The following is a 72,089-nucleotide window of genomic DNA, read 5'->3' as shown; positions in this document are numbered from 1 at the left end:
AAACGATCAATATCTTTCTGTAGCTTAGCTACTTTTTGTTTCATCAGAAATTCTTTGTGTTCAGAATTTTCTTTGTTCAATTCAGCCAACTTGGTTTTAAAACCTGGATTCTGCCCAGTACTCTTTAATGCATTTTCCGCTGTCTGAATCTTAGTGAGTAATTCATCCGCTAGTCGTTTAGCTGTGTTGACCAGCAGAATTAGGAGGTTGTGTGTACATTTCCAGGAGATTAGTGACCATTCGATCTTGAATTGGCCATCCTCCCAGAATATCCTCGGGAATTTTTTTACGATAAGGCCTTTCGGTGCTATTTTGGCCTTAAAATACTCAGCCATGAGTGCTCCATGTAGGGTGATCCTGACCCACTCTCTCTTCATATCCGAGAGTGATTTCCAGTCCGCTGAGTTGCTCCCAGGGGCTGTTTCTGTTACAAGGCCAAGGATGGAAGGTAATCTAAGGATAGCTGCCGCATCATCATCACCAAAGCTCGATCCTTGACCATCCATCTTGTGGTGGAGAAGGGATAGAGAGGTGAGATGAAGGTGTAAATACCGGAAGAACTAGAAGAAAAGGCGAGCCCTGATAAAGGTTAGCAGGGTCCGTAAGTTTCTCACCAATTGGCTGAGGACACTGTGTTTGGGGGAATGAACCTTCCATTCTCAAAGGTTATATTAGGATAAGGGGAGGTCTGCAAATTTATCACAAGGATCATGTCATCAGTGATGTCATCAGTGATGTCATGAGTGATGTAATATCTGACGTCATCAGCAGTGCATTGCGGGCGCACAAGTTATAGTTAGCTGAACTAACTATAACAGGGGAATTTCAATGGTTTTGTATGAGAGAAATGTCCAGCTAACTATAACGCCCCCGAAACCTATGTGGTTTTTTCAGTGAATTTCTAAGATTTTTTAAATGCTAATTCCTAACTATAACATGCCTGAAACCTATGGCTTTTTCAGTGACTTTCTAAGGTTTTTTAAATGATAATTCCTAACTATAACCTGCTTGAAACTTATGGTTTTTTCAGTGAATTTCTAAGGTTTTTTAAATGATAATTCCTATTTATAATGTTCAATAAACATATCTGTTTTTTTCTATCTTTTTTAATTATCATCCCCTTCTCAATGTAGTAAAAACTACAAATATTACCACTCTTCAATGTATTCCTTCCTCCAAGAAAATTGCTACAAACCAGAACCACAACTAACGTTAATAAAATACAAACTAGGCGTTCTCGTAGGAAAAAAAACAAAAAAAACACCACTTCCCAAACTTTCAAAAACAAACCAAATCTACAATGCTATCCCCCAAAAAATGCGATAGTTCTATTTACCACTAACAAATTAATATCAACATTTAACTAGTGTAAGGACGTTGACTATGTACTGTGTGAATTACATCCAACTCACACCCATATTTAAAGATGAATATGTGATAGAAGTACTAATTATGCACTTCCAACACCCAACAAAATCACAACACCTAGCGCCACCACCACTACAACCACCCCTCCTGACCCTTCCCCCTCTACTACGTCAGATGTAGAGCAAAACAGGACAACGGACCTTCCCAAAATAATATATCCGCTCAACAGCACACTAGCTCAATGTTCAGAGATGTGGCAATCAACTATGTATAAGGGAAGGATCTCGCACATCAACAATATTGTACACACTGCTATTACTACCAATGATATGCTATAAACAACACACTATAGAAACCAAAAACTTTTCCGAGTGTAAATATGCTATTGATACGTGTAGTGTACTGCACAGTAGACACAACCATATTATCTCAGACACTGAGGAATATTTCGGTCATGTAGCTGTGTTGTCTCCCTCCTTCCCTTGAAGCAGAAGCAGAGTGGGCTTGTCCAACGTACACAACGTCAGCGTAAGATTATGAACAATTAGCCTACGCCTTGGGCGTGGTTCACTTCTGCAAAGAGAAGAGACTCCACCACAGTGAAGGTCCGCACCCTGCCTTGTGGCTGCCGCCATGACCACGTGCCTCCTCGATACAGGCCCATTCCGAACTCAACGCCACAGCACCGCAGACTTATGTCTGTATCGACTACTGCCTTCGATCTCCACTGCGGACAGCAGGGTTCACAACTTGAATTCAGCTTTGCATCTACACTACGGACGGCATTGAATCCAGCCTTGCTTTATTTAAGGTAGAGACAATTGTACTCTATGTCTTCTGATTTTGTAAAAGGATGTGACAAAAAGTATTTGTCTATAACTGTGCTGACTACAGCCTTCCATCTACACTCTGGACAGCAGAGTTCACAACTTGAATTCAGCTTTCCATCTACATTATCGACAGCATTCAAGTTAGCCTTGATTTATGTAAGGCAGAGACAATTTTCTTAAATGATGCGACAAAAAGCATTCCTCACTGTCTGTACTGAGTACTGCCTTCAAATGTACACTGCGCTCAACAGAGTTCACCACTTGATACCAAAAGTTCTTAAGCAGTACAGACAACATTAAATTAATTCTAGGTTTATTTAATACAGAAACAATTGTACTGTATCCTCACATTTTGTTAATGTATGTGACAAAAAAACTTTCCTCAATGTTTGTGTCACTACTGCCTTCGATTTACACTGTGTACAGCAAGGTTCACAGCTTGAATTCAGCTTTCCATCTACACTACGGACAACATTCAAGTTATCTTTGATTTATGTAAGACAGAGACCATTTTGTTAAAGGAAGCCACAAAACACATTCCTCAATTAGTGTACTGAGTACTGTTTTCAAATGTACACTGCGATCAACAGAGTTCACTACTTGATACTAGAAGCGCATCAGCACTACAGACAACATAAAATTCAGTCTCAATTTATTTAAGGCTGAGACAATTGTACTGTGTCCTCAGATTTTGTTAACATATGAGACAAAAATGCATTCCTCAATGTTTGTGTCACTACTACCTTCAATCTACACTGTGTACAGCAGGGTTCATAACTTGAATTCAGCTTTCCATCTACACTACGGACACCATTCAAGTTAGCCTTGATTTAGGTAATTCAGAAACAGTTTTGTTAAAGGATACAACAAAAACAATTTTTTGATATCAGTGATGACTATTTTATTTATTTATTCATGTCATTTGTAAAGCGCCTGAATCACCCCACATGGGGTATCCCCACGCTAGGGGCGCCAGCCGGTGAAGCAGTGGGAGTTTTTAGAAGAGTGAGGTTTTTAATTTTTTACGAAAGCTTAGATAGTTGGTGCAAAGGCGTATGTCCAATGGAAGCTGGTTTCAGAGTTGAGGTGCTAGATAGGAAAATGATTTGCCTCCCAATCTGGTTTGCTTGATGCGAGGGATGGCAAGAAGACCTTTCCCATTGGAGCGGAGGGTGCACAAAGATGAGTGTCTAGCCAATTTGTTGGTCAGATATATGGGACCCAGCTGGTTGAGGCCCTTGAACACCAAGCAGCAGATTTTGAATTGAATTCTTTTGCGGATGGGTAACCAGTGGAGCTTGCTAAGCAAGGGCAGTGACGGGGTGCGATATGGTGAACTGGTTAAAAGGCGGGCTGCTGTTGTTCTGCACCACCTATAAGCTATTCAGGGCAGATTCTTTAGCAGAGATCAGCAGGGCATTACTGAAATCCAGGCCACTGAGTACTAAGGCATGAACCAGAGTTTTGCGGGTGGACGTGGGAAGAAAATGAAAGACTTTACGAAGAAGACTGAGTGCGTGAAAGCAGGCTCGTTTGGTGCTAGCTATGTGCTCATCAAGGCTGAGTTTGCTGTCGATTAGGACTCCTAGGTTTTTGACTACTGGCTTAGGAGATGGTGCCGGGCCCATTTCTTCCGGCCACCAGCTGGGAGACCAGCTGGTCACTGCTTCTCTGAAGAGCATTATTTCAGTTTTACCTGCATTTAACTGCAGCAATTGCTGCTCATCCATGATGTTATGGTCCTCATGCCTTCTGAAAAAATGTTTTTGATGTTGGGGGTATCTTTATCGAAGGTGAGAAGAAGCTGTGTGTCATCTACGTAGGAAATGGGAGTAAACCCGCTCTTCCTGAGGAGTGCTGCAAGTGGGGCTACATAAATATTGATTAGCGAAGGGCTGAGACAGGAGCCCTGCGGTACTCCTTTGGTCACTGGGGTGGTTTCTGAGCTGATGGGTCCAAGGTGCACTGTTTGGGTTGTTCCTTTAAGAAAGTCCCCCCTCCAGTCTAATGCAGTGTCCTGGATCCCTATGGAATCTAGTCTTTCTAACAGGATCTGATGTGAAATGGTTTCGAATGTGGCGGAGAGGTCAAGCAGTATGAGAATTACTGCTCGGCCGGCGTCCGCCTGCATACGAATGTCGTCAATCACGTTGACCAGAGCCGATTCGGTACTGTAATTAGGGCGAAATCCCAACTGTGAAGGGTTGAGACAGTTGGAGGATTCAATAAAAATGGATAGATGTGTATTGATATGTTTTTCCAACAATTTGCTAAACAAGGGGAGGAGTGAGATAGGCTGATAGTTTGTTATTATATCGGGAGACAATTTGTTGTTTTTCCTAATGGGCATTATCTGGGCGGCTTTCCATTCTTCTGGAAGCTTGCCTTCGTTGATCGAGCTATTCAAAATTGCACACAGAGGCGCGGCCAATTGGGCTGCGAGTTTTTGGGCCATTTTGGCTGGAAGAATGTCTTTGGGAGACTACTGCCTTAGATCTACATTTTGAGGGCTCATGATTAAGGTAGAATGATGATTGTACATGATGCATTCCAGTAGATGAGATATTATACCACTGTGACCCCCACGAACCATGAATCATCACAGGGTACGCACACGCTGAGTTCTTTTGGTACCACTAACTCACTGCACCACAAGTCATCTCCCTGTAGCCTTATTGAAGCAGAATTCACTAGGCAAAAAGCATTGCTCCCAGTGCGGCTCCCCTGCACTACGCATTATCGCAGTAGACGTGCGCAAAATCAACCCAAAACTATATCAGCAATTTACATGAGCACGGTATTTACAGTACATTTTCAGGCACTTGTAGATTACGTCATTAGTCTACAATAACAGGATGTGGACGCAATTCCAAGCCTCGAACACTGATTTCCAGCACCAAGTTCGACAGTATGCCTGTATCACCACATACGTATATATATTAGCTGCCCTTCATGTGCCAAAAGCTGCAACTTAAACCTTTTACAGCCCTGTATTACTACAGCTACAACACTCCACTGAATGTACAACAAACATTCATAATCACAGAAATGCGTCATGTCAACCATCTTTTATGAGTGCAACTATGAATGAATATAGAGTCAGTTATACCCCGTACACATTTACACCAAATGGGAGTTCCATGGTGACTCATAGTGACATGGATGTCGCAGTACAGAAAGGGAAGAAATACAACAGCGCTAATACAACAATAAAGGCAATAAGATAAAAGATATGGGAGAGTAATATAACGGAAGGTACAACACAGTGATACCCTGTACCTTTCATATTGGCCATGTTGTGGAAATTTACAGACATAATGATACATTTGCGTTTAAGACCCGGGTGATGTCAGTACTACAAAACAGATGCCTGATCCCCTTGATTTTTCCTATAACTCACAACGGAACCACGCCCATAGCTCCGGAATCATGGTTCAGATTCTCACGCAGCACTGCCATAAGTCAGACCAGCCCACTCCGCTTAAGCATCCCGGAAAAAACAAAAACGAAACATTGCCCAGATTTCCATTGTACTGATTTCTTAGTTCCAGCTCTAGTTGTCAAAACGGCACACACACATACTCCCTCATGACTGGTATACACCCACACCACACCCATCTAACACATGTGTCACTATACACGTGGCCTTACCAATAAAAAAGACGGAGCGCAAGTGTAATTCGCCATTTTAGAGTTGCTCCTTTCCGAGCGCTGTGATGGTCCGTCCTGGATGCCTCATTTAGGCCCGGACCACTGAGTAAAAAGGGCCCACCACTACGCGCCTGGCCTCTTTGGTCACTGAGTTAGTGGTACCGCAAGGACTGAGCGGGTGAGGAACCTGCGATGATGATGGGAGCACGAGTATGTTGTTAGCCTTACTGATATCAAGACTCGGCACCATATATCAGATTTCTTGGTGGCAGAGCCGGACTCCATGATGTAGAAGGTGGCCCGTCCATGAAAAGGTGAGCAGTGAGACCTGGGTGCGCATCGGAGGGAGTCGATGGGGTGGAGCAGACTGGATACAAAAAAGCGACACAGCGATTTAGGCGTACGCAGTCCTATATACCGTATCTTATTGCATTAAAAAAAAATTCCATTAGCAGGAAAAATTTTATAATCAGTCAAATGTCTGGTATATAAACTGTGTAAATTGTTGTTTTTAAATGCGGGAGGGAAGGTGTGTGAAAGGGCGATGTAATTTTACTCCACATTAAGATAGTAATAAATACCAATCATAACATCTTTCTTTAACTATCTTTTAGATGTAGAACTTCAGGGTGAATTGTTTCCCGGCACGTGGTAAAAAACACACCAGTGACAGAAAGGTGAGCTGCGAATATTCCTTTCAGTCACTCTCTCACTTCCACTCTCCTTTCATAAACAAATGACTCATAATCTGATCTTCCTTTTTATCTTACAGGTTGTGTTTGACGAATTGGCGTCATCCCCCCCACACCTCCAAAGCTCTCCGTTTGTGGATTCTGCGATGATGCGTGGCCATTGTAACAACGTCTGAGAAAGCTGCTTCGACACGTGGTGCACCCTCTTTGAATCATGCCAATGGCACATGGTGAGCAAAGAAGCTTCTTTCCGAAACAACGACAAGTCATCTGTCAAACAAGAGAGTGGGTAGTGTGCAGCAGCTTCACTGCATAGGAATGTGCAATTACCTCCAAGCAGTGAGAATAGATAGGTTACAACAGTCTGAGCGGCAGATTTACAAGCCCCTTGCGCCACTTTTGTGTCACTTTTAACATGGGAAAAGTGGTGCAAGGAGCTTGTAAAACTGCTTTGAGTTCCCAAGAAAAAGCACTCACCTCCGGACCCTGCGAGTCAATGGGGTGCAACAGTCTAGGTACGTAATATTGAGAACTCACCGCTATGCAGTGGGAGTGCATGGGATATAGTCCTTTGGAAGAAAAACAGCACACAGACACCTCCTTACAGTGGAAGTTGATGAAATACATTATCCTGAGTGTACAAATAAATAAACCAAAAATATACTTGCTATTACTAACTCTATATACTATCTTTCAGATCACTAAACTGGAGGGTGCACTGTGAACCAGCACGTGCTTGGACACACAACAAAGGCAAAAGGTGAGCTACAAAGATTTTCTCTAGTATTAACTGCTCCATCTATAACTTTCTCTCTCTCACGTTTTAATGTCGTTTTTTTCTCTCTCTTTCTCTCTCTCACTCTGTCTCACATCGTTTCTCTGTCTCTTTTAAAGTTATGGACGCTGCTGTCAACTCTGCCGTGTACAACCAAAGCTGAGTTCAAGTTGTGAATTCTGTTGGTCACAGTGTTTACACAAGGTAAGCAGAGTGGCCGAAATATACAATGCCTCCAAATAAATGCGTTAGAAATAAAAGAGCTTATTTACAAGCCCCTTTCGCCACTTATGCATCACTTTTAACATGGGAAAAGTAACGCAAAAGTGGCGCAAGGGGCTTGTAAATGTGCCCCAAAGAATATTGTCCTGCATAATGACTTGATCTCTCACCTAATTCTGTCTCATCTCTAATTCATTTAAAGACCTGTTGATCCACACTGTAAATCTGACGCAGTAGCCACTTCCGTACAGACACCTCTTGAACGCGAGCCTATAAGAGAGGTGGAATGTATCAGGCACACGTGCAAATTAAAAAATATCGCCAAGTAGTACCTTAATTTGTAATGTTTGACCTCATTTAGTCACATCGATCTAATTTTCAACACTTATTTTAATTTTTATTTAGCAGATTACCTACCCTTCTTCCATTGGAGTCCATCTCACATTTTGTTTATTATATTGTTATGTTAAAGTTATGTTTCTAGTTATTTATTATATTGTTATCTTAAAGTTACGTTTCTAGTTATTTCTTGTTATTTTAATAAAACTAATTTTAAAAAAGTATATACGTCTTCTTTTTCTGACAACATTTCACCAATATTTAGTGTGATAATCATATAGTTATAAAACATTTAAAAATAGAAATGATATTTATAACTAGAAGTATAATACTGAGGCTAACTCTTTGCCAGCTCTTTACCAGAGACTATAGCCACGACTAACGGTTCCTATGGAAAACTTTTAAAACGCCAGCACAGTAACTGTTTCGATTAGCAACATTGTGTGGTGAACTTCCAACCTCTGTGCTCACTTAAGTGTTCCATGAACTGTTACTATGGTAACAGGCAGTAAGCAGTTTGGGGGTAGGGTTGAAAGGTACTGGCTTTACAGAAATCATTATATTTACCCAGGATCCTCTACATGACAGAAAGGAAAGCAAAGTAAAACAGAACACTGTGTACCAGAATTACAGCCCCCTTGTGCCACTTTCGCGTCAAAGCCCCCCCCTGCAAAATTAGAAGTGTGTGAGCATCAATGACCACCCTCAAGCCCCGGGAACCACCACCCCGGGGATTTGTGTATTGTGGGAGGCATGCTGCATGGCCCTCCGCCTGGAGCTCTCAAGGGCCCTGGGGACCGCCACGCCCCAGGGCCGGCTCCTACAGTGTTCCGGAGTGCCTACACCCGGGACACTGCTGTTTGCTATGAAATGGCGGGAGTCTCGCGGCTCCTGCCCCTCCCATAGCAAACTTGATTTGGATTTTGAAAGACAGAGCCGTGAAATCTGTTCTCACTTTCAAAATCCAAACCAGATTGCTTTTCCACATGCAACTTATCATCTCCCCATGTGGAAAAGCAATGCCGGCTCCCGAAGGACGCGGGGAACCGGCAGGTCCGTGGGGGCATTGTGGCTCCCCCCACGGACCCCAAAATTTTTTATATGACCCGGGGGATAGGGCCCCCGACGATATTAGAAATTACTGATAGGGGCTAATTTTTTTACGGTAAAATTAGAAGTCGCGCACCCAGTGCAGCGCTCAGTGCGGCCCCCTGGCATGAACTAGCTGAATGCACAACTCATAATATGTAGGGTGCACGACTCCAGCGCCTTTGGTGCAAAACTTCTACGCATTTGGGAGCCAGCATTGCTTTTCCACATGGGGAGCAACTAACATGCAGCTCCCCATGTGAAAAAGCAATCTCATTTAGATTTTGAAAGAGAGAACAGATTTCCTTGCTATGGGAGGGCGGGATGGACACCCAGGACACTGTAGGAACCAGCCCTCCCACAATACATAAAGCCCCGGGGAGTGGTGGTCCCGGGGCTTTGGAGACCTTGCAGCCCCCCAACCATTTTTATTTGTAGCCCCGGGGGTGACAGGCCCTCAAGTGCTCCAGTAGGGGGCCACACAGCCCCCCTCCCACAATACATTAAGCCCTGGGGATGGTGGTCCCCACGGCTTTGGGGACCTTGGACCCTTCCCCCCACCATTTTTTTTCAGCCCCGGGTGGTGACGATCCCCGGGGCTGGGGACCCCTCTGAGCCCCCCATAAAATGTAATCATTTTGCCCCCGGTATTTAGCCCCCCGGGGGCTAATTATAAAAAAAGCTCTGTTTTATTTTTTTTATGTTTTACGCCAGAGTCCGCGCAACCTACACGCACCTGCTGGGTCCTTTTTAAAAATAAAATACAATTTTGTGGGCCCTGGGGGTCCTTATGGGACCCCCCAAGCAGGTCTAGAGGGTAAAAGTATTTCTACCCTGCCCCCTTTATACGTTTTGCACACTTGTTCGACTGATTTCTTCAGCCTCGCTTCTACCAAGCCACAAAATGGCTACGAACAGTTCTTGGTTTTGAATGTTGACAACCACCTGACAGCCAATTAGCATTCAGCGCGTGATCGGAAGAGTGCGCTTATGATACACTCACTATGCGCTCATAGTCCGCGGACCAACTGCGCCCATAGATATATAAATGCTTTTAACTGTAATTGTCTCAGGAACTACTGAACAGATTGACACCATTTAAGCAAAAGGCACAAGTCTGAACCGAGGACTACATCTTTGCCAAATTTGGCGTAATTCCGTTCAGCAATTCGGGCTGTAGCTGTGGCTAAAGGTCCTATGGGAAACTGCATGGGGAAAACACGTTTTGTGACCCCCTTTTTTCTCAGCCCCCGCTTCATGAATCACACCACTCCCTTTTCAGGGAAGGAGCGGTTTGGAGTAAACCATAAGTTTTGAAAATTTCACGTAGATTCGTCAACCGGCGCCAAAGTTATTTCAAATAGAATGTTGCAGATTTTCTATAGAAAATAGGTCCTAACTATAACTACCTACTGGCGACCAAGATCGCACCAGAGATCGAAACGTGTCGTCCTTTGATTGCTGAATAAACCTGCATATTTTTAACGGAGTTCGTGTCATACATATATATATATATATATATATATATATATATATATATATATACATATATATATATATATATATATATATATATATATATATATATATATATATATATATATATATATATATATATATATATATGTATGACACGAACTCCGTTACGTCCCGAAAGCCACTCCAGGACAACAACGAAACCGGAACCAAATGGATATATATATATATATATATTCACTGAAAATATACACAATGAAAAAACATTGCAAGGTGCAACTCAGTTATTGGCTCTGGGTACTTTGGATTCATGGTGAACCTCCAAGCCTCATATAACCCCACAACAAGAAGGGTCCCGCAAATGTAACAATATATAGCTTTCAAAAAGCTATCATAGTTAGAAGAAGTTCCAGGTGAAAATGTAGGCACAAATGGTTGTTTTTTCAACTCAATTTCAATATTCTTTTATTTTAATTGTTACTTTCCATAGTAAAACCTTGAAGGATCTACACAAAAAAACCCTTGCTAAATTCAGAATGTTGCCTTTTCAGAAATGCATATCCAATACTGGTTTTACACTCATTTCTATCACTAAATGGAAGGTGGTTGAAAGCACAAAAATAGAAAAATAGGCTATGTCCCAGTAAAATGCCAATCTGTGTAGAAAATGTTGGTTTTCTGACAAAAGTCTGGCTGTTCCTGACAGCTGGGAAGATGGTAATTTCAGCTCCAGAAGCCTTTTGTTGATACATGTGCAGGGGAAACATCAGATGCTCTCTTCTACAGCACTTTGTTTCCCATTTTTCCCCAAAAATCCAAAATGTAGCTGTATCATTCCTGATTTCTTGGTCCCCTCCAGGGGAATCCACAAACCCTGGGTACCTTTAGAATACTCAGGATGTTGGAAGAAAAGGACGCACATATGGCGTGGATATGACCCAGATAGTCATAAAAAGGAATGGCACCTGGGGTGAAAAGCCTCGGAGCAAAAGGGTAAAGTGTTGGTGCCGAGCACCGGAAAACACAAGCACAAATTTCGCACCAGTTCTATGGCCTTATAAATGCACACATGAGTGACTGGTGCTCATGAATACATCACTTCTGCTGCTATGTCTCACATCAAAGCAAAGGTACTGCTGAACTCAAAATTAGCATAAATGATTAAGGAATCTCATGAGGAACAAGCACTGAAAAAAGGTGCGGTAGATGAGTTTGCCACCACTACAATTTGTACCTGTATACATAAAACAATACATAAAGGATAACCAGACTCCCTGTTTAGTAGACAGGGCAATTCAGCCAGCAACTTGTATGGGCCTTATGAAAAATTAAAGGTATGATTGGAGGCGGGAGGTATGACCCCCACCCTTACAGACACCATCCGACACTATGTACACCCCTCCCCGAGAGGGCTCAACTCTCTCCCACCCTCCCTATTAAATCAGAGCCCCAACAAAGACGAGGCTCCACAACCCCATACTGACCAAAACCACCTCCCTCTTCCATAACCCACCACCCCCCCACAAGACCTCTGCAATCCAAGCCAGCTTCCTTCCTCCAAACATCATCATCCCCTCTGTCAACCCCTCTCCGACAGTGCCCAATTCTCCCAACCCCCCAAATCTAATCGGAATCCTCAGTTGTGTCGTAGTTGCACCCCATGGATTAATATCGCCCATAAACCCTCTTTCACGTTTCTCAGTCTGAACTGTTGTTCTCTACCCAGCACAAGCGTTAAATTTTTGACCTCCTAGCTGATGAGCTACCTGACGCCCTCTTTATCACTGAGTCATGGCTTCATGACGGTTCCGGACCGGACATTGCTGAAGCATTGCCCTCTAATTACGCTATTGTTAGGTGCGACAGACCCAATAAAACGGGGGTTGGCATTGCGATTATATTTAAAAACACTTACCAATGCCAGCTCGATTCTATCACTATAACAAAATTTGAGGCAGCGTGTTTTAATATAGCCCTTCACCCTAAAGTTACTCTCACTGGCCTTTTAGTCTATCGCCCTCCTAGCCCTGCTAATGTCTGGGCTGCTCAACTTTCTGACTTTATAGCTTCTGTTTTGACAAATTCCAGTAACTTTTTAATTGTAGGGGATTTAAACGTGCATTTGGAGAACGACAAGAATATTATTGGCAGAACTTTAATCGCTGATCTTGAAGCCATGAATATTATTTTACAGAATTGCGGCCCAACGCATCAAGGTGGTCACTTTTTGGACCCCATTTTTTCCAATGTTCCTCATTTACACTGTTTGCCTGCTTCACCTGTTCATTGGCCCGACCACTATCTCATCAAATTTATGTTCACTACCTCCGAAGTGTTGCCTTATTTTAGAGGCCCACTGGTCACTAGCAGGAGAGATTGGAAAAAGTTGGACATCGTCTCTCTCAATAATGTTCTTGCAACACATCTTCCTACTGAACTGCTCAAGTCCACTGATATGGAAGCAGCAGCAGGTATTACTAAATCCTGGCTTCTTGATGCTATTGTTATCTGCCTTCCTTCCTCCCACAAGAAGGAGGCAATCGATAGCTCACCGGCACCCTGGTTCAATGAAGCAATAAAAGTGGAGAAGTCCTATTGCAAAAGACTCGAAAGAATCTGGAGAAAGGACTACTCCCCCATGGCAGGCGCCACTTATAAGAATGCTCTGAAGAACTACCATAAAGCCTGTGCCCTGACTAGGGCTGCCTACGTTACCAAAACCATAACTGAAGCAGCAAATAAGTCCAAAGTACTATTTGACCTGGTCAAAAACCTTGCTGGCTCTCACACCATAACAAAACCTCCGCCTTTGTCGAGCAGTAAGTGCGATGAAATTGCTCAGTTTTTTATTGCAAAAATTGACAAGATTTATCAAGACATTCCCGACCTTAATGGCAGCAACACTCCCTTTGTATCTACTGTTAACTCTGATGGTTTAAATTGCTCTCCATATTCCCACCCATGCCTCGCTTCTTTCATGGCCTGATCTGCACCCAGCTGCCCTTCTTGAGATTCTGTGCAAGGTAAAATCTGGTTCCCCGACCGATCCCCTGCCTATCCCTATACTCCGGTTATTGGATTCCCCACAGCTCTCCATGATCTGCACTACACTTAATCTTTCACTAAAGTCTGCCTCTGTTACGCCATTGCTGAAGAAGCCCACTGCTGACCCCAAAGTTCTTTCAAATTTCCGTCCCATCTCCCTGCTGCCTGCCTTCTCTAAAGTCCTAGAGAGGCATATTCACCACCACCTGTCTCAATTCATCACTGCCAATAACTTACTTCATCCCTCCCTGTCGGGTTTTCGCCCAGGTTTCTCCACCGAGACTATACTCCTGGGCGTTATGGAGAACCTTCGCTCATTGCTAGATAGAGGTGACACAGCTGTACTGATATTACTCGATCTCAGTGCGGCTTTTGACACAGTCTCCCACAATATACTTCTTAGATCTCTTGCCGCCATGGGCATCGGTGGCCTAGCCCTGGATTGGTTGGCCTCTTTCCTGACTGATCTGACGTTTCAAATTTTTTCTCACTCAGCAACCTCCAAAACCTATTTATCACCCCATGGTGTACCCCAGGGCTCGATCCTTAGCCCCCTCCTCTTCAATCTTTATGTCACTCCCTTGGCTCATATTGCTGATCGTGCCGGGCTTACTCTATTTACCTATGCCGACGACTCGCAAATTGTCTTCTCCCTATCACAATCTGACCAGGCCTCCACCTCCCTCCTTCAGATTGGCCTTGGGGAGATATCCAATTGGATGAATCTAAATCTACTCAAACTGAATGGAGGAAAGACTGAAGTCCTGGTCCTTGTACAAAAACAGGACCTCTGGAGTTCCAGGCACTGGCCTTTTGAGTTGGGCTCGCTTCCTCTACCATCTGAGCACGTGCGCAACCTGGGGATGATCATTGACAAGGGTCTGACTCTGCAATGCCAAGCCAATAAAGTGTCTTCCATCTGTTTCACCATTCTGCGTTGGCTGAGGAAGATTCTTTGGATGTTGCCGACTGACACACAAAGGTCTGTGGTGAACACCTTGGTTACCTCCCGGTTGGACTACGCTAACATACTCTACCTGGGGGTGACCAAGGCGGTCACAAGACGTCTCCATTCAGTGCAGAATGCTGCTGCACGTTTGCTTTGTGGTTGTCGTAAAACTGATCACATAACTGGACGCCTTTGTGATCTTCATTGATTGAAGGTGGAGAGCCAAGTGAAATTCAAAGCGCTAAGTTATATGCACAAAATCAGGACGGGTAATGCTCCCAATTATTTGCATTCTCTTGTCAAAACTTACTCCCCGGCACGTTCACTCCGCTCCTCCTCCTCAAAGATTTTTCGCTGTGCCCAAGTTTAGACTGTCGAGGATGGGTGGCAGGTCTTTTTCGTTTTTGGGACCCAAGCTTTGGAACTCCCTCCCTCTACACAGTCACTCTGAGAACTGCTACGCTAATTTCCGCAAAGCCATTAAGACCTGGCTCTTCAATCAATAACTGTGTATCTTTTGTGCTTTACTGCTTGTGACATTGTTAGCGCCGGGAAACCCTTTTGGGTAGCTGTCGCACTTTATAAGCTTAATAAATAAATAAATAAAAAATAAACCCCAAAAAAGATAAGGCTCTCCAACCCCTGGCCAACACCCACCCCCGCCTTCCTTAACCCCCCACTCTCAACAACCTGCGATCACAAGGCGCTACCCTTGATGTCTATCTCTCTCCCTCCACTGCCTCACAAGAGACCGCCCACCCTCAATATCCAGGACTTTCCATAGAGATAATTGGGGCAACTCCAACACCAAAAGCCAACTCAGAGAGCGTAGCCCCTACCTATACCTGACACCCTCATTTACTGACACCACTCATGCAAAGCCACCCAAGATCCAACAGCCTAGACCAACCACGACCCCCAACACGACTCAGTCTCAGAGACCCAGAAATAAAAGAGCAACAACACCCTCCCGAGATGCCTCTTCCCTTCCCTACTTAAAGTTGAACCAGCGACTGGCCCTGCTGGAAGGCCAGCTAGAAACAGTATTTCTGGATCTCTCCAAAATATTACGCAACCTCTTCACACTGAGACCCAAAAGAACAAGAGCCACCATGCCCACAAAGGAAGCAATGGACCTTGCCTCCACATTTGACACAACCACTACTATTGCCACTAGCTCCAAGATTCAGGTGATCACGGGTATGGGAAAAGACTGCCCCCCACCAGACCAGCAAGGCCCTCAGCCCTCCTCACTAATATGTATCTCCAGGGCTCCTTTAATGAAGAATCCCAATAACGAGAGATCCAACACCAACTGCATGCTCATTAACTACAGTTCGGCCTCCAAACATGCAACCGAATTGGCAGAGACCATCCTTACACATGACATTGACATCACGTTCATTACCGAAACTTGGCTAAATGAGTTCTCTCCCCCATTTATGGACATGCTTGTGCCCCGGGGCTTTGCTATCATACACAAAGACAGAAAAAAACAGAGAGGAGGAGGCTTTGCAATCATACATAAGAACAGCATCTCCGTAACGGAAACCAACGCCCTCAAATATAACTTATTTGAATGTCTGTCGTACTACAGCCATTAAGATTAGTGACAACAAATCACTACTTTGTCATCTCCTCTACCATCTGCCAAGAAACACCTCCTCTTTTGGAGAACACCTCTCCAACCTATTAACTCATTCCTCATTCCTCACTCCAAGACTCAAAAAACATAATTCTAGGCAACCTCAACTTAAACTGGAAAGATGAAAACATTGCGCTAATGAAAACGCTAAATGATCTCCTAAGCAACCTCAATCTCACCCAACACTGCATAGAGAAAACCTACATCAAAGGCTCTGTCCTCGATGCCATTATCGCTCATGCAGATACAGTCTCCATCGACCACACCTTGCCTGTGGACTGGTCAGATCACATATCATTCTGTTCCACCTAAACCAAAGGATTCAAGACTAACCCTGCACTCGGGACCCTCCGCGCTAGGTTAGAAATCTAAGTCAAATTCCACTTGCAGACCTGGAGGAGAGGGTAAGCTCCCCCCTCCCCATCCACATGGGTGAACTCTCAGTAGCAGAACTCACTTCTCAGTACAACACCACTATGACCTCCATCGTGGACCAAATAGCCCCCCTGAAACTAAAAAGAGCTAGGAATGTTCCTTCGAAATCATGGTTCAATACAGACTTAAACTCAGAAAGAAGAATACTAACAGCAGCAGAAAGACTGTGGCAAAACAACCCATCCACAATCGTATGAGCTAGTCTCAAAGCAGTAAGAGGGAGATACAATAAACACATAAAAATAAAAAAATGTCCTTCTTTTGCAATGCTCTTGACAAAGCAAAGAACAGACCTAAGGAACTATTCAGCCTCATCAAGCAACAAACCTCCGAACCCCCTATGACACAAGTTATGGCTCCAAAGATCTGTGTGACAACTTTGCCAATTTCTTCAATGACAAAATCTCCAAGATAGAACTCTCCTTGGAAGTACTGTTGTGTGTCGATTTAGATCCTGTATATAGGTTTCCCGATATATGCCCTTACATAGGTACAATTCACATTGCCCATATTTAGGCATAGAAATCCAGCCCTTATTTAGGCTTTGCTCATGCTGACCAAATAGAGGCATGATTAACTACATCCGTCTATCCACGTCACAACGAGTTCTTGGAAAACCAGACTCTTAAGCATTTAGGACTTACCCTTGATTGGATATTGATTTCTCCAAGAACTCATTTATTATGCATGAACATCTATTCCTTAGGGTTTCGTTCACGACGTTCTTATGCCCAACTTCTACGTCAATACTGGCATTCCTAAACACCTTCAAGGTATAAATATACCTTCACTTGCCATGGCAAACCACGGTATGGTTCAGATGCCTACTTGCATCACGCGGCTCACCACGGCACGTTCGGAAGGAAGTCAAGTCCCCAACTGATGCACTGACCAGACGCTGTTATCCTCCTTGCAGAGACTCCAACTCCAGTGTTTCTGACTCACCTTAGAGATCGAGACTCAGAAAGAGATTCCAACCTCACTCATTTTAAGGTATGGAGTGGACTAGAACATAGGGAAACTTTGGCAACTCTTGGCTAAACTAGACTAAAGCTAAACAGCACCTACTTCTTCCCTCATACTACACTTAGGTTCGGTAGACTGGGGTAGGATTATTTTAGAAGCACCAGATGAGTATTTTAGCCTGTGTTATTTATGTATGTATTTTTATTAATATATGTCATAGCTACAAACCATGCTATTACAGTATTATTTTATCTTACTGCAAACGCTGTACGTATTATACCTTGCATTCTGTCGATTGTAGCAGTTCATATCTCTTGCATGAGAAATAGGATTGTTCAATAAAGCCTTTTTATTGAAATGTCTGTCTCCCTATTTCTGTGCAAACTCTGTAGAAACGAAGCATGCGCGATTGACTGAGTGAAACAGTTATCTATTGTTTCCACGATTCTGAGCTTGTTCCGACTCTAAGGGAAACAAAGTTGTCATGTTTATGCGTTTGTCAGAAACAAATCCCTTCTTGTTTATACAAGAAGTTTCTAGTGACGTCAGAGTTAGCTGGCACACACAAGTAATTAAGTTTAATGTACTCTATAGAGACATACTGACCTCAGTCCTATGTCAAAACTATAGTGTATATTATTCCAATGCGCAGAGCCTATCAGGGATATAGGAACTACACTACACGCCCACTGAGTCAGAAGATATCACACCCAAGCACCCTCCTCACTTATGAAAATCCTGCAACCCCATCTCCGAAGCAGAGGTCATCAAAATGATTTCCAATACCAAACCCTCAGCACACGTCATGGATCCCTTACCTGCCCAACTCGCCGAAAAGCTCAAACTATGCCTTGCCCCGCACTGGAATAAGATTACAAACAGCTCCTTGAGTATTAGAGTCATGCCTGACTGTCTCAAAATCGACCAAGTCACTCCTCTACTGAAAAACCTGGCTCTGACACAAACTATCTGAACAACTTCAGACCCATCTCTAACCTCCCTGTGAAGACACACATTCCGGGGACGCCTCAGTGGAGCACTTTCCCCATTATCTCTCCCCGTCTCCCCTCCTATATTCACAGACCCTTCCAGAGGAGTACTGGTCCTTTAAGGCACCCGATTTCTCAAGCCAGACCCTACCTGGCAATGCGGAAACTCCAGCCACGGCCCAGGAGGGTCGTGGCTACACAAGGTACGAGGCTGTTTTGGGTTTTCGTGGGGCCGCGCCATTGATGGACCCAGGGGTGGGGGTGAAACGGAGGGAGAGACCCAAACTCCTAAACCACTTAGTCTAACTGCACGACTACACACTGGTGACGGTAGAGGTGGCAAATCCCTTCACCCCCCTGGCTTCCCGCGTCAACCACAGTAGGAGAAAACACCCGCCTTACGTTTATTTATTTTTCTCTCTCTTAAGCATTTAGGACTTACCCTTGATTGGATATTGATTTCTCCAAGAACTCATTTATTATGCATGAACATCTATTCCTTAGGGTTTCGTTCACGACGTTCTTATGCCCAACTTCTACGTCAATGCTGGCATTCCTAAACACCTTCAAGGTATAAATATACCTTCACTTGCCATGGCAAACCACGGTATGGTTCAGATGCCTACTTGCATCTCGCGGCTCACCACGGCACGTTCGGAAGGAAGTCAAGTCCCCAACTGATGCACTGACCAGACGCTGTTATCCTCCTTGCAGAGACTCCAACTCCAGTGTTTCTGACTCACCTTAGAGATCGAGACTCAGAAAGAGATTCCAACCTCACTCATTTTAAGGTATGGAGTGGACTAGAACATAGGGAAACTTTGGCAACTCTTGGCTAAACTAGACTAGAGCTAAACAGCACCTACTTCTTCCCTCATACTACACTTAGGTTAGGTAGACTGGGGTAGGATTATTTTAGAAGCACCAGATGAGTATTTTAGCCTGTGTTCTTTATGTATGTATTTTTATTAATATATGTCATAGCTACAAACCATGCTATTACAGTATTATTTTATCTTACTGCAAACGCTGTACGTATTATACCTTGCATTCTGTCGATTGTAGCAGTTCATATCTCTTGCATGAGAAATAGGACTGTTCAATAAAGCCTTTTTATTGAAATGTCTGTCTCCCTATTTCTGTGCAAACTCTGTAGAAACGAAGCATGCGCGATTGACTGAGTGAAACAGTTATCTATTGTTTCCACGATTCTGAGCTTGTTCCAACTCTAAGGGAAACAAAGTTGTCATGTTTATGCGTTTGTCAGAAACAAATCCCTTCTTGTTTATACAAGAAGTTTCTAGTGACGTCAGAGTTAGCTGGCACACACAAGTAATTAAGTTTAATGTACTCTATAGAGACATACTGACCTCAGTCCTATGTCAAAACTATAGTGTATATTATTCCAATGCGCAGAGCCTATCAGGGATATAGGAACTACACTACACGCCCACTGAGTCAGAAGATATCACACCCAAGCACCCTCCTCACTTATGAAAATCCTGCAACCCCATCTCCGAAGCAGAGGTCATCAAAATGATTTCCAATACCAAACCCTCAGCACACGTAATGGATCCCTTACCTGCCCAACTCGCCGAAAAGCTCAAACTATGCATTGCCCCGCACTGGAATAAGATTACAAACAGCTCCTTGAGTATTAGAGTCATGCCTGACTGTCTCAAAATCGACCAAGTCACTCCTCTACTGAAAAACCTGGCTCTGACACAAACTATCTGAACAACTTCAGACCCATCTCTAACCTCCCTGTGAAGACACACATTCCGGGGACACCTCAGCGGAGCACTTTCCCCATTATCCCTCCCCGTCTCCCCTTCTATATTCACAGACCCTTCCAGAGGAGTACTGGTCCTTTAAGGCACCCGATTTCTCAAGCCAGACCCTACCTGGCAACGCGGAAACTCCAGCCACGGCCCAGGAGGGTCGTGGCTACACAAGGTACGAGGCTGTTTTGGGTTTTCGTGGGGCCGCGCCATTGAGGGACCCAGGGGTGGGGGTGAAACAGAGGGAGAGACCCAAACTCCTAAACCACTTAGTCTAACTGCACGACTACACACTGGTGACGGTAGAGGTGGAAAATCCCTTCACCCCCCTGGCTTCCCGCATCAACCATAGTAGGAGAAAACACCCGCCTTACGTTTATTTATTTTTCTCTCTCTGCCCCCTTTTACCTCCCCACCTTTGGTCCTTGCCACCAATGAGTACCTGGACCATCAGCCCTCCACTCGCCCTAAACAGAGTCATGCTCCTGATTACCATCAAACACCACGGAGAAGAAAGAACGGGAACACACTACTAATCCCAGAACTCTTTGCACTGAGGACTGTTTACCCTAGAATGTTTATTTACTTTGATGAACTATAAGTCAATAAATCAGACAACCATGTAGAATTCATAGTTGTCCTGGTCTGCTTCTCCACCGTGCCACACGTGGTGTCAGAAGTGGGATCACGGTTGTCTCCAAAATGGAAAACTTAATCCAGCAATTAATAGGGGGGACAGAAGAAGCTGGAGTGGGCGGTAGAAAAACCTCCGCTCAAGCAGACCGGGAAATCCTGAAAGATAGCCTAGCTAACCTTGCCGATCAAATGTTGAAAGTAGCGGATGACCGCCGAGAACTAACCACTCAGTTACAAATACGTGCAGGAACATGTCCTAACGTCTCCCAACAAAAGTATGTTACAGGAGAGGATCCAGATGCATTTCTCCTTAACTTCGAAAGGGTAGCTGGGGCGTCAGGATGGCCCGAAGCTAAGTGGCCTTTTTTTCTAGCCCCTCTCCTTACCGTAGAAGCACAAGCCGCATACCAAGTGGACAACCCTAATGGCAACACCCCATACCCCGAGATAAAGGAACTGATATTAGATCACATGGGTATGGATGCAGAAGCGTACAGGGTAAAATTCAGAAAAGAACGAGGTACAGCATCAGATAACCCTAAAACCTTTTACTTCAAATTAAAAGCCGCCACAGACAAGTGGCTAAGACCCCAGACACATTCAAAAAAAGAAATCATGGCCATGATTTATTTGGAACAGTTCCTTGAGGCTCTTCCATACCCTATCCAGAGGTGGCTCAAACAACATCACTACCTCAGTCCAGAACAAGCGGTAGAGATGGCCACTACCTTTTATAGGGCACGGCCCAGGAACTCACCTTGGGACACAGACAAGACCACAAAACAGATGAGTGTTACAGGGAAACCAGATAAGAAACCAGTGAAATCTTCCACAGAAGCAGTAAAGACTAGACAATTCCGATTAGAACCACCTCCCCTTCGCAACCCACAATGTTTTGACTGTGGCGAATGGGGCCATATTGCAAGGAACTGTCCTAGGAAGAAGCCCCAGGAAGAACCCATGGACATTGGATGCATCCCCCATTCCATTCTGTACTCTGCAGAGCAAGGACCTAGTTTCCACGTAAGTGTACAACTAAAAAGGGTTCCCATAAAAGCATTACTGGACTCAGGGTGTAAACAGTCCGTGGTTTTACAGTCCCTGGTAGCTCCTTTCCAAGGTGAATCTAAACAGACAGTACCCATAAGATGTGTACATTAAGATGTTAAGGTGTACCCTTTGATACAGGTTCCGGTGAAACTCACACAGGGCATACCTTAGATGTCAGGCTTGGGGGTGTTCCTACTTTGCCAGAACAGATGATCATAGGACAAGATAATCCATCCTTTCTACTCTTGTTAAAAGAGAAGCTGCACAGCCCCTTCCACTCTATGTCTGCATACTCATTCTTTTTAACACAGGCTCCCTGGCTTGTTGACAGAAGTTTTAGATATGCACAGAAAAATGATCCAACCCTTCAACCTGCCTGGGATCAAGCGCAACAAACACCCCAGCCAGCACCACTCTCTTACCCATCCTTTCACGTACAAAATGAGTTGCTGTATAGGGTTGGGAAGCAAGGAGATACCCCTCAGTTGGTAGTACCACAAGCCTTCTGAGAACAGGTTCTTTTATTTGCTCATTCGCATTTACTGGCAGTACATAGAGGGGCCCAAAGACCATCCAGATGTTACTACAACATTTTTACTGGCCTGGAATCTTTTCACATGTCTCTCGGTTCTGTCAAAAATGCGAGGTATGCCAAAGGAAGAATCCTTACAGGCCCCCAGCAGTTCCCTTAGAGCCTCTCCCGGTTGTAGGCAACCCGTTCGAAAGGGTTGGGATGGACCTTATTGGGACACTTCCACGCACCAAGAAAGGTCATGTATATGCCCTTGTCGTGGTTGATTATGCCACAAGGTATCCTGAGGCCTTCCCTTTGCGAACCCCTACAACCCAAAATATTTCTGAGAAGCTAATGGAGCTGTTTTCCCGGGTTGGGTTCCCGCGGGAAATACTCACAGATCAGGGGACTCCCTTTGTTTTAAAATTAATGGCTCAAATATGCAAAACCTTGGATATCTCACATATCTAGACGTCTGTTTATCATCCCCAGACAATTGGTCTCTGTGAGTGTTACAACGCCACTTTAAAGATGACGTTAAAAAAACTCTTAACTGTAGAAGGTAAGGAATGGGACATGCTGCTTCCATTAGCCCTGTATGTAGTGAGGAGTCAGGTTCAGAATAGCTTAGGCTGTTCCCCATTTCAGCTCCTATATGGGAGAGAACCCAGGAGTCTCCTCGAGATCACCAAGGAGGTATGGGAGCAAGAAAAGGAGGAAGAAACAAACTCCTTCCTTGAGTACACAAGGAGCCTCCACTCCAGACTACACAAACTAAGAGAATTCACTGATTCCAACCTCGAGAAAGCACAAGTAAGACAACAGTTAGTGTACAATGAAGGAAAGAAATGGCGACAGCTCTCTGTGGGTGATTGGGCGTTAGTCCTTCTGCCTTCCGCCATAGGAAAAACAAAGGCATGGTGGTAGGGGCCATACAAAATCATAAAAAAGGTAGGGCTAACTTCATATAGGGTTCAAATGTCGCCAAGAAAAAAACAACTGTACCATATTAATCTACTCAAAAAGTGGTTAGGCCCCCCTCAAGATGTACATAACATTGAATGATTCCCACAAACCCCAACCACTGTAAAACAGTTGGTTGTCAATGCAGAGTTGACTAAAGATCAGGGTAGAACCCTCCAAGATACCTTAACCCCTTTTGAAAACATCTTCTGTGATTTGCCAGGTAGAATAAAGCTTGCTGAACATGATATACATACCCAACCAGGGAATATAGTAAAACAAAAACCTTACAGGATACCAGCAGCCAGAAGGCAAGCTATAGAACAAGAAGTAGAAAGTATGTTAGACCTGGTGGTTATAAAACCTTCAAAAAGCGACTGGTCCGCTCCCATCGTGCTGGTGCCAAAACCGGATGGGTCAGTCTGCTTTTGTATAGATTTTCGCGCCGTTAATTCCATATCTAAGTGTGACTCATATCCTATCCCCAGAGTCAATGAACTGATAGAAAAACTAGGTGAGACACAGTTCATTACTACCCTTGACCTCACTAAGGGTTACTGGCAGGTGCCCCTCAAGCCAGAAGACCAGGAGACGACTGCCTTTGCTACACCCACTGGCTTATACGAGTTCACAGTCTTACCCTTTGGGTTGCATGGGGCGCCTGCCACGTTCCAGAGACTGATATTACAAGAACATCAGAACTATTCATCCACGTACCTGGATGACATAGTCATATTCAGCCCTGATTGGGAAACACATCTCCAGCATTTAACTCAAGTCTTCACATCCCTTCAAGATGCAGGGTTACATGTTAATGCAAAAAAATCAAAAATTGGTTTCAGGAAAGTAAAATACCTTGGATATCTTTTGGGCAACGGAGTCATTGAACCGCAGTCAGAAAAGGCCATAGTAGAAGCCCCTTTTCCATCAACAAAAAAAGAAGTCAGGGCGTTCCTGGGGCTTCTTGGTTATTACAGGTGGTTCATACCCCAATATACAGAACTCGCTGCACCACTCACTGACTTGCTTCAGAAAACTGTTAAGACCAAGGATCTCCAACACCCCAGTCCCTGTGCAGAGAAAGCTTTCTAGACCTCAAAAAGGCTATAACCACTGCACCTTTTTCCTCGCTCTCCTGATGTCTCAAAACCCTTTCTCTTACACACTGATGCATCAGAACATGGGTAAGGGGCAGTCTTATCTCAAACCGCACCCGTAGGCACTGAGCATCCTATACTTTTTATAAGCTGTAAGCTTTTTCCCCGGGAACAACAGTACCCTATAATTGAGAAAGAATGCCTGGCCATTAAGTGGGCAGTAGACAAACTCAAATACTACTTGGAGGGTGCCCACTTCCTCCTATTTACCAATCACGCCCCGTTGCTTTGGATGAGCCACAATAAGGGAAATAATCCCAGAATACTAAGATGGTTTCTTTCCCTCCAGCCTTACTCTTTTGAGGTAATCCATCGAAAAGGTGCGGACAATGGGAAAGCTGATTTCCTGTCCCATCTTCCCTTGTTCCCCGATCGTCAACAGCCATCCAGTCGCCCTAAACAGAGTCAAGCTCCTGATTACCATCAAACACCACAGAGAAGAAAGAACGGGAACACACTACAAATCCCGGAACTCTTTGCACTGAGGACTGTTTTCCCTAAAACGTTTATTTACTTAGTTGGACCATAAGTCAATAAATCAGACAACCCCTGTAGAATTCATAGTTGTCCCGGTCTGCTTCTCCACCGTGCCACACTCCCTCTCCTAACGAAAATTCTGGAAATCAATCGGGGTTCAGAAAAGGTTACAGTACAGAGTCAGCGATCCTAAATGTAATAGACGATATGCACAAATCTCTGGATAGAGGCCAATGCTGCCTACTCATACTCCTGGCTCTATTAGCAGCCATCAACACGGTTGACCACAAACTACTCATCAAAGCACTTCAAGAAAGAGTGGGAGCAGAGGAGGTTGTCCTACAGTGGTTCACCTCCTTCCTACAGAACCGCATCCAAAGTATAAAAATCAAGAACTTCTCGTCTGACCCACTACCCGTATGTAGGGGTGTCCCCCAAGGATCAGTACTCTCCCCACAACTTTTCAGCATCTATATGGAGCCCTTTACCTCCATATTTTAAAAAAACAACATTCCCTTCCACCGCTATGCAGACGATATCCAATTTGATCTGCAAACCTCCTCCATCGAAGACATCCAGAGACTGAACGCCACTCTACGTGAAGTCCAGCACTGGCTCTCACGCAATCACTTAAAAATAACTAAGGACAAGACAGAAATCCTCATCTCCAACAAAGAGGAGAACCCCCAAAACACAGAATGGATCAAAGCCATCGAGGTTCTCAACCACAACCTCACCCTAGCTGATTCTGTAAAATCGTTGGGAATCACTCTGGACCCCAAACTAGACATGAACAAACACATCAAAAACAGAACAAAGAGCGCCTCCCTAAACCATAAACTACCCAACAAAATAAAACCCTTCATCCCTCTGAGTGACCTCAAACAAGCTACACAATCCCTGGTACTGTCCAGACTGGAATACAGGCTTGCAACTCTCACAGGAGCAGCAAAATCCCATCTTGCTCCACTCAGATCAACGCTGAACGTTGCAGCCAGAAGGGTCACTGGAGTAAAGAAATATGATCACATCTCGCCTGCACTCAGAGAGCTAAAATGGCTCCCTGTTGAATTGCGTGCCAACTTCAGAACCGCCTGCCTCACGCACAAAGTGTTGCACACAGGGAAACCTGCCTACCTGACTGCTAAACTCCAGAAGGCCAGTCAATCAAGAACCCGAAGGGGTACAAACACTCTACTCCTTATCCCCCTGAAATCTCGCAGACAAAAAACGCATCTCGATCCTTCACAGGAAGTGCACCGAAAATATGGAACTCCCTTCCAGTCCATATCAGGACTAACCCCTTTTACATAAAATCCAAAAGGCAGCTCAAGGACCTTCTCCTCAAATAATCTCTCCCAAACGGATAGCTAAAAACCAGTCACCGAAGACTAACCATAGTAGCACATGGACACTATGTCATCAATGACCTCTACCTCCCTCTCTGCATGACTACCTCTCGCTTCCCCTCACTAGTCGAACCCCTCCGTGAGTCACTGGGCTCCCTATGACTACCTAAGCGAGGCGTCATATGTTCCCTGTACATTCTACTGTGATAATTGTCATTTGTTCCCTTTACATTCTACTGCGATAACTTACTTTACGAGTGACACTTTGCACTCCACGTCGATATTATGCGAGGTGTCTTGGGACACTGTATAAACTAATTTGCTTAATGTATCCTACAAGTGATTCATGCTGTAAGGCACTCCGATAACTTTGGGTCTGGCTAGCAATATATAAAACTCATCAATAAATAAAATAAAATTACAATTTACGGCAATATGCACTTGTTAGGGCAGTGGATTATAAGCGAAAACAACAATCAATTTCCTGAACAGAAATTCTAATACAAATTATTCAAGTGAAAGTAGTACTGGATATGTGAAATACCAAGTGCATAAGACAATGGAGTGAGAACGTAATTATGCAGATGCTTGAGTTGAAACCAAAAGACAGCAGATAGTGACCCTTAGAGCACCATTACTGAAGATGACTGACCATTAAGAGATTCATTTAGATCCGCTTTGATTGTTGTCAATGGCCAGTTTGTTGGCATATCTGAAGTAAGTGGTTACACTCTGGATGATGCAGGCAGAATACCCTGATATGATGTGAGACCTATGACCACTGCAAATTACCATTATGCTTAGTAGAAACTCGCTGTGCAATTTGTTATTATTCCCAACAGTCAATCTGTAAGATCCACTGATGGCCCCCAGTGGCAGATTCATCAATTATAGCCCATATACACATTACAAAATGGATTCAGAACCTCCCACCAGATCTCCATGCGCCGCTATCTGGCTATTCAAGGGTGGATGGCCTAGCCCTTTCTCAAAGTTCTTACCCACCTGGGGCTCCCCATCTTGAAATGTCCCACAATTGTGGGTGAAAGAAAGACAAATACATTCCTACTGAAAAGCTGAATGAAGATAAATAGGGAGGTGAATGTGTGGATTATTTTGGAGGGAAGTAGGAAAATAGCCAAAATATGCCAATGTTTTTTTAGTAGTTATGTACAACTTTGCATACATTTGTTTTTATAAAAATGACATCAACAAAAGGTTTTTTTGTGCTAAAATCACAATCTTCACAGCTCCTAGGAACAACCAGAGGTGTAAGAAGCAGTCATTTATTAAAATTGTTTCTTCATTTCTTTAAGTAGTAGTCCATTAACTCCTTTTATTGTGGTTTCTACATACTTGCAGTTTGTGGTGGAAACGGGTATGAAATCCAAGGATGAACACAGAAAGCTATACATTTCTTAAAATTAGACACAGTTCTGAATTCAGCAAAGGGTCATACATGTAGATTGAACAGGTTTTTCTCAAAGAAACTGATCATTGAATTAGGGTTTATTCATGTAGATCAAATATAGTTTTATAAAAAAAAACTGTTGTATTAAAAAAATAATAAGAGTTAATCAGAAGTGGATAGGACACTTGTAACCACTTATACCAAGAGAAGTATTAGAAAACCCTCATAAACGTTGTGTATAACGACAAGCGGTATATCTTATTGTCCGCCCCACACAGACGTTATGGCAACAATCATTGGGTTTAACAATTTGTGTCTTGCCAGACTTACCCGAGGCGATCTCTGGTTTTTTCGTGGCAGTCTCCAGAGAATTTTGAGTCACCCCACTGAAATTGCAAAAAGACTGTAAAATAGTTTCCAGACGACTTAGATGCTCTTTATTAGTATCGCTGGACTGCTAAGTTAAAAAGGTCGGTATGCTCACAGGAAATTTAGGAATCCATAGCATATATTAATGGGACTGAAAAAACGTCGACATGTTTCTGCTCTATTGGCCCGTGGGTCTAAGAGCATTCGTCAGGACAAATACAACACTTAACACAAATAAAACTACATGTCACTATTTGTGATGTAGATGGGTAGATTTCTAAACTTAATAGTCTTACCCTTTTGAGGTTCTATGGAGTCACCTAGAAATTATTAAAGAAAAGGTGGGGTCACAGGTGGCATTTAACCAATTTTCAGGAAATGGTTAACAAAGAAAACATTATGCTGTTATTATAAAAGCTCAATTTGAGACTATCAATTTAGGAAAACAAAAACAACGGTGACATTAAAGGCGAGTAATTGGTGGCGACATGTGACAGACTAGCGTTTGTATAGCAAGTATGCAACTGTGTGGCGACATATGACAGACTAGCGTTTGTATAGCAAGTATGCAACTGTGAATTACCCAAAATAAAGTATAACATACCTCTAATTTGGGTGAACTTTGAATGAACCTGATAGAGGAAAAGGGGATAGTGAATATTTAACCATGTTAGTGGCGAAGAAATGTCCAATTACCTCAAGTGAGGTCTTACCTTAAGGGTGATTATATAAGGTTCCCTCAGGAGGTAAGGACAATTGTCCCAGGCTATAACGACATTAAGCGAAAGTTAGTAACAATGATGCCGCGGCGTGACGATTACAATGTCAATACATTAAAAAAGATTGAAATAGGTGACAATGTTTTGGTCTATAATTTTTATCTCCTGGTGGCCGATTTACAGAAGTATTATTCTGTTACGCCCACCAGACCGTTCATGAATATATAGTATTTTGTGCTTGTCCAAAAACATGCGACAACTAGAGCCAACAACTGAGCTGAAGTGTATAATGATATTACATTCTGTATACATGTAGCATGTAATAAATGGAAAGTGGTATGAAGGAGACCTAGGCATTTTTTAAATGTAGCCCCATATTCCGAGGTGAGTAACATATCCCCTCCACTCAAACCAGCTATCTGTGGTCTCACCTTGAGAGCTTGGAGAAGGCACCAAGCCTACAGCGGGCCGACCAACACGTCCGCCCAAGGGGACACATATAAGTGGGCGGCTCCCTTAGTGCATTAAGATGGCACACGGGGCAGCCCAGTGTTCCACGAACCTAAAGGGTCCTAGACGTCACTTCCGGCCGTAGTGGGAGGCGGGGAGAGGTATATAGTTCTCCCCCACCCACCTGGCGGCCTCTTTGTTCCCTCACCCTGACGCCGTTTGGTCGTGTCCCTCGTACGCTGCGGACCACGAGGTTAGTAGGCAACCCCCACCCCATGGGGTCCCACCATTTAGGCCGTGCCCGGGAGGGACCCCGTCCCAAGTACGGGTGTTTGCCCGGCCCCTTTGTTAGGCATGCATCTTTTAGCTGTAAGGGGCTTGGGAGGGGCACCGGGGCAGGAGGGTTGTCCTCTTGGGGGAGGGATACGCTGTTATGTGATTCCCGCCCCCCCACAAACGCGATGCTCGGTGTTGTAATGTCTGGTTCTTCCCCCTGAAAGTACACTCTCAAGCCTTTGTAGGAACAACAAGGATTTATTGCTTATCAATACAAGTAGCAGAGCCAGGGCGCCGAGCGTCTTACTATGCCTAGCTCCGGTCGCCAACTGCCGTTTCTGTGTTCGCGCCTTCGCACTGATTCCCTTCTGCGCATGCGCGCGCTCCTGACGCTCCGGTCTATGGCGTGACGCGTCATCGCGTACACGCGCATAGACTAGAGCGCACACCACATATCTCCCCCCTTTTAATATAAACAGGATAACATTCCCCCCCCAGCTGCTGGTTGTCCGGGGGACAAAAGTCAGTGTCTATGAGGGGCGCAGGGGGTGACCCACTCTATTGTCCATCCATTATAAAGTCTCTGTAACGCAAGGGCGCAGTGACAGGCCTGCCACTGCGGGTGTGTCTTACCGGCATGTCTTCTTCCACCTCCGTCTCACCTCGTGATCTCTCACCAACTCTCGAATCTCCTCTCTGTACTGCCTCCGCTGGTGCCTCTTCTCTGTCGGTGGACTCAGTGTTGGGCGCCTCTATCTCATTGTCCACTTCTGCACCTTCCCACTGGTCTACCGCATTGTGCTCCTGTTGGGGTCTTGCTTCTTGGCCATCCAACCGTATCTCTTCCTCCTCGGTTTTGGGCCACACTATTATCTTGTTAACTCTGGCCATGCGGTCTTGGGACCATACCTTCCCGTCGCTGAGGAGGGCCGCTCTCCCTCGCACCTCCTTGACCTGTAAGGGCTGGCTGAACTTACTTTCACCTTTCCTTTGCATGGTAGGGAGTCTGACCCTGACCCACTCTCCTTCTTCCAGCCCTGATTCCCTCGCATTTCGTCGTCTGTTGTAGTGGGAGGCATAGATCTTCTGGGCCTTCTCCAGGTTGTGCTGCACCACTGCAGGGGACCACTTGCTGGTAATGGTCTTTTCCCTCCACACTACGTTGTCCCTTGTGAAGGGATGTCGACCCCTTAGTACCTGGAACGGGCTGTACCCCACGGCCGTGGGGGTGATCCGGTAGGCCCACAGCATGCTCATGACTTCCGTCTCCCAGTCTTTGCCCTGTGAGATAGCCGCCTGTATGGATCCCATGAGCACGCGGTTAAACCGCTCCACTTGGCCGTTGCAGGCGGGATGGTAAACAGCTGTGTGCCTCGACTCAATCCCATTCCTCCTCATAAACCGGACCCATTTGTCCGATACAAATTGTGGACCATTGTCACTGAGAACAGATTTGGGTATACCCTCTCTCAAGAAGACGGACGTCAGGAATTTCAGAATTGTGTCCGTTTCCATGGATTCTTGTATGTCCACTTCGGGCCATTTGGAGTACTTGTCCATTATGACGCATATGTATTTGTTCACTCCTCTGCTGTCCAGGACGGGCCCCAATATGTCTATAGCTACATTCTCCCAGGGACCTTTTGGGGTGTCGAACTTGCCCAGTGCTGGTCTGAGTGGACGTAACACCTTGTCCGCTCCCTGGCACTGCCCACACTCCCTCACTTGTCTTTCAATTTGTGCGTCCATACCCGGCCACCAGTACATCTGCTTAACTCGTGCCTTGGTTTTCACAATGCCCAAATGACCCTCATGCAGTTGCATCAACAGTTTGGGTATTAGGGAGTCCGGGGGTATGACCCTCTCACCTCTATACAAGAATATCCCCGAATCACTTATGGAGAGTTCTTCCCTCATCTCAAAGAACCTCCGCACTCCTTCTGCCAGCTTCTTTTTGTCCGGCCAGCCGGAGGTGAGGTGTCTCTTTACCTCCGTTTTCTCCTCATCCCTTTCGTAGGCGGCTTCCCATTCCTGGGCACTGATCGACGTCTCATGGTCTTCCATGCTGGCAACCATTTCTTCCTTGTCCTGGGCCTCCTCCGGCGCCTTCTCCATGGCCGCAGCCCGGCTGAGGTAATCAGCGACCCTGTTTTGTGTTCCTGGCAGATATTCTACGTCATAGGTGTAGTCCAGCAGTTTCAAGGTCATTTTTGCAATCCTTGGGGTCGCTGTATCGTGGCCTGAGGAAGTCAAGACTTTCACGAGTGGCTTGTGATCTGTTCGGAGTTTGAATCTGGTGCCCCAAATAAACTGGCGAAACTTGTTCATCGCCCAGGTGACCGCCAGCATCTCCTTTTCGATCACACTGTACCTCTGTTCCGTTGGGGATAGTGCTCGCGACGCGAAGCTGATCGTCTCCGTGGACCCATCTTCTCTCTCTTGCGCCAAGACCGCCCCCAAGCCTTTGTCGCTCGCGTCAGTGGTCACTATGGTCTTGCCATCGGGCACGTATCCTTGTAGTGGGATGGCCTGGCTGATGCAATCCTTGACCGTGTCAAATTCAAGTTGAGCCTCCGCATCCCATTCAAATTTTGTCTTGTCCCTGATCAATTGCCTCATTTTGTGTGTTCTGGTGGCAAAGTGTCTCACGAATTTGCTATAATACTCGGCCATTCCCAGGAATGACCGCACTTCTTCCTTGGTGCATGGGGCCTTGGCATTTTTGATCGCCTCCACATTCTGTACCTTCGGTGAGATGCCATGTGTCCCTATTTCGTGACCTAAGTACGTCACGGCCTGGGTCCCAATCCTGCACTTACTCCATTCTGCCGTCATGCCTTTGTTCTGCAGCACCCCTAGGACTCTATGCAGCTTCTTGTCGTGATCTCCTCTGGATGAGCCCATCACCAGGATGTCATCTTGAAAGTACTGCACCCCTGAGATGTCCTTGAACAATCTGTGCATCAGCTTCTGAAACACAGCCGCAGCGGATGCTAGGCTGAGGGGCATTCTCCTGAATTGGTAACACCCAAAGGGTGTAATGAAGGCCGTGTACTTCCTGCTCGCTGGGTGCAGCTCTATCTGGTAGTACGCTGACGTGAGGTCTATTGTGGAGAAGTGGGTGACGCCTTTCATTTTGGCTAGCATCTCCTCGATTCTGGGGAGTGGGAATCTCTCCACGACGAGATTTTTGTTGAGCTCACGAAGGTCCACACAGAGGCGGACCTTGCCGTTCGGTTTCTTGACCACCACCAAGGGTGAGAGCCACTCCGCACTGTCCACCGGCTCTATAATGCCTTGCTCTTCCAGTTTCATCAATTCTTGTTGCACCAACCCGCTCGTGGAAATGGGTATATTCCGGACTTTATGCACAACTGGTACTGCCCCTTCCTTGAGGACCATTTTATGTACAAATTTGTCCAGTTTGCCCACTGTGCCCTCGAAAACTTTAGGGTATGCTGATCTCCAATCTTCGTCTTTGTGGAGGGGCCACTCATCCGTCAATAGTATCTGTTCCTTTCCCCCAGGGTTGAGGATGATGCCCAGGTCCCCGGCGTCTCTCCATCCCAGAACCGATGGGCCTCTTTCCGCCACATACAGGGTGCACGTGGCTGTCCTCCCTCTGAATTCAAACTCGAAGTCTCGGCACCCCACCAGGGGAATGGCGTTCTCGGTGTACGATATGGGCCTGATGTCCGGAGGCCATAAATCCGGCCCCACGACCGGTGCAAAATCTTCTTCCCAGATGGACCTTTGCACAATGGTCCAGGGGGATCCTGAGTCGACCGCCACGTGTACTTTCACCCCTCCAATGAGCATGTCCGTGCGGGGCTTATCACTTCGCCTCCCTGCCACCTCCAGCACTTGGGCTTCGATGCACAGCACCAAATCGCCCTCGTCCAGGTCATCCTCACCGCTCACGTCCGCGGTGGCTGCTTCTACGCACTTGACGGAGGATTTCGACCCCTTCTTCCGACACACCTTTTCAAAATGGCCGGTCAAACCACAGAACGCGCATCTGGCACGGAACGCAGGACAACGTTGGTCCTGGGCTGTGTGCGCCGTGCTGCCACACCTGTAGCACGCAAACTTACTGCCGGGGCTGGGGCGACCCGTCTGTTTCCCCGACCCTCTGGAGTCTTTCCTCGTGTCTCCATATCTGCTTTTGGAGTTACTGGATTGAGGTACCTCATCAATTTTGTTAATCATTTGTCTCGGCACGCTTTCCCGTTTTGCTGCATCAGCGCCTCGTTTAGACATTTCTGCTTTCTTGACCATTGCTACCACTTCCTTGAGAGACGTTTCATTCATCGCCCATAATTTGTCCTGGACGGCTCTGCTGGTCGTATGCATCACGATCTGATCTTTTATGTATTCATCTTGGAGAACACCATACTGACACGTGATGGCCAAGCGTCGGAGGGCTGCCACATAATCGTCAATGGATTCTCCCACCTCTTGTTTTCTCTGCTGAAAGTTGTAGCGATCTATGGAGACGCATACTGCTGGACGGTAGTAGCTGTCCAAGTCATCGAGTGCATTCTTGAAGACGTCTGTCTCTGTTGCACCCCTCTCCTTGGGTACTAGATTCTTGAACACCCTCGCCCCTTCAGGGCCTAAATTGTGAAGCAACAGTCTCTTCCTTCTTGCCGGGGTGTATTCCGCTTCGGCCTCGTCTTCCAGAGCTTCAATGTAGTTAAGGAAGTATTCTTTCCAGTCCTCCCATTTTAACTGCGGCTCACCCGGTCTGGGCAGGAATGGCACCGGTGCCATCAAGGCTGAGGCTTGATTTGCCATTCTGGCTTCACCTCTGGGGTCTGCCACCTGAGCACCTGGCTGGTTGGAACCCCTGGATGCTCCTGCACTCCCTGCTGCGTCCCCTTGGCTCCTGGGACTGCCTGGGGTACTGTCTCTTGTGGGCAGCGTGGGGTTATCTGCCTGTGTCTCTTCCTCTGACTTGGGGGTGGTGCCTTTGGTCGCCAGGGTGCTGGCTGTAGGTTCTGTTTCCTTGGGCAGCACTGACCTGGTGGTTTGCGCTGTTTCCCGGTCTTCTCGTGATCTCTGCGCTGCTGCCACGCCCTGCGCTCGTGCTGGTGGTTGTCCTGTCCCTCTGGCTGATGAGGGGCTGTTTGGGGGTATAGCTCCAGCTCTCTGTGCACGGTGGTGTTCTGTGTGCCAGCCTCGTCGCCAATGTAATGTCTGGTTCTTCCCCCTGAAAGTACACTCTCAAGCCTTTGTAGGAACAACAAGGATTTATTGCTTATCAATACAAGTAGCAGAGCCAGGGCGCCGAGCGTCTTACTATGCCTAGCTCCGGTCGCCAACTGCCGTTTCTGTGTTCGCGCCTTCGCACTGATTCCCTTCTGCGCATGCGCGCGCTCCTGACGCTCCGGTCTATGGCGTGACGCGTCATCGCGTACACGCGCATAGACTAGAGCGCACACCACAGGTGTGCACTCTGGGGTTGTTTAATTTTCTCAGCCCAGGGCATCGGGAGGCCCGACCCAGACCCCATGGTCACTTCTTCTGTGGTCGCGGGGGCTTTTGCGCCGCTTTTGACCGGGAGTATGGTTTAGGATTTTAGTTAAGCCATGTCCTTGAACAGTTAAGGAGAGACTTCTGCGGTGCTGCTGCTTGGCACAGGAGACGGAGCTTCGGTCTCGTGTCCTGAGTTCAAGCCCTGGCGGGGCTGAATGAGTTGGAAGCCTCAGTGGCCAGCACGATTGCCGTCCTATGGGGCAGGTTTCTGAGGCACTGTGCTTTGTAACTCTCAGAGACTCGCCGGAGTGGTGAGGTCGCGTTAGACACCCCTAGTTAAATCTTTCGGTAGAGCCGCTCCCTCGGTTGTAGAGTGGCGGAATTTTCCGGGGCTGACTCACTCTGCTCGCTTGTTGTGGGTTGGTTGTGCTGGCACTTTCGGGTCAGTATAGAAACGATCGAGGAACGGCACGTTGGTGGGACAGGTGAGACTGCTTCTCTGGGGTCTCTTGGCTCTATGTACTGTCAAAAACTCTGCCCCACGTGTTTGGGGCGGTCTGTGTTCATATTGGGTGTTGGTTGTTCGGTCACCCCACCAGCAGATGTTGTGTGGGCATGGCAGCAGCAGGGCAGGCAGAGTGTCTCGCGAGGGTACGTGGCCTGCGAGGTAACCACTTAGCTCCGGGGTTGCGGTTTCTACTCAGCTGCATTAGGCTGCACCCGCAGGGTCAACATTGGGCGGAGACCGGGTGCGGTTCTATACTGCGGTGTTGTTTATAGGTACATAACAATAACGTCAGTGGCGTTTGCAGTATAGGTCCCAGCTACCTTCGATTATACTCTGAGTATTAATGTGTCACTGCAATATTTGTAGAACATGGACCGTTCTGTAATGTGCTTTATTTCCGCATCTGGCTGAGTGTTGATTCCCGCCCGACCCCAGGGCAGAACGTGAACTACTGCAGGGTGGGGGGTTGTTGCGATCCCGGCTGGCCGCGGGTTTTGACCGGAGCGGGCCAGGCGTTGGACTCGTGCAGCGAAACCCCAGTGGCATCATCCATGCGTTCATAGACTTGCCCGCGGTGGATGTGCCCGGGACAGCGGGCCGTTCCCGGTGTTCAGGCCAATTCCCAGCATTCGGCCACCCCCCGCTGAACGGAGCAAATGTGTAATTTTAATTTTCATTGATGTTTCTGTGTTTGGGTTATGTTGCACGGGTCCGCCAGCGAGCACTGTTTTGTGTTTGAGCAGGACTAAAATTGCATTTGCATGTGGTGAGCGGGTTTGCGGGCTAAGATAATGCCCCTATAGGCAGCTTGGTTTTCAGGCAGCTTGCTGGCACCTGACTTCCACTGAAGGAATTGCCGAATTGCCTTTTAAGCGATTATAACTAGGTGCCACTCAGATGCCAGGAGGCAGTTGCGTTAGGATGCGCCTTACCCCCGCTTCAACATACATTTTATGCCTAGGTGTATTCGAGTTGGATTAGCGTAGCACGTTAATGCTCCATATGTTCCAGTCGAGCAGGGTTCGGCTCCCGGGTTGGTCATGAGCAAACGCGTTTAGATGCGTAAGAGATGAGAATAGCTTTAGCAGTAGGAGGGGTGAAATTTGGCCCTTTTCCTGCGTGTCTGCATCCCTCAATTTTGTCTGGAAGAGAGGTATCAAAGACAAAAAGTTTAAGCAGCAGAACGTCTAGCTCCGCGATAACGGGGAGTCCCATCAGGTGGGGCCTGGTCGGGCTTGGGCTTCTCTAACTTCAACGGAAGGTGTCAGAGCGCTTTACAGAAGTACCAGTTTTCATTTATACAAGCCACGTTCATTTTCCGCCATGCTGCTTAGCATGAGCTATAGCTATGTTTATTTAATAGGTTTTTTACACCGCGAACATTATCCTAAGGTGTCAGAGCGCTGCATAGAAGAACCAGTTTTCAATTTATACAAGCCATGTTTACTGCTTCCCTCATGCTGCTGGGCAGGAGCTGTAGCTACGTTTATTTAAATGCGTTTTATAAAGCGCGAACTTTTCCCGTAGGTGTCATAGCGCATTACATAGAATCCGTTGCATTACATTGAATTTGGACTACATAGTTCGATAAAAAGTACAAACAGCTAAAGTTGCTTATGAACAAGAGGCAAGTGGAAGCGTTTCAATTTACACAAGCTATGTTCTGCAAATGTGGATGTGCATCATAGATCCGGAAGGTGTCAGGCGCTTCACAATAGGAACAGAACTGATACGTGGGAGCACTTTATGTGTACACCTTATAAAGTTAACACTAGTTACATGTAGCAATGTGACAAACGTGGGCAAATGTTACAGGGAGTAGCTAACTTTCCATTACAAGAGGAAAAATTACTTATGGGCAAGATGCATAAACTTACAATGTACAAGTAGAGGTATAAAATGCATTACATGGCAGAATGTATGTATGTAATCACAAGATCAAAGTTACGTAAGCTGTGGTGGCACTTGTGCAAGTACAGGAAGCAAGCACGATGTAAGTGGTAGCAAACAGTGTGTTTCAAGATATAAGTGACGTGGGCATGTTACAAAAAGAGTACCTAAAATAGGTAGGAGGATTTTACGGCAATAAACGGCACCTCTCATATCAAGACACTGGGAAGACTCTTCCACAGTCAAGGAGAATAGAACTTGATTTAATAAGAGGTCTTCCGTATGACAATAGAGAGGTCACGTATTGTATTGGAAGTGTCTTTAAAGGAGGAAAACTTTGGGGTCAGTGTGAATGCCTGGGATGAGGAGGTGTTCCTGGGCAGAATGGTAAGGGGACGAGTTATGAGGTGATTCTCAGTCACACACATCTAAGTGCAGTGGTCATTATCAGACATAGCATTTGAAAAGTTGACGTAGTTGCAAGACACGATACCGCACTACTGCCTCTGGCGCTGGAAGTACGGAAGTGATTGCCCCACCCAACTCCTTACGAGAAGGTAATCTGGACAAACTAGTTCTCGTACCTGACAAACAGGCTTGGCCTTGGTGGCGTGGGGGCATTGTTGGCCCCTGCCTCATTGCTGAGAATATGTATTGGTATTAAGGGGGGGCAGGGCTTCTAACTAATGTTTTATGTATCACATGCTAGAACCACGCTGGTGAACTGTCCGACTCACATGGGGGGGACACCTGAACTATCAACAGGTATAAAGGTCATAGCACACGGGGGGTCAGCGAGCTAGGGTCTGGGACCCCAGTTTCTCCCAAGGAGTCATAACTGTCCCTGCTGTTGGGGCGCGCAGGTTACGCCCCTTGGAAGTAATCATTAATAGTCAACTGGTGAAGGTGAACAGAGCAGGTAGTTCTTGTGCAATAATGCGATGTCTTCTTCGTTAAGACGACTGATGAGTCTGGGCACTTTTGTTGATTTACTAGGCAATAGTTGGGGTGTTCTCTTGGTAAGCTGTGACAGAGTGTGGGCAAATCTTGCATCCCCTATGACAAATTTTAAATGCGTTTTCTTATAAACAAATGGGGTGTATGGGCATATCATGCGTCCCATGTGCATTAATGGAATGTGTCTTTGTACTGCAACTGGTGCACAATTAAGGGGCTCTGATCCTGCCGATCAAGTTAGCTATAGGTCTACAGGTCTATGCTGGGTAGGGGCTGTTTTCATGGATTTGTTCTCTTCCAGAAACACACAGGCTCTGTTGTATAATGGTCAAAACACGCATAGCAGACCTGCCTGCCTGGGCTTGGAGCAGGTACAGGAAAAGAACACACTGGGACCAGTGTGTGGGGTTGTGGGTCAGCACGTTCATGAATGGAGTGTAACCTTTTTTCTAATTTCAGGATAATCGGAGCAAGTACCCAGGCAACAATCTGAAAAGGACAGGTGGGAAAGGAAGCACGCAATTATCATGCATGTGCATGTAAGGGCATGGTATATCACTATAAGTACATATTACACACGGACACCAGTACCTCCAAGATACAGGCATGCCCATTTCACATACTACGGAAGGGCTAGCACTACCGGGGGCTACAATTGAACCAGGACATGGTTGGTTCAACACTAAGGGTCACTTTTGGACAGCAGTTAGGGTTACCTGGGTTAGGACTACAGCAAGTAAGCTTGAGGGGATTTGTAGGGGTCACCCCACATGGGAGACAGTGTCTGCCTCTGTCTTTTGCAACTTTGATTGCAACATGATTTTGTATTTGACAGGGGGAGATTTAATCCTACTTTTCCATTTCCTTATCAAGACCAAGCAAAACACTTTTGGTTACTTGGAACATGCTTTGAGTAACTACCTCCTGGATAGCATATTATGTCATTACCTTGGCCCGGCTGCACCAGTGAGCCTCACAACGATGGCGGGATATAGTTTAGCGCACTATAGTTTTATGGGGCATGTTCCCTTTGACATGTACTGAGAGTAGTTACATGTATACAAGTGGCAAATTATCTCAAGCACATGTACTGGCAGGCACCGCTTTTGCATCCACTTGATAGGGCTCGTAGGATTACTTATGTTAATAAGTACAGCTAGTAGAATTGTGTTAGAAGCAATTGGATTTGTTCAATTCAGTGATTGTTGAACTCCTCAACCAACTTGCTGTCCAGTTTGGTGCATTTTCAGTACACTTCTATACCAAAGCCATATTGGGGCTGCTCGCCTGGTTGGTGTCCTGTGCGCGAGAGGGGCAGTTTCGGGCCTCCCGTCCCTGGGTTGGGGAGGGCAGTGCTCTCTCCAGGTACAGCGGTGGCTTGGGGGGCCTTTGGGGTGCAACTTGTCATTGGCATCTTGACTCCCAAATGATTGTATTTAGGTCTGTCTCTCACATGCACACTCCAACATCGGGAATATCTCTTTAAAGCATCCTTTATCCAGGGTCCTCTTAGAGTCTTGCTGGTCAAATGGGCGTAATCAGTGATATCGGGTCTCCCTCATCTTCTTGGTTTTATTGCTAGCAAGAAAGTGTCATTCATAGTCTTTTAAATATCACTCATAGTGCACCGAAAGGACGATATGTCACACGTGGCAGTTGGAAGTTGGCAGCAATAGATGGGGCGGCTAGCTCTAGGTGGGCTACGCAAGAAAGCGATTTGGTAGTTTCTTTTATCTGATGCAACAAGGAAACATGGACTATGCCAGCAGAGGGGCTGGCAGTAGAAGTAGTGCTCCGTTTGTGGTAATTATAGTGATGCAATGGTATAGTTAGGAATTACCAGGCAATCTTCTGACATTACCTGGGCACGCTGGGTAGCCCTGTTGATGAGTTGGGCTCGCATAAGCCACACTTTTACCTCCTATAACCTGGCCCACGCTGAGACATTCACTTAAGTTGTATCTCAGAGTCACCAGTTTCTCACGCAGGCCCATTCACACTAAGGTGATGCGTGAGCAATTTCCACAGAATTTGGGCCTGCTGTAGCCACACATAACCCCTACAGTCTGACCGCACTAGACCATTCCTTTGGCAGTTTCCACATACCAGGAAGTAAGAGTGAGGAAGTAATAGTTCCCCTAGTTGCACAACATGTATAAACAGTTGTATAGGCTGCTGTCAAATGCTTCATAGGGTCCAACGAAGGCCAGGCAAAGAGGGACGACTTGTACAAATGACAAACATGAGGAGATTCTCTTAAAAGGTTAATAGGGATGTTGCCTAAGCAAAACTCAAATCTGGCCTTATACGCATGATGTAGTAGCTTGCGGCCAGGCAGTGGGCTGTCCAACTATTGGAATATGTTATGGGGGCAAGCATGCACCAAGAGATGGATCCTCGAGATCATCCAAGACAGTCATAAAGACCTGCCCTATAGCCAGGCTTTTGTGGGTTGCGGGGCAATAAGGTGAGGGGAACACGGGGGTCAGAGCATAGGTTGCTGCAACGATCGATGAAGGATTGTGGTGGCGTTCCCACTGCTCAAGAAGGGGCAAGTGTATGTTCTTGTAGTTCCTCCCTACTACACGACAGGTACACAGGGATACCCGTGCATATGTCACATTCCCTTGGCAAGATAGTCACCATTAGGTGGGAACGGCCTTTGACATGCCTTGACAGGACAGGGCTAGCCACGCACAATAACTGGTAACTCTAAGGAAGATATATGTTACAAACACTGACTGGGTGTGCTGGGCCCAAGGCCAGGCACCAAAGCTGTGATGGGGCATCAGGCTGTCAAATGTCTTTGAGGGACAGGGAAGGGCATTTAAGGCCTAGTGTGTGACACAGTATTTGCAGGGATACAGAAGGGTCCCAGCGGAGCCTCCAAAGGGACTACTGCGAAGCAGGTGGCACAGAACCTAGTAGTTCGACACCATCCTGGTGGAAGTTCAATGACACACAGGTGATTATCAGGAACCGGGCATCGGTGTCCGGTCGAAGGTTCACCAAGCAGGTTAGGCTGCGTATGTTGGCCTTCGCGATAGTTTCAATGTCTATATCAGGCACACACACTCTCCCTCATTCATGGGGGACATCATGCTATGTTTGCCATGGAGCAACAGACAAGCACTGTGAACTTGTCTGGACAAGGGGGCAAGCTGCACCCTAGAAGAAGACCACAAAAGGCAATTGGCCACCCGTTGGGGACATGTGAGCATAGCGGTCTGAGTTCACACCCTTAGCTCCCGTGGCATGGAGCTCTGCTGGGGACAAGTGTGGCAGCTGGCACGCAGGAGGTTCATCTGGGCCATGCGTAAATTCTATGAGCAGATATTTGGCTTTATTAGACATGTGTGCTAAACGCCATTTTCTCAGGGCGTTTTAGGATAATTGGGTACAGTGGTCCACTCACACATGGACCTGTTTTGCTGGACAGGGAGGAGGCCCTAGTAATAGCAAGTAAGGAATAGCGAGGAGGAAGGCCGGGCTTGGTGGGGGGCCCTAGCTGCGACGGTCGCCACACCCAGGGCTGTGGCGGAGTTACAGGGCGATCCACAGGCAAAAAGGTACTCAGGTGTACCCTCTTCAGGAGCACAAAGGGTGCAGAGGCCTAATATCCCCAGGAAGTCTGTGCGGTGGACCCTGGGTTGCGAAGGCGCACCGTCTGTCCTACGGGCGGTTGGAAACCTATTTCAACCATACAACCCAGATGACGAAGTTCCACTATTGAGTGGGCTCATGGGTATTTTTTCAAGCACTGTATAGTCTTCTTTCCAAGTTTCTTCTCCTGTGTGGCTCTACATTCACAATATTGGAATGTTTTGTCTTGTACATTAACCTATTGGTTTTGTCTTGCAGAGGGGACACTTTATAGGTTCCAGCAAACTCAGACTTCTGGCACTTCTCGTGTTTTTTACTGTCTAGTTGGGGGACAAGGTACCAAGAGGTCTATAAACACGATTCCCCTTAGGCCCTCCATTACTCTTAGTTTTTTGTGGTTGGAAACCTGTACTACCGGGGGTCGCTTGAACGCTCCGCCCCTCGTAGGGGGGGGCGTGAGCAAAAGGGTGGACTGTTGGTTCACCGGAAGTGGGAGTGGCTATCCACTCACCACAACCGCTAAGCACCGATTCGCTAAGGCCACGATGCAAGTTGGCCCATCAGGTGGTAGGCCGCGAGGAGCGGCTTGCCTTTGGATCGTCTGTAAGATAACCCACCATGTTGGCATATGTGTATGCTAATAAACCTGCAGCGACTTTATCCCAACAAAAAGTTGTCTTGTCTGCTTATTTACGATACATGCATGTTGCTGCGGGAGGGCTGGTGAGTGGGCCGATATTGGCACTAAGCGGCTCTGTAAGAGCGGCTCGCCAGCCGGGTATGGTTTTTCATTGTGAGAGTGAGTCTCCAGAGACCAGCGTTGACACGGAAATGTGGCGTCTTGTGCAGGTAGCGTGTTACCACAATCTCTTCCTTTTTCATGGTCTGTGGAGACAGGGCCGGACTGGCAACCAAAACCGTCCCTGGCAAAGTGCTCGGCCCCTCCCCCCATGGGGGTTGGGGTGCCGCCGATGGTTGGGGTCGGTTTTCTTCCGATTTTGTTACAGGGCCGTAAAAAGGCCCTTTAACAAAATCGGCCCCTAGGGGCCCAAAACCGACCCCAACCATGCGGCGCACAGGGGGATTGCCGGTGCCCGCTACGGCCCTGTGTGGAGACCTGGAATAGTTGGAAGAAGGTGGGCCCGGCAGCCACCATTTTGTAGCATCGATTGGGTCTTTGAAGAGTCAAGAAAACAAAAGGGTCACAAGTGTTTCCCTGGTAACATCTCAAAAGAGAGAAATTACTTTTGTTTCCCACTGTTGCTATGTCATAGTAGTGAATATCTGGATTTCTATTCAATTGCTCAAGTTAATGGCTTCCAATAGAAGCCATAGCTTTGAAAGTTATTATTGCAGGTGAAATGTTACAGCAATGGATGTGTTCAAAGTAAACTGCATTACTTATTAGTTCTGGGCCTCTATCACTACATGAGTAAATAGATAAAGGTAATCTCAAATTAATTTGATTGCCCGCCCTGTATCATTCCCTGCAATCTACAAACATTAGCAACTTTGATTGTAATTGGCTTCCTTGTTTGCTGCACATGATGCATGATTCACTCATTTTTCAAAATTAAGCTAAGCACCCTACAATGCCTAGCAGCACAGCTAGCAATGATCCTCATCCAGAAGCATAATTAACATGCAAAGATGCACCACTTTCCTCATCATTATGCACGGTTATCTTATGTTTATTTCGTTATCCTCACAGTGAATAAGCACTCGGTATCCCATTAATGTGATGAATATTCATATTATGTTGTTCTGGAATTCACAGATTCATTTAAAGAAACAAGCTTAATTTTCACTTACCATGTGTCTGGTCTTCATTGTCCATAAACATATTCATGACTGATTATTTTGACTATTGTTATAAAATCTTTAAGCGCTTCAGCGAAAGGAAACAAAGTTATCAAAGCCGAAACAACATTTTCAGGACATGCTACTCTGCGGACTGGTAATTTTGTACAGAGTGATAGGGCGCGTCTCTCTTTGACTTGCATAAAATGGTGGAAGATGGAGGGTGGTCGCAGTGAGTGCTGTGAATGCAACTTAAGGTGACATTTGCGCTCTCTTGTACAGTCACAGAAAAAACAATGCTGCATCAGTACCAGTGCTCTTTCCAGGGGCGCCCTCCCTGCAAAGTACATGGAGGGGGTCCCTCTGGACTCACTCAGGAGCACTCAGGCCAGGGTACTGTACTGAGGGGGAGCTCCGGGGCTCCCCGCACTGCGGGGGGGGGTCTATTTTACGCCACTGGCTCTAGCTTAAAATACATTCTGTTCCCTTTGGGAAAAGGGGAAGTCTGAGCTTGGGTCAATATATTGTGCCATATCCAGGTTTAGGATATTATCTGATCTGGCATGATGAAAGGGAAGCGCAATCACACAGTAACAAGAAACACAAACTCATGTCCGATTAAGACGAACTAGCTCATTTGCATGAGATCATTCATCTTGTAAATTAGCAAAAATGGGTAATATACATGTACACTGCGGGTCCTCGTAATGAATTGGATGATACATTCCGATATGTGCAGTAACTCCTGGTATCGCATATATCTGAATTATAAGTTTTGCAATAAAATCACATCCCCTGATAAATTTCGGCAGCTCTGGAACATGTGAATTGTGTTGGGTAAGCACCAATATGTTCATGTTATGCTCCATTTTAGGGGATACACTCATAACAGGTGCTATTTATCGCACCCAAGGAAAAATTTACCCTACGGTATCCGTATTTATTAGGTGTGCTAACTAGCACACCTGTCACTTGGCTAGTTATAATGAGGACCTTAGTATGAAAAAGACATGCAAACTTAAAATGTGGAAGGCATGCATTTACTTTCCCACACAGTGCTGTAGCAAACACATTAAATGTGATATAAAAGTAACAGTTATAACGCACATGATTAATACTTCATAAAACCTCTTACAAGCAGGCCACATAAAATTAATTTAACAAATCTTTAAGCACCAATCAGAGCATGTAAAATATGCTAGTGCAGGTGAAAATGCCATGGCTCTATATTGTGTACTTTGCACTGGTGAGAGTGTTATCTAGACATAGGTTACAACTCACAGGGTCATTGGTGTAAAGGCATATCAGACATTACAACTAAACAAACCCCTTACTTGTGGTACATTACAACGTGTGCATTACACCACATAGGTTTACATTGTGACGCAATGTACCATAATGTGGAGCACCTTTAGAACTAGTGTTATTACAATACATACAGCAAGGTTGGGTAGTAGTGTTCCCGAGGGAAACGTCCGCACAATTCTTTAAAGTACAGTATTATTATGCATGCACAAAATCCACGATATATATATATAACAGCAAAACGAAATACAAATGGTGCTAAAAAAACTCCAGGCACCTACTACCTCAAGGTGCTATAAGCATACACAGAATGTGAATGCCACATAGACTACTGAAAATTGAGATTCTAATTACAGCACTCCTAATGGTCACAGATTGTTCAGTCTGGGCTTAAGTATTGAGCCCTCAACAAAAGAGCTCTACCTGTCATAGAGAGTAGAATCAAGAGAACAGCAAATATTCCAATGGATAACTGGGGTCCGAATAGTCCAAGATGAATTCAAATAGAGTCCACTTTGAGTTTCTTCAATATTTTCTTTATTAATATTCAAATTTCATAAAATAGATTCTCCCAGCATGTACATCGCCAACACGTGTTTCGTCCCACACAGAGACTTCATCAAGGCATAAATATGTAAATGTAAATTGATACTTGTATAGCGCACTACTCACCCGCAAGGGTCTCAAGGCGCTTGTACGAATACCGCTGTGGAACCCATCCTGGCTTTCCCTGTGAGGCGTCCACTCCTGGGCACCCCCAAGGTGGAGGCCAGGCATCCTTAGCGTTGTGGGGGCCGTTGTGAAGATTAAGCAAGCTATTGCCCAGAGTTGCAGAGTCAGACTCCATGATTGGAATAGGCACCGAGGCGAGAATGATCAGGTTTGTGGAATTTTTGAGCCCAAGACCCGCCGAGGCGGGGAATTGAACCCTGGTCCCAGGCTAGACCTCTGCATCAGGGTCTGCCGCTCTAACCATTGAGCCACACTTCTCCAATATGGTGGAGAGATATCTTATTTGTTCACCAGGTTAGTGGAAGCAAACTGAGTCTATACGGGGAAGAGCACCATTAAAATTGAGTGACGAGCAAAGACCTGCATACAAAGCATCAACGTAGTTTCCAATATAACAATGACAGCAACATCATTCCGAATACGACGATGTGACTAGGCTTAGTAAGTATGAAACGGGATCAACTTACTAAGCCTAGTCACATTGAGCCCGTTTCATACTTACTAAGCCTAGTCACATTGTCGTATTCGTGGAAAGGACTCTTCAATACCCACATCCTAATATGTCTGAGGGTGCCTGCTAGGCACCGCCACCATATTAGTGGTCCTGCTCCGCCCGCCAGGCAATCGTTACGATTGCCACCGGCGGAAAACTGGTGGATGGACTTTGCGTCAGCTGCGATACCCACCAGCATCCTAATATGGCAGTGGGTAAATCTCATTGTGATGGCGGAACGATGGCCACCGCCGGCCCGGCGGTGCTGATCGTTCCGCCATCGTAATGAGCCCCTTAATGCTGATGCTGGGAGGAAGGCCAAACTCGAACTTAAACATGTGTTCTATACTAGTAGTTACTGGGCCCATGAGAATTATGAATTGTGGTGCTCCACACGGAGATAGAGGCTGCTGGAGGCAGCCAAAATCTCTGTTTGAGACATCAGGGGTAAACATGCGAGAATCGACGCAGTAACACTAATTTCTGCATGTTATTCTCCAAAAACGTATCCCCAGTGCTTAATGTGTAAAAATGAAAATGCCAGGGTTCTCCTAGGAGGCCACTCCGGTTTGCATCACGTGTTGCCCCTGCCATGCTGCCAATGATAGTAACAACACAACTACTGACCATCACACTCCTAGAAGTGTGACAATTTGAACTATTTCAGGCTATCTCATGTAATAAGAATGGCTTGGCATGCAGGTAATAGACATTTTTAATGTATATTGAATTAATAATTCACCATTTCTAAATTAGTCAGACAGTGACACCCTGTGGCAGACTGCACCAGCACTGGTGTTGTCAAATAAGTACTGGTGTTGAGCACCAGAAACCACTGGCTCAAATCAAGCTCTGGTATACATGTTATTTCAAAAGACAGGGGTCCCTAGCAGTTCAGGGATTTTAGCAAAGCAATAGACATACGCTAAATAGTGAGTATGACCTTTGTCCAGCCGGACAGGTTTTTAATTGAAGAGATTTGGTAACATAGAAGGATTTTTTACAAAGTGGGTACATCCAGTAACCCACAGGGGACAAGACAAAACAGGGGGGTAAACTTGACGCAAACAAGGGCAGTCTGTCCTAGTAGTTCAGTGGACAGACAAGAATACATTTCAAAGCATCATTGTATACAATTTCTCATTTACAAGATACATATGACGCTCTTATGTCGACGACGTTTCGATGCCTATACAGAGATAAATGGCATCATCTTCAGGACAGAGAGTTAATGTGCTTGTCTTGAAAATTTGTGTGGCCAGTGTTATGGTCCAGACAATTGTCTGTTTACAGGGGCCGTTGCTTAGAATCAAAGCAAGCGGGGCGAGTTGTTGAGTTTTCCGAGCATATTACTCGATTAGTGTCCAAACCAGGGCAAGGAAGCCTCTTAATAGGAGACCGGACCGGACGTGTCTCATTCCTGGTTTGGCTGCTCAATGGCACTGCAGGATACAGATGGGTCCCTAGTGATATACCTTTGGGTTCCCTTGTTCTTTGCAAAAACTGGTATACATGTTGGCAGCTCACCTCCAGATATACCAGCTCCCCCTGTAATTGTAATTCCATGGGCAAGAAGAAAAAAGGAGATGATGCCTAACCACCGTCAATGAGTACAACAGAATCAATGAGAGGAATGAGGGTTTAAACATATCCAAACAATTGTCAAAGTCTTTGTAGGCACCAAAGTTGTAATAGGATCAACCATCCCTGTGGCTACTGCATGACTGAAGGCTTTCCCATAGTTACATTGAGACAATCATTTCCTAGAGCATAGAAGATGGCATGATGATAGTAACGTGGGACTCCTCCTCCTAAACTAGGAGGGAAAAACTATTTATTGCGTCTGTGTATGTGTATGGCCTTGAACCATGCAATATTTTAAAATATTTCACATTGCCAGCTTAAGACGAAAGAAGATTTCCTCTTCCTGAAAACCTAGCTGTGAAACACATTCAAACTAAACCCATTTCACAAATATCTACATGACAAACACTGATCACATAGAGGCAGGGAGCATCTTGCCCTTGAACTTGTGACCTTGTGACAGAAGTTGATGATAAAAGTTTGTTATTTCGTTATTGCTCATCAATTATTTTGTGTAGGCAGCTTGAGGTTGTTCTGGAAAATGCCATCAAAAAATATTGTGAGACACAAATATTGTGTTGTTAATATCGTGATGTCAAATATATAGTGGCTCAGGATATTGGAGGTCAGATTATTTTGTTTATATAGTTCTAATATTTTTGTTAAAGACATCATTGTTTAATGTGCATTTTGCGCTTTTTTGTGTGTAATGTTTTAATATATTGTATATATTCTTTCATTCTTTATATTTTTTAGTATTTGGATTTTAGCTGTGGGAGGTTTGTGTTATATAGGACTAGGGTGGGCAATCATTTAAAATGTTTAATTTATAAATGTTATGATTAATATTGTTGCTGTGTTCATATTTCGTTTTAGCATTTGAATATTTTTTACAAGACATTTTTTATGTAAGCATAACATTATTTTTTGTAATGTTTGTGTTTTTTAGTTAATTGAAATTCAAATTTATAATGTAAAACTGTATTTAACATTTTAAAGAAAACTGAAAATTTTATTTTGAGATTGTTATATTTTTACCAGTTCTAAAAATGTGTGTTTTGCTTCTGAATTTGATTAAACGTTTTTGGTTCCTGGATCATTTAAAGCAATATTTTTAAATTAATTGAAATGTTTAAACATAATTAATTGTAATACATATATTTGCTTTAAGTTAAAGAGTTTTAGTATTTTTTACATTTGAAGTTTCTGATTCCTTATTTAATTTTATATTTTATTAAATAGTTCATGCTGTTCATATTTTTTTTAAATTTCTGGTTATCTGATGTTTATAGTAAACTGTTTTTTTACCTGATATTTATAGGAAATATTTATTTGTTTATATTTCTATTTTGGGTTTTTTCGGTAATTTCTGTAATTTCAGTTTTTTATAAAGATGCCGTTACTTAGCAGAAAACAAACATCAAATATGAGGCTTGTGACTCACTACTGCAAGCGAGCAAGCTGAGGGATAGCACAGCTTCTTGGAGGGTAATTAATACCCATTTTTTCAGGGATCCTGAATCCCACTATTGAGACTCTGGTTTCGCTTGCCAAATGGGTCAATCATGTTTCCTCAATTTACTCTGCTGTTTCTTCTGAGGACTGCATTAACCAACCGTCAGATGAGTGGGGCAAGAAAATGGAATCTGGTACCATTGGTTTCTCCCTTGAGAAAGTTGGTAATGCTATGTCTAGCAGTAGTAAAGGGAAAGCTCTAGGCCCAAATGGTGTACCCTTGGATACGTTTCTTGGCGAGAATGACTTATAGGCCCTCCTATTAACGAATGCTGTGGCTACGAGTGGTATTTTGCTCACCTGGAGTCCATAAATTATAGTCCTGATTTTTAAAAACGGGAAAGAATAGAACCTAATTGCTACAGATCAATTTCTCTACTAGATTTAACTTTAAAGATCATGGGGATAATATTATTGTCCTGCTTAGAAGATTGGGAAGTTGAGCATAATATCATTTGTGATGTGCAATATGGTTTCTGCAAAGGGATTGGTACTTCAGAACAATGCTTAAATGTGTCCCTTCTGATTAACAAATACTTATTGGCACAAAAAGGTTCCATCTATTTAGCTTTCATGGACTTTACATGCGCGTTTGATCGTGTCAGCCACGCCAAGTTGTGGACAATAATGAAGGAAATGGGGGTGCAGGAGTTGCGGCTCGTATTTTTAAGACAGCTGTATGCAAACACAAAGGCAAGAGTATAGTATGGGAAAAATGGGGAGTGTACTTGACGATACATCAACAAGAGAATAGCATTCCGTCTCCTCACCCACGCACACAAAGCCCTCTACGATCTAGGACCCGAATGCCTCAACAGGCGCCTGTCCTTTTACACCCCCACCCGCCAACTACGATCGTCCAATCAAGCCCTCGCTGCAATTCCGCGCTTCCATAGATCCACCATGGGGGGAAGATCCTTCTCCTACTTAGCGGCCAAAACCTGGAACTCTCTCCCCACCCACCTCCGCCTTACACAGAACCACCTCTCCTTCAGAAAGCAACTAAAAACTTGGATATTCGATAACTAAAGTTCTCCCCCTCCCTCAAGCGCCTTGAGACCCTCTGGGTGAGTAGTGCGCTATACAAATTACTGAACTTGAACTTGAACTAATATAGAGAAACTACTTGTCTCAAAGATGGGAGATTATGAATAGGCTGGTCCTGGTCCCCCGCACATTTTGCTCTTTGCTGATGATGGAGTTCTGATGGCACGAACAGGAAATGGTCTACGACACCTCTTCGATCATTTTATGACTTTTAGGGAAATCTTAGATTTAAATGTTGACTTCAGTAAACCCTATACTACGATTTTAGGTTCAGCTAATTCCCACTTTTAGGTTGAGCATTTGAGACCTCCTTTATATGCTTTAGTATATACTTATTATATACTTATATTTGTATGTACTTTGTGGGCTCTTGAGATCAGCCTTAGGACTTGCCTGCTTCCGCTTGAGGACTTTTTTTTTCTGTTCAACTGCCTCTATTTAACTGTCTTGATAGAGAACGACCAGCAGAGGTCAGTAAAATACCAGAATTGCTTTCTGCTGAGGGACTCTCTTTTTCAAAAATGTTCTGGCAAATTCTTCTATCTAACTTTCTTGATAGAAAACAACCAGCAGAGGTCAGTAAAATACCAGAATCACTGTAGGATTCTCTAGATTCCAGTCAATAGAAATTGTCTTCCACGAGCACTCGTACGCAATAATATTTTTTTCAAATCTTGTACTTTCAGTGATATGACCACCAAAGGGCATGAATTTATATTAAAAACAGAGCTTTGGACTACACTATTTCCCGCTGAAAGGCAATATTTCTCTCCATGTGTTCCCATACCTGGTGTGTTACGCAGTTTGGTGCTTACTTTTCCTCTGTGTTAAAGAACATTAGATGTTTCATCACCCAGGCTAATGTGCTGCATAGGCTAAATACATATAAGGGCCCAAAGGCGAGACCAATGCACTGTAAATGCTTGCTGAAAAGGGTGTAAGATAGTAACAACCGACACCTTTTCCAATCTGGGCCTGCTTTTCGCCTAGTGGAATAGTTAGTCTCATTTGAAGAATATTAGGGGGTCATATTTCAAGAAATCGATTGTTGCCATTGAGGTTTTTGCTGCAAAGTTGGGGCATTAACCTGTTAAAGAGATGCTGGACATTCATTCAGCAAAATGTGTTGACTACGGGGTGGGCATCATGGGGTCATGTAATCATAAGTGTCTTACAGATGGTCAAGAATCAATGTCTCAAAAGTCTCCTAGCTGCTCCAGCAAGGTGTTCCTCCGCTATTTGCAACCTAAACTTAGGTGTGCATTTTCTAGAAGATCATTTAACCACTTTATTATTATACTCTGTATGGACTGAACCAACTGCAGGCCTTGATAGAGACATATGCAAAGATTGCTTAAGTTTGAATGCAACTGGTGATATTCTGTGGTTAGCTCATATTAAAGATACTTGTAGGGAGATGGGAGTGGTGCTGTAATTTTATAATCCAGAAACTGTGCAGGGAGTAATCAGAAGGTATTTAAAAACACTATTATTTAATTGTAAAGTGAGTGCGAGGTTGAGTAGCAGAGGGAGCAAAGGTGATGATTACTAAACTAAACACCTGCTTCATATGTATTTCTATAGCAATTGTTTTATGGCATGTTAGAAAGACTAGATGTACTCTTTAAAATAATGATGTATTTAAGGATGATAATAAATGTGGGGCGATTTTAATTATTAACTTTTGAGTGTGTGATATGTTATACGTCAGTAGGTCCTGAGAACTTTTTATGATCAACTTGACTTCTTATGTACCTTTTTCTAACTAATATCATGGCATTTATATCCTGTATGATGTTATCCTATAAATTGTACTGCATTTACTTCACAATTGTATTGTTTAACTGTATTTGTTTTTATTGACTTTTATGGTAATGCACTGAACAGAATAAAGAACTGATTGCTGAAATGTATTTCTGTAATGTATTCTTTTTAGTGTAATATATATTTTAAATGTGTGGTATTAGTTAATTGTTAAATGTAAGAGTACAACAGTATCTTTAATGTCTTTAAGTTTGGAGTGGAAGTTGTAAATTAAATCCTCCAAAGTTCCCCACTTTTCCCAATGTGGTTTAGGCTGGCATGGGAATAGGAAATTGCCATCCCCACCACCCCCTCCCCTCTAAAAGTCAAATACTTTCACCAATGTGGTTAAGTTTGGAGTGGAAATTGTAAATATGACCCCACAAAGACCAACACGTTCCCTAATGTTGTTATGTTTGGAGTCGGAATAACAACTCTGAACCCTCTCCTGTTCCCCAAAGACTAACACTTTCGCCACTGGTGGTCAGTTTAGAGTTGGAATAGTAAATTTGACCCCACCACGAAAGTACTACACTTTCTCTAATGTCACTAAGTTTGAAGTGGGACGTGTAAATCTGAACCGCTCTAAGCCCAACACTTTCCTCAATGTGGTTAGGTTTGGAGTGGACATGGTAAAATTGACCCTGTAAAGGCCAATGGTTTCTCCAATGTGGTTACGTTTGGAGTTTTAATTGTAAATGTGAACTGCCCAAAGTCCAACCCTTTCTCCAATGTGGTTAAGTTTGAATTCAGAATAGTAACTCTGCAACCCTGAAAATCCAATACTTTCCTCATTGTGGTTAAGTTTGGCATGGGAACTGTAAATTGTACCCTCTCTAAAGTCCAAACCTTCCCCTATATGCTTAGTTTGGAGTGGGAATTGTAAATCCGAACCCCACAAAGCCCAATACTTTCCTCAATGTAGTTACATATTTGAGTGGGAATAACAAATCTACCCCTCAGACCAAAATATCAGAACCATTTCAGAGGGCCACAGGGCATGCAGGAGCTAATTGGTCCAACCCTGGTGGCTGAGGCCCTTCACTCCTGATTTCACAGGACCCAACCGATTATGAATCTGTGCAACTGGGCCAAGAACCCCTTATGCACTTGACTCCTAGTGCTAACTGTGGAGGAGCAGTTAAAATCTCCCTCAGAGTGGGGGGTAGTGTAGATAAGGGTAAGTGAACAAGACTCATGACTCACACAGTACGAACAATAACTCAATGTCCAGTCCAATTCTTAATTTTATAAGAAAAAAAGTATTTTATTTCTAATTCTACACATGCAAAGGAATAAAGATATTCATATGCAATAACACACTCCTCTTGAGGTCCAGGTTCTAGTAGTCATTAGGCAAATCCCGGGTCATGCACAGTTCCCGCAGCAGCACCTATCAGGCTCTCTCCGAGCAGCGCTGCCTGTTCGTTCAGAGATTAGAGCTGCTCCTACCCGACAAACACGAGGTAAGTCACTATTCCCCTTACGGGAGTGGCAATATTTTCCAGCTCCAGAGAGATTGTGACGTGTTCAGTGGTGTTCTTGTGATCTCCGGTAAATCAGTCAGGTGCAATTTGGGGGCTTGACCCTCTGGTCATAGCAGTAATCCTCTCGTCTGGGCCACGACCCCAACAGTTGGCCAGAGTGGTAGCAAAGCCCCTTTTGGCATACAGTGTTGATGTGGTACTCATAATCAGGCTACAGACTCTTCTGGTGTGATCACCCTCACCACAGCAGCCTCTCATGGCATACAGGATTGCCAATCTCAGGGAGACAAGTCTCTCGCCCCTAGCCCAAATAAGTTCAAAGGTAGCCCCCATCTGGCATATGTGGTCACCATGGTGCAGCTGTACAGGCCTGGTGCTTTCCACATGGTGCTCTTCACACAGTTTAGATCACAGTGTCCCCCTCTTGGGGTCGCGTATTGTTCCTGCACATAGGCAAAGTCCTAATCGTTTTGCAGCTTTTTTTTCATACTTCACTCAGGGAGTCCTCTTAGTTGGACTCCCCACTGGACCTCTCTTCCACCAAGGCTCTCCTCTTCCCCCACAGGGCACACTGGTCTTGTCAAGAAGGCAGGCACTGGTGCTCGAGGGCAGGTAATCTTTGTTTTTCCTGGGCAGTGTGCCATTAGCCTGCAGGCAGGAAAATGCTTGCTTAATGTGCTAAGGTGGTCCAGTGAAGCATTAGTAAATATGACTCAGGCAACACCAGTGATACCATGTATTCATCATAAGGAGTGTGCACGTCTTCCTAGAGATTGATTAATACCAAACAAGCTGGCCCACAAGTGAGACATGTTGTAACACTAATTACAGTTTTATATGTGATGAGGGTACCTTGCATCCTTGATCCAGACACCATCACTGAACCCAGCCTTGTTGAGTATACAAGTACAGTTAACAAAATACAATTGCACATCACATTAAAACATTGCAAGGCACACCTTCAGTCTGATAAGCATATCTGAAAGAGACTATTAGTTATAGATTCCTTACCTTAGAATTACCCCCAGGCGTCAGACTGGATCCGGAGAATCTTTCTTCAGCTGTACCTCTGCACTTCAGTAGGTGGCGTTAATCGACTCTGCGTTCATCGTTGGCATCGTGATCACCGGAATGATGTTGCAGTATCTACTTAGATGCTGCTCCTGCACACTGACATCAGTTCTTTCTTTTTACGCCCAGCCAACTTAGATGCGGAGAGAGCGGTACCTTTAGTCACCTTTTAATTTTTGTCAACATCTTTTTATGAGTCGTTCGTCTCCTGGTGTACACAGGAATGTCCCATCAACGTACCAGCTTCAAGCCTTGTGACTCCTGTCACAAATTGATTTCAGTCACAGATCCACACCTCGTGTGCCTTTGGTGTCTTGAGAGCGACCAGGACCCGAAGTTGTGCTCCAACTCTGAGGCCATGAACCCGAAGTTTTTGCAGGAGTGGTCCCAAAAGCTTCTGGAGTCCTGGCAGTTGGCTCCGTGCCGCTCAAGGTCCCAGTCAAGAGGGAGGTCGCGGACCGGTCATGGAATCACCATCACCATTCATAATTAAAGTCTTTGTCTTCAGGTAAGTCAAAGCACAAGAAGATGAAGAAGCACAGTCGCTCTTCGCCTCCTCCCCGTCCGTCAGCGACCTGCGGAGCCATCTCAGATGGTTTCGAGCCTCCCTCCCTTCCTGGGAGCTGGAGCGTCCCCTGCCCAGCTTCGTGCTTTTTACGAAGTTCGCCACTTCATCTTTCGGCAGCCCGAATCCGCCAGCGTGCTTTCGGGACCCTCAGACTTGGCTGGGGGCTCCAGGCCTACGATGCCAGCTGCTCCGGCCTTTGCCCCACAGGGCTCCCAGGGATCCAGGCCTGGATCAGTTTTGGCGACCTTACAACACCTCCCCCGGGGCCGATTCCTTTGATAACACCTCTGCCGCTTCCGAAGCTGGTTGTGTCCCCAGCCTACCCCTCGACATGGATATGGACAGGACCGGCATCGACCAGCATAGGCACAGGCGTCAGTAGGTACTTTTGTACTGTTGTTCATCCCTGGTGTTCCTTTTTGCCCTGAGTGGCAGCCAGGAGAGGATGAGGAGGTCTGGGAGGGGTCTATTGACTCCTTTGCAGACCAGCTAAAGGAGCCGGACTGGAGAGGGGAGTTGGGTGAAGCCAGTGGTCTTGATACATCCCCAGACCCTGGTATACTTTCTCCCCCTACCGTGGTCACGGAGGAGGGAGCCTCCTACGATGTGATGTTGCGTAGTGTGGCTGAGGCCTTGGGTGGTAGTCAGGACTAACCTCCTGACTGAGGTGCATCAGCCGGCAGCAGTCTCTTCAGAGCCCCTGCTGCCTTTCAATGAAGCCCTTACGGACATCCTACTGGGCACTTGGTCCAAGCCCAGCACAGGGGCTCCTGTGGACAGGATGATTGCCCAACGCCACTGCCTGGTTCCGGGTGACCCACTTTTCATCTCCCAATACCCTACCCTGGAGAGCTTGGTGGTCCAACCCTTTACCTCAAAAGGTGCGTTCCCTACTGCTCCCCCAGATAGGAAATCCAAGAAGCTGGACCATCTTGGGAAGAAGATGTTTTCTTATGCCAGCTTAGCACTGCGGTCAGTGAACACTGCATGTCTCTTGGGCGGTTATTCCCACTCCGTGTGGGACACAGTCGCACAAGTGCTGCCACAGTGCACGGAGGAGGCCCAGACTGTACTCTCCTGTGCTCTTGTTGAGGGTTGAGGTGCAGAAAACTTCACCTGGACTCCACTGACTCGCTGGGTAGGACAATTTCTACCTCGGTAGCCTGGCTGAGGTCCACTGGCTTCTCCGGGGATGTCCAATCAACCCTTTTGGACATGCCTTTTGATGGCCGTTGCCTGTTTGACAACAAGGCAGACAACGCGCTTGAGCACTTCAAGAACTCTAGGGCTACGGCCAGATCCTTGGGCCTCGCGCCCTGTGCAGTCTGCCTTTTGTCCCTTTCATGACTATGAAAGGGGTGCCCCACCAAACCCACAGGCCGGATCAAGCTTTTCAGCCTCTGTGCGGCTGGGGACGTGGGACCCAGTGTCATGGGTCTGGGGTCCAGCAGGTGGGCCAGTCCACCAGTCCCCCCTCTGCAGCAGCCTCCAAACCTTCCTAGTCCGACCTTTCAGGGCCACCAGTTGCCAGTGGGCGGCAGGATCCACCATCACCTCTCCCACCGGCACAACATCACGTCGGACAGGTGGGTTTTGCATATAGTCTGAAGGGGCTATTCCCCCCACCTTTGAGTCTACCCCTCCATCTATGCAACCTACATTCCATTGCATGTCAGAGGATCACTTTGGCCTTCTCTGTCAGGAAGTTACAGCTCTCCTGCCAAGGGAGCTATTGAGCGCGTCCCTGTCACAGAAGTAGATTGAGGTTGCTACTCCCACTACTTTCTGGTACCCAAGAAGGACAAAGCCTCCATCCTATCCTCCGGAAAGGGAAAGTTTAAAATGTTGACATTGTCTCAGGTCTTGTCTGCCCTTAACCCTGGAGACTGCATGGTAGCGTTGGACTGGCAGAACGATTATTTTCACATCCCCGTCCTGCCGACCCACAAGCTTTACCTACGGTTCATGGTAGGCCACAAGCATTTTCAGTTTAGCGTGCTCCCCTTTGGCCTCACTTGCGCCCCTTGGGGGTGTTCACAAAAGTGCTGGCAGTTGTTGCAACTCATCTGCACAGCTCAGGGGTTCCAGTCTCCCCCAATCTCAATGACTGGCTATTGAAGGCGAGTTCACCCCAGGCTGTCGTTTCCCACCTCCAGACTACGGCGGAACTCCTGCACTTGCTGGTGTTCACTATCAACGTGACGAAGTCACACCTGATTCCCTCTCATAAACTCCTTTTCATTCGAGCAGTTCTGGCAACAGCGCAGTTTCGAGCCTATCCTCCCGAGCAGCATGTCCTGTATATTCGGCTATGATACCGATGTTTCGGCCTCTATCCTGGGTTTCGTGAGGATGACCCTGAGGCTGCTGGTCCTCATGGCCTCCTGCATCCTGCATCCTGTTGGTGGACTATGCCAGGTGACATGTGCGGACTCTGCAGTGGGACCTGAAGTTCAAGTGGGCCTAGCATCAGGGGAATCTTTCTGATGTCGTCCAGATCTCAGAGGGCACTGCACACCTATTGCCGTGGTGGCTAACGAACCAGGATTGGATTGATAGCAGATCTCACTCCCTTCCCCAACCAGACTTCACAGGGGTGACAGATGCGTCACTTCTGGGGTGGGGCGGCTACATGGGAGAGGCGGAGAGCAGAGGCCTTTGGGCTCCGGTGGAGTCCGGGCTCCACATAAACCTGCTGGAGCTCCGGGCTATCCTTCATGCACTGAAAGCATTCCTTCCTTCTGTCAAAGGGAGAGTAGTGCAGGTGTTCACGGACAACACCACTGCCATGTGGTGCTGCAACAATGAGGGCGGTGGGGTCATGGACCTATGTCAAGAGGCTCTCCGCCTCTGGACATGGCTGGAACATCAGGGCATGTCCCTGGTGGTTCAACACCTGGCAAGTTCCCTGAACACCAGGGAGGACGAACTCAGCTGCCGATGCATGATGGATCACAAATGACGTCTTCACTCGAGGTGGTGCATGGTCTTGTTTAGCAGTGGGGAGAGCCTTGGTTAGATCTGTTCACCACCGATGAGAACGCGCAATGTAGGCAGTTCTGTGTGTTGGAATTTCCAAGGCGGCACTCGCTCGGAGATGCTTTTTGTTGCAAGTGGAATTGAGGTCTTCTTTTGCAGACCCACCTCCGGGGTTGGTGTTGCTGGGGTATCTATTCTAAGGTAAGGAATCTATTACTAATAGTCTCTTTCAGATGAACAAGTCACTTACCTTTGGTGACGATATATCTGTAAGAGACATATATTAGTTATAGATTCCTTACCGTCCCACCCATCCTCCCGTTGTGCGAACTGATTTCCAGAGTAAGGGATTCCCTTTCAGGGATCTAGTTTTGTGCACCAGTGGTCAGTGTCTTGCATAGGTCTGCGCTTCTGGGGTGGAATGTCGTGTAAAAAGAACTGACGTCAGTGCACAAGGGCGGCGTCTAAGAAGATACTATGACGTCATTCCGGCGCTCACTATGCAAACGAGAAGCGCGAAGTCGACCGACACCACCTACTGACGCGCAGGGGTGCTGCTGAGGATAATTTCTCCGGATCCAGTCTGACGCCTGGGGGCAATTCTAAGGTAAGGAATCTATAACTAATATATGTCACTTACAGATATATTATTACCAAAGGTAACTTGTTCGTTGATGCACATGAACAGTGAATCACTTGCGCATTTTCATAGCAGGGTGTCCTGGAGCTTAGATATACTCACACACACACAGTGCCGAAGTGATGCACCCTCCCTTGTGCATTAAAAATAGGTTTAACCCCGCCTCCTAAAAGTGAGATGTGATTTTTTGACTAAACTCTCCCTTTTTGTTGCAGCCCTTGACTGCGCCTGCCGATTTGAAGCGAGCTACAGTCCCCCAAAAAGATCTGTCGTTGTGCTTCACACTGACAGAAGCGCAATCTGGGCAAGTCTCTTCCTTGTAAGTCAGATGAGGGAAAGAGAAATAACACACCAAATTGAGTGTAGTCCAGTCCTCTCCTTCACATGCACATTATACAAGATATACGAGGATCTTGGTACCAAGCAAAGAGACAGTTTTGACTTCAAAAGTTATGCAGGTAAAAATGTTATTACAGTAGTTTTAATTAGCTCACTTAAAATATAAACATCTGTACATTTCTGATTTTGATCCGGGTTCAGCATATATAATCCATAGACGTTTTAAAGCTCAGGACAGTGTTGATAACTCGAGGGTGCATCAGATTTCTCACATATTCCTAGATCTACTGAAAATCAACTAAGTGTGAATATACCTCTTTATTACACTATGAAAAGACAGAAAACACCCAGGACTCTTACAAGATGTTGCATTATTCATTCTGAACTTACTAAAGCGTCCTAATTTCAATAATTTCAACAAAAATATTAATGAAAACTGAATATTATATTTAAAGACAGAAATGTGTAAAAAAAATAAAAAAATGAAATGTGGCCAGCCATACTGCCATGACTATACTCTTGGAGTTGGGGTCATCCGGTGAAATGTTGTGACCCACAATGAAAGCCGGTCCCCTCCAAGCTCCACGGCCCGACAAGCCCAGACCTGGCTGGAATGCACATGGTGCTGTGTGCTTGTCCCTCAGAGAGGAGACTCTCCTGTGATTACGTCTGGTATGGTAATAGAAGATGCACTGCTTCGATTCAAGCTGCTATGAGGGGGAAGCAGAGAAGCACCACAGCGGAAGTAAAGGCAAGAATTAGGAACATTCTTTATGCTGCATGTAGAATAAAGGCACTGGGTCTAACTTCCTGCAAAGTGGGATGTTAGCTACTGGGTATTAGACGGAATATCAATTGGCCTTCATAGTGGTGAGCACTGATGTTTTTAAACTTACTATTAAATATTACAGTCCACTCCTAGATTCATTTAAATACATTTGATACTTTCCTACGTTTGTATCTTTTCGCTCAAACAACCTGTATCATTACCTCTGGGAGAACAGAGACTAGTGTGCGTTCCAAGATCTATTCTCTCCTCGAGTCCAGCGCCGTCTGAAGGTCAACAGAGCGATCTATACTTAATCAAGGACTGCTACAGCTCTACATGGCATCTTGTCATACATTTATGAAAATCAATGAACAATGCCAAGTATTTTATTTTTATGTTACCTATGAAAATAAATGTAACAGGAACTGGCGAGCTCATTGTGGTGGATCAAATCTGATCGCCCATGGTTATTACTCTTTAACTATAATCTGACATTGGCAATATAAATGTTAACGGGGAGAAGAATATTACACTTACACTTGCAGTTTCTTAGGAGTGGATGGTTTTAAGACTTATGGGAACAACAATTGTATTTGCATTATCAGTGAAAGTCTTCTTCAAATGTAGATAGATTTGTTGCCCCTACACCACTATATCCATAGAAAGAAAAGTTTATCAATCTATTGCTTAATTTACATATTCACAGAATCGGCCTGTTTGCAAATGCAAAAAGGCATTTTGACATGTAACTAACCCAAATAGCGATTTGTTAACCTGCTACCAAATTGCAAACTGGGTTTGCGAGTCAGTATTCAGAAGGGGCGTGTTGATGCCGTCCATTCCTAATACCAAATCGGAAAGGAATGTATGAATGTTTTGCAACCAAAATGTGGTCGCAAAACATTCACATTTTATCACAAAATGTAATTTGGTGTTTACCCATTCGCAAATGGGAATTTGTCACCAAGGGACTCTTTCCCCTTTGTGAATGTTTGTAAAAGCATTTTAAGAGAAGGCAGTGGTCCCGAAGACCACCGCCTACACTAAAAAAAATTAAAAGAAAACTTAACATTTTTGTTTTTGAAATGCATCCCATTTGCCTTTAACCTCATAAGTGCTGCGCCTAGTCCAACGGCCGACGGCACCACTACCTCAGGAGTGCTGCCGTCGGCCGTTGGACGTTCGAACCTCACCTGCGCAATGGAACGTTCAGCACTGAAGCTGGACGTTCCATAGCTGCTAAGGTGTTAAAGAAACAGGTTGTGTTTCAAAAAAAAAAAAAGGATTGCTTTATTTAAAAGCATTTACAGATATGGTGGCCACAATCCTAGTGGTTTTAGCGGTTCCCAATGGGTCGCAAACCGAGAATACCTATATTCATGAGGTAGGCCTATTTGCGACCCACTGGGAATTGCAAATGAAACTCAAAAGAGTGTCATACATTTGAAATAGGGATTTCCTAATTATGATTCACAGGAAACCGCAACTAGGACCTCGCTATTTCAAACTTTCGTACATGTGGCCCTATAAGAATATTCATTATTATCATTAAGAAAATAATTTCTTCTGTTCTTAATTTTAACTCACTAAACAAGTTTAATTTGCTCTCCATTCCCATTCCATTCCATTCTGCTTCTGGGTGCTTGTAAGGAGGTGTTACAGAAACTCCAGGTGGTCCAGAACATGGCGGTCCGCCTTCTCTGCAATTTGCCTGCCAGGCCATCGGCCTCTATCCATTTACGCAAACTGCATTGGTTGCGCATTGAGAGCAGAGTAAAATTTAAAGCCCTCTGCATAATGCACCACATTAAAATGGGCAAGGCCCCAAGATACCTTTCCTCTTTAGTTCAGCACTACGTTCCCTCCCGCACGTTGAGATCCTCCACACAACATAAGTTTCTGATCCCCCGGGTCAACAGAGTTAAAATGGGCGGCCGCTCGTTTGCTTTGCTGGCACCTTCCTTATGGAATTCTTTGCCCCAATCCTTACGATCTGAAATTTGTCACTGTACTTTCCGTAAAGGCATCAAGACATGGCTTTTTAATGCTTAATTTGTGTACGGATCCCCTCTAAACATATCTCACTCACTGTTTTTCTTTAGCGCCGGGAAACCTCCGGGTAGCTGTGCGCTCAAAAAATGCAATTATAATAATTTTATCTTCAGACCACACTGCAAAATGATTTGATGAGTATTAGGAATGTAGTAGTGGCATACGTTGGAAAGAGGTATGAAAGCGAATTCGAACCCTTGCAATAGGCTTTCCTATGCTCCTGTGTTTGTTTGTGTGACCTAGAAGGATACAGAAAGTGATGGGGTGTGAGAATATATGTTTTACTCTGAGCAAATTATGAGTAGATTATGAGGTCACCAGGCAATTGGGAGAAAGCAAGTGGAGAACATTACAGTAACGTTTTGTTGTAGCCACTGTAGTTTGGTAGAAGGTAGATATGAAGAAAGCAGCAGACAAATCAACTGCATTAGCATTGTCAAAGGTCAGAGACAGATATTGTGCCCAAGCAAGTGTACTGATGACGCCAAACAGTCTGTAGGTTGAAATGTGGGTTTAAACATAAAGTACATCCATCCATGAAGGGGCACTGGAGCAACTGACAATAACCAGAATGCAAAGCTCCAATGACTTCATGGTATTCCAATCTCATGACATTCCAAGCCACAGGCTTGCGCAATATCACACATCTCCCTTTTTATAAAACAGAGAATAATGAAAAGTAAATAACAGCTGTGAAAATGAAATAGAGCAAATTCTTTTTGAAACAACTACAACAATCATAACACACTGTACCCATATCTCCCCCCAAAGAAGAAAAATAGGAGAATAGGCATCTAGATAATGAACTTAAAACAAAGTCATTCCACTTCTTTGGTCGCATGGGTGTGCGAACACTTCTTATAGTTTGTATCAACATATTACTCTTTGAACATTTCTTAGTCTTGTTGGGCAAAGAAAGGCATTGAGGAAAACATTTCTTGATGTCACCAGACATGGAAACATTATAAGGGAGTAAAGCTACATGAGGATTGCTCCACCAATTGCCATCTGAGAGATTCACAGAATTCTTACCCAGTTCACAAACCTGAAAGGGGTGTCTGAATTTAGATAAACCTTTACCAACAAGAACAGGATTTCTCACACATACCCAGTCACCAACTTTTAGTCCACACTCTTTCCGTAAACCTGGATTTGCTTTAACAGTTCTCATTAAATTAACAAGGTTTGAATTAATTTCAGCTGTTTTCCACCAATCATTGACACTCCCAACCTTTGGTGAAATTTTGGTAGTCCAAAAAAGACAAATATTCTGTGGCTGGTTCTCTACCCCTCATCAACTCAAAAGGGGACTTCACAGTTGCTGAATGTGGTGTGGTGCGATGAGACCAAACTAAATCTTGAATAGACTTATCAACATATACATTACTTTTGATAGAAGACTGAATACATTCTACTAGTACTTTCTTAAAACGTTCAACTTTCCTGTTACTTTGAGGATGGTAAAGAGGTGTCCTCAAATGTTTTATGGCACAATTTTCCAAGAATTAAGGCATTTCAGTTGAAATAAGCTGAACCCCATTATCCATGAGAATCTCACCAGGGAGACCTTCTCTTTAAAATACTCTCTGGAAACATTCAATTACTTTCTGGGTGGTGGGTTCAGAAACTGGTGCAACTTTAACTCACCTAGAAAGATGATCAACCATGACTATAAAATATCTCATGCAGTTTGATAACATTTGATAAGGACCCAAAAAGTCTACACCAATTCGCTGCCAATCTCTCTCAGGACAAAAACTGACTGACTCTACTTGCGGTTCCGTAATTAATACCTTGTCACTGAGTTTGCATATACAAATTCCTCAACTTCAATGTCCATGCGAGGCCACCAGAACCTTTCCCTAATCTTTCTCTTTGTCAAAGTGGAACCTAAATGACCACTGTGTGCTAATTCAATTAAACGCTCGCGAAAACAGGAAGGAGCAACAAGTTTGTTTTCACGTACTAAAATATCACCCTCTAAAGACAACTCATCTATGGTTGTACAAAACAGACAACATTTAATTAAAGGTGTGCTGCAGAAACAGCTGATGCACAAGACAGGCAATATTTAAGATTTGCCTGTCACTGTAACACAAAACCATTCAAAGATGGCAGCCGCACGTACTGCGCAGCATGTTTACGTCGATGTGAGCTTCAGAAACTGCTGAGAGAGGTTGCATGCGCACAGCCACGAGAAGACCGCACAAGTTTGATCACATGCTGTGCACACGAGTACAAGGATGTGCTTCCAAGTATTGCTGTCATCCCAAATGGCCACAATTCCTTGACCACGTGAGTCAAATAGCACTGAGCTGGCGCAGGAGATGTGCGTTGAGAAGCCCAGAAAACAAAGAAATTTGCTTGAGTGAGACCCTCTGTAAATCTTCTTGAGTGCGTGTCAAGCTTTAAAAAGGGGGTGCTAGGCAACAACACAATACTCAGCCTCCCTGAAAAATGTGAAGAGAAACTTCATTTCGTTTTTCTCCTTTTTTCTTTTTTTTGTCGCGCGGGGAATGGAAACAAAAAAAATCTCACCTTCAGTACACACCTGCGAGTGAATACGTTTTAGACAATCATCGAAGCACACAATGGATTGCTCCATGGCCCCTTCTTCTTAAAGTGATAAGGCAGCACAAGGTAGGCTTTGGGCAAATTCCAAGTCCCAGATCGTCGCCAGATTTGTAGTGATGACGCCAAACAATCTGTAGGTTGAATTGTGGGTTTAATCATAAAGTACATCAATCCATTTTTATTTTATTTATTTATTTTTTTGTTTTGAAAGTATTATATAGCCCGAAAATGACCACTGAGGGTATTAGGGCGCTTTACAGTTTATACATCAGGCACAATATAAGCAATCAAAAACATCAACAAAAAACAACAGATTAACAGTCTAAAAATTGGCCGAACATTCTTGTGAGCCCAGAAGCTGGGCCACAAATCTACGTTTCTGGCCCCGAATCAGATGGGGAGGCCCGACAGAGGCAAATATTTCTTCATCTCTTCATCAGGAGACCTTTGACCTCTTTTATGAAGAGGACCGTGGAGGAATTCGCCTTGACTTTGGGGGGGAGTTCCAGATCCTCGTTGCCATTCCTGAGAAGGCTCGATTGTATGTCTTCTTTTTCTTAAATTTTTGTGGTATGAGTAAAATGGTGCTGACGCTTCTGGAGGCTCTTGAACCACATGAGAGCTCCAGTTTCTGAGTGAGGTACAGTGGGGTCTTGAAGTGTATGGCTTTGTGTGCCGTGCATGCAATTTTTAACTGTATCAGCGCTTCATAGGGAAGCCAGTGCAGGGCCAGCAAGTCCGGAGAAATATGGTTGAATCTGTCAGTGTCCATTGTGTGCCTAGCAGTGGAGTTGGGAGCAACCCTAAGAGGAGCTGTCTTTACTCTGGGCAATCCACAAAGCGTTGCGCTACATAGTCCAACTTGGAGATCACTAGTGCTTGCACAGCCACCTTTAGGTCCTGAGCCAGTAGATGGGGTTTGAGTTTCTTCAAGATACTGAGTAGGTAGTTAGTTCCTTTGGTAAGGGAGCTGATGTGCTTCTACATGTTCAGGCTTTCGTTTAGAATAATACCCAGAGAAGATGCAGAATCAACGAAGAGAGGTCTGCAGTTTAGAGCCGTAAGTTGATTCAACCATTGTTCCAAGAACAGGGAATGCTTGTGGGGTGAGATTAGGAGGAATCCAGTTTTTAAAGCATTTAACTTCCGGGGGTTACGTGTCAGCCAGCTTTGTGTTTCCAGCAGGATTGAATTGAGGGAATGGATGTCTTCATGGAAGGCAATCTTCAGGTATAGTTGGGTATCATCCGCGTACATGTGACAGTGAATGCTGGATGATTTCAGAATTTCTGTCAGAGGCTCCATAGACCAATTGAAGAGTGTGGGAGACAGTGCTGAACCTTGGGGGACCCCACCGTGACCGGTGCAGGATAAGAAAGGGATTGGTACACCTTGAAGCTTTGGGATCTATTCTGAAGGAACAAAGAGAACCAGTTAAGTACAGGCCCAGACAGCCCCATTGTGTATTTCAGGAGGTCAATTTGGTATACACCCGTTACAACGCATCTTTTACTCCGCACTACCATTACAACGCGACTTTTACTCCGCATACCATTACAACGCATTGCGCTGGGGGGCGCTCTAGGATAGGGAATAAGTATAATTTACTATCCAACACCTTCCCTAGGGTCCACGGGGACTGGAGTTAGAATAGTAAATTATACTTACCACTATCCAGCACCCCAAAGCGCTATGCGTTGTAATGGTATGCGTTGTAAATACCGCGTTGTAACGGTATGCGGAGTAAAAGTATGCGGAGTAACATGGTACATCCGGTCAATTTGGTTATTGTGTCTGACAGTATGGAATGCTGATGAAAGGTCAAGAAGGATCAGTAGGCACGACTCATTATGGTTCAATATTCTTAGCGCATCATCAACAATGTGCATTATTGCGGACTCTGCACTATGAATCGGGCGGAAACCGGATTGATATTGGTCTAGGAGTTGAAAATGTTCAATATAGGAGTTGGGTGAGCACACATTTCTCCAGGAGCTTTACTAAGGTGGGGGATGTTAGAAATTGGGCGAAAGATATGAAGGCCAGTGGGATCCGGGTATGGTTTCTTTAAAATTGGGGTCACTTGACCCGATTTAAGGCAATCAGGAATTGCACCTTGCTGAAGTGAAGCATTGACTATCGTAGTCCAGAGCTTTAGTAAGGAGCCTCCAACCTCCGGGAAAAAGTTAGCTGGCAAAGGGTCATTGTAGTGATTGGAAGTTTCAACATCTCCAGCATTTTGTGAATAGTGCCCTCATCCAGGGTTTGGAACAAGCCCAGGATGCGATATTTTTGGGTAGGTAGGGCTGCGCAGAGTCAGTGAAAACTAGGCCTGGGGGATGGAGGGTGATCAGAGGACTGATAGAAAGGTGATTAAGGGTAGAGCGTAATTCAGTCTCAATCATGATAGTCTTATCCGTGAACAGTTCGGCAGAGACCCTTGACCCGGTGGCCAGAGATTAGGATGGCTGTTAGCTTGGAACTTGAAGAGTTCTAACAGTTTTTTTGGACTTTTTTTGCTTGGTCTTGTTGAGATCTGAAAAAGGTGGCCTTCGAGCCTCTGATGCGTTTATGGTATAGGCTTCGCAGGGATCTCAAATGGTGGAGATTTTCAAGGGAGGGGTGGATCGCCATGACCTTTCTGCAAGCCTTAAGTTTCTTCTATCAGAATTGAGACTCTCATTGAACCATGGTTTGGAGAATTTAGCGGATATTCTCTTAAGCTGTAGTGGAGCAACTGAGTCTAGTACATTGAGCATTGAGCGGTTATAGTGGCCCGTGAGGTCGTGGATGTCCAACATGTGCAAGGGAGGGGGCAGGATGTTATCGCAGAGAGCAGTCAGATCTTGTAAGTTAATATTCCGTAGACATCTTTTCAGCTGTTTTGGGTTCTTAGGCTGGGATCTATTTACTCTTACCCAATCCAAGATGAGGAAGGTGATGCAAAAATGATCTGTCCAATCACGTGGAAGGATCGACTCAAAGAGGATGGATTTGGGCTTACCAATGACGAGATCTAAGGTAGCTCCTTTGATATGAGTCGGGCTGTCACAAATGTGGGCTAGGTTGAGGTCAAGTAGGAAGGATTTAAGGCTATTAACCACCATATCATTTGTATAATTCCAGTGGAGGTTGAAATCACCCAATAAGATCTTTGTACCATTGAAGTCAGCGTCCATGACCTGTTCTGTGAAGGGAATCTTTTCACGTGGGGGTTGGTAGAATGTGTGCAGTTTACATGAGAGGTTGTTGCCACCAGTCACTTCAATGCAAAGGTATTCACAAGACGGCAGGATGTCGGCATGATGAACTTTCACTATTAGATTGCTGTGGTGCAAACATGCTACGCCTCCACCTTGACCACAAGCTTTGTGCAACCTAATGATATCATAGTTGGGAGGTATTAAAAGGTCCAGGGAGACAGAAGGTGAGTCATTTAGCCTGGTTTCCGTCAACATTACAAGGTCAAGATCCTGGGTAAGGATGATCTTGGCAATGTCCGCCGCATGTTTGACAGCTGATCGTCAGTTTAGGAGTACACATTTGAGTCTTATGTTGGTGTCCATTGGTGCAGTAAGAGTGGTAGTGATCCTCCTGAGGTTGTTCTCATTTACAGTTCTGGTGTTTGGCCTAGGTTCTCTGAATGGGTCCGTGGGGATGGGTTCAATTAGGTGCAAGTTTGGTAAGGGGGAGGGATGATCCAGAGCATATGAGAGTAGTAGGGATTGGAAATCTCTATCAGACAAGGAGGTTCTACATCTGGAGGGGCGAGAAGGGTCGTTGGGGTGAGGAGCCGAGACCCAACTATTTGTGATGCAGGATGTGGGCCACCAAGTATAAGAGGGGAAGGGAGCCCGGCACGATCCCTAGCTGGGAGCGAGCGGGGTTGGTGGTTGTTCCTCACAGAGCAGCATAACCTGGAGTTAGCTTACAATTCCTTGGTGACAAATAATAGGCTGTACACCCCTGCCTTAAGTTGTTGTAGGCAGAGTGTTATCTCGTCAAGTTGGCCTTCCAATGAAGTGAGAAGAAGGGAATGGGAGGGTCTGTTCAGGGAACCCTGCAGTGGGAGGGAGCTGGAGGGGGCAGGGGACAGTCAGGCAGATGTCGAATGACTGTGTCCCACAGGAAGGGGTTCAGGGGAATGGAGCTGTGTGTACGGGGGGGGGGTAGGATAGGGGAGAAGGATCAGATGGAGAGAGGTCCCTGGAGGCATGAGGGATTAAGTCAGAATAGCATATCGGGATGGGGAACGGGCTTCTTGGGTGAAACAAGGCACTGCTGTGAGCAGTGGATCTAGGGGATCTAGCGCTAGCCAACAATGAAGGGGGGAGGAGGTAGACTAGGGTACTGACTGTGATGTCTTGACTCAGTCACAATGGGTCATGAGGGGTAATTATTATTGAGCGATAAGATATCTAGGAGGGGGTCCTTTCCAGTCGCTATAGGGTCAGATGATGGTGGTGGAGAGGAAGGAGCTGGATTTTGCGAATACTGGGTGTTCGCTTGGGGGCCAGGGCCAGGTCCATCCATGGGGACTGAATTAAAGTTAGCCACTGTATTCATGATGGTACGGAAGATGTTATCAAATAACGCTAAATTGCGTTCTGAGGCTTGGATAAGGATTGTTCTATTTTTGTAGAGGGAGATGGTAGCTTCAGCTCTGTAGGCCGGGGAGGGAGCAACTATCAATCTAAGACCATGTGGGGTTTTCAGGGAAGTGGAGATCTTGAGCAGGGAGTATTTGGCCTTCCGCCATTGAGCATGGCGTTTAGTGTAAAAAATGAGATCACTTATAGTATCACCCCTTCTGATGGAGAAGAAGGGATCCGTGATGAGGGTTTCTGGATGGATTTTGAGAAGTCTGTGTTTGAAGTTTTTGCTGCATTGTTTGATAGGTTAGGGGGATATAAGATTCGGAAAGCATTTTGGCCAGCAAGCTAAATCCATCCATTAAGGAGCACTGGAGCAACTGACAATAATCAGAATGCAAAGCTCCAATGACTTCATGGCATTCTAATCTCATCACATTCCAAGCCACAGGCTTGCACAATACCACAGTACCCCTGTGGTAGACACTTTTAACAGTGCTGTAGGACAGAAACACCTTAGGAAATATTAACAGTGAAAAGAAATGCAGGCAATTGAAGTAAAGGGATATTGGGATAATGCTTTCTGCAAAACCTCAAGAGAAAGATTTAACAATTGCAATGAAAAAAGCCTTTGCAACTTCTCCTGTTGTTCGGAGCAAATGCACTCAATTGATATACCTGTAGGAAAACCACAAGGCTGTTTCCTGCTTGTTCTCTAAGCCTTTAGCTCTACGTTAAATAATCACAGTCAATATCTCCAATTTTATCCCTGAGCTACCTTGAATATAAACCCATAGTCAGTCAGCTGTTCATTATACACCATTCAACAGTAAGATTGAGAAAATAAGACTGGATTGTTCCACACACTGCCCATTTTGAAGGTTGACTACACCATATCCAAGGCTGCTTCTTCTTCACACGACCTAACTAGCAGACAAGATCAATCTCTCTGGTGTGACTGCAACACATACATTTCGAACATTGCAGTATTATAGGTGTAAATCTGTATTCATTGGTCAAATAGGTGACTATTCAAAAAGCTTTCTACAGTACCCCAAATGCAAAGAAAGCATCATCAACAATATATATAACAGGCAACGTTTAATTTTAACCATTAGTCCATCGCAATAAAGTACTACATCAAACTCCTCTTCACTCAAGGGAGCATGATGGGGGGAAGGGAGGAGTCCAGCTTCTTAAGGAAAGACTTAGTGGCATCCACTTGCATAAACACATAATTCTTTCCTCGAAGCATCACTTTTATTCTTGCAGGAAAACTCCTCAAGGTCACCTCCGAGGTCCGTAAAGTGCGTTAGGTAACAGCACTTCACGAACCTCAGTTAGGTCTCTCTTCCTTAAAATGTACACAGAATTAAAGTTGGGAAAGGATAAAAGATTTTTCTCTCCTAACATCAGATTCCAGCTCAGCTAAGGTCCCTAAGAAACCTTTAAGCAACATCTCCAGTACTTCAGTAAAGGACTCCTCTGTGACACTTTGAGGGACCGATGGCCTCTATCCTCATAACATGAAGGTCTTCTAACTTCTATTGCAGTCTGGTAAAGGTACTACAGCACAGTCTCTGAAAGTGGCCGTCTTCTGCAATGCCTCTCCCAAGTCTGTCATGTTTAATTCCGGAATTGATCTGCCTTTTCTCTTACACCTGTTTTTGCTCCAAACTTTTGGTCATCATTTCTAATCACTCCTCTAAGGACTTCACTCCCAACATTCTATGCTTTTGCAGCCATGCAAGGATATCAACATGACATTGCATATCCCCTCGCCCCACCCAGCTCCTGCTTTTTCTCTGTTGCCCAGCCGCGCCCCGTGGAGGAAGTTGCGGTGGGGCAGAGAGGCGGGGCGGGGGTGCTAAAAACCGGAATATGGATAATTGGAGGTAAGTAAACAATGTAATTAATAAAACGAATTTCGTAGCGCGCCCTGCATCGCATTTTGCGATGCAGGGCACGCTACGAAATTCGTTTTATTAAATAAATTGTTTACTTACCTCCAATTATCCATATGCTGGTTTTTAGCACCCCTCGCCCCGCATGCTTTTGTAATTGAGTGACCATAAAACTTCCAAGTGTTTGGTCAGCCATGAAGAATTATAAAGGTCCAGCAAGGAATTTCTCAAAAGAGCTTTAAACAACCTAACTTTCAGAGAGTCTAGCCCCACACAATCACTTGTACAACGTTTAAGAAAGTATTGCATGAAGAGGTTTATGGGTGAGACATGTGTCCTAATCAAGCAGTGGGTAACGTATCCTTATGTGAGTTTCATACCTTTTATTAGAGGAAACGGTTACGTTGATGAAATTTCCCTGAAACAAAGTCAAATGGAATCCAAAGCCAGGGCCCTGGAGGTGATGCATTTGTGTTGGCTATTGCTTATTAGTTCCCCAAATCTTGACCCTTCTATTGTGAACTTTGTTCAGACACAAAGTATGAGTGACGAACTGACACCCACACAGTAAATAGAACATCAGTTTGTAGCCCCTTGCCAGTCACTTGAAGCATCCACCTGTGCCACATGAGCATCCTTTGATTTCAGTCTCTGTCACAAATGCCTCCTGAGTCAGGAGTGACCCTTAACGCCACATTGTATAATCTGTATACCCTGAGTGTCCGGTGTGATCTATGGGGTGTATTGCTGGGTATTTTAGGAACCGCATGGAGAGC

Source organism: Lissotriton vulgaris, chromosome 1_1 (genome assembly GCF_964263255.1).
Source record: "Lissotriton vulgaris chromosome 1_1, aLisVul1.2, whole genome shotgun sequence".
Classification (NCBI taxonomy): Eukaryota; Metazoa; Chordata; class Amphibia; order Caudata; family Salamandridae; genus Lissotriton; species Lissotriton vulgaris.
The sequence above is the reverse complement of the archived record's forward strand: the minus strand, read 5'-3'. Positions refer to the sequence as shown.